This window comes from Mizuhopecten yessoensis, unplaced genomic scaffold, assembly GCF_002113885.1.
Source record: "Mizuhopecten yessoensis strain PY_sf001 unplaced genomic scaffold, ASM211388v2 scaffold10917, whole genome shotgun sequence".
NCBI classification, from domain to species: Eukaryota; Metazoa; Mollusca; class Bivalvia; order Pectinida; family Pectinidae; genus Mizuhopecten; species Mizuhopecten yessoensis.
The window spans coordinates 1,536,537-1,608,625 of NW_018408786.1; the positions used below are offsets into that span (position 1 = coordinate 1,536,537).

Consider the following 72,089-nt stretch of genomic DNA (forward strand, 5'->3'; position numbering starts at 1 on the left):
ATTTTGTTTCTTACCGTTGTTATGAACTTAAATTTACGGTATTTGCTTCAGCCCACTATAAAATTATAGTTAATTTCTAGCCCTTTGATCAGAGTGCAACACATTTTACCATAAGGTAATAACGCACAAGACAGGCAAACCGCGTGTTTATTATTTTACAATAAAACAAATCTATCCGGAAATGATGGAACGGTTTTAACTATTAGCATTACTTCCGGTTATACACTTGAATGTAAAATGCACGGTAGAGTGGCTTACTACGTCAGCTGTTAAACATTGAGATTATTATTACTAACCCCCTGTGTTGATGTACAAGACGTTGTATGATATCACAGGTCTAACCCCATGCCGAGAATGATATAATAATCTTTCTACCAACTGATGACCGAAATTGATTTTTACGGCAGATCACCTTGAGACTGACAAATCGATAGCAAACACATGCTTTTCCTATATCTCTTATAGGTAAATAGGCAGTTTTAAAAACTCGGAATATACTTATAACACGTGGCACTATTGCATGATACTATGCATTGTAATAACATTTTGTCATCATCGTGTAGAGTTTATTTTGGCTTCGAGATACTGATGTTGCTGACACAAAAGCATCACTGACATACACGTATATCAAATGCATCCTGGTAATCGATGATTTTCGTGAAACGTATTCAATGGCTACAACAAACACGAGCATGGTACATACTAAAACACATGGAACCAGGTAATCAAATATGACTGTCATTCATTTCCGTTTTTGAAAGCAACTTTTCCCATCATGCTTTGAATTTGTTTTTTGAAATTGTCCATCGGACCGACGCTGGGCAATTTCCTATCAGTTTCGTAGAAAATGACGAAAGGGTATTCCGAATGGTCAATTTCCTTGAAATGCGATGAAAAAGAAAAAGGGCGAGGTGATCCGAATGATAACAAAAAGTAGTGTTTTGGCGGGGGTTTTTTTCAGTTAAATATCTATGCACTTTGGTATTTTTTTAGATAAAGTCGTCATGGTTAGGGTTCAGAAAATCAAATGGGGTATATCTTACTGATGTTTTTGGAGATGTTTCCTTCTCGAAGGCAAAGGATTAAGAGGTTTATTCGAAAAAAAGGTACTTTGATACCTCTCCTGATATGAAGCAGGTATTGTTAGATAAATCAACAGATGACAGTCCCCTACATCTGGGTGTTGTTTCTGTTGTAAGGGTGGAAATCGCAGCTATTATCATGGCAGAGTGTGTGGAACAATGCGTGCCATTGTAAGGTACACTGAACCGACTAAACTGACTATAACATTTTATGTGTAAACAAATTTTAACGCAAATGACGCTTTTTTCACCAGAACGTTGCATAATGATACTTAAGTATTTAAGAAAAAACACTCACAATAACTGTATTGAGTTTTGTTAAAAAAACGAACGACAGAATCTGAGTTCCGTTAAAGAAACGAACGGATTTTTTTGCACAAACAAATAATGAATCAGTTGAGGTGTCTTGATATTTGATTACAGGGCGATTACCATGTGATATTATTTGATATATTTGATGATCAAAGCCAAGTATTCCGTGTTCGTTTGACCATAGTAATCGAGACAGTAAAGGGTGGGAAATGACCGATGATGTAATTCTAGACACTAACACAGTATAACAGTTTTAGATTTCATCTAGCCTATCATAGTTACACTGACGTACATGCGTATTGTTTCAATAACTGTGAGGACCACATCGAGTTCCAAATCATCACAAGTTCCTCAAACGTCTAATTATTTGTCTCGGACTTATTGGAGAAAAAATATCTAGAGTTCCAACTGTTCGCTGTATCTCCTAGCCCGAATGACAATGGGAATAGCAACGAAGGTTTACAATCTTGTTTAAGGATGTATATCAACCACTTCTGGTCTTTACGATAAAGTTCCATTGTTTGTCTCATTATTTCCAGAGGTATTCTCATTATTTGTCTCGTATGGCGCCAACGTATTTCAAGACCTCTGATAATTGTTCTCTCTCAATACGTCACCAAACCCCTTTATATTCCGTCTTTGCGTATTGCAGAGTTATCGTCTCTTGTGAGCAGGTATTGATTGTTACGTCATTGGTTTGTGTGAGAAAATTACGTCGTTTTCTCAAAAATTGATGACGTTAATCTCACAAACAAATGACGTAACACTCAATACCTGCTCACAGGAGCAGATACCTCTGCAATACGCAAAGACGGAATAGCCAAACGCTTGCTAAATAGATAGTGGCAATATAACGAGATTTTACTGTTAAGTAGTCTAAGTTTAAATAGTTATTGGTAAACATCTAATTTCACCAATAATCTAGATAATTAAACTCCTTGTGTAGATATAACGCATTACATATCTGAATGAGTGCAATTTCATGTGTAGCAGTCAGCACTTCAAATTATCGATGACGTCATTCTTTTGGTGGTGTCTCCCTAGGTACGAGTTTATGCGACCCTAGCTGTTACGAGGACGTAAAACCACTCAAACAAACAAAGTTGCAAACGTATGTGTGAGTAATGGCGTGTTTCTGAGATTAATTAGGGGAAAAAATGTGTTATAAGTGATAAGTGGGTTTTTTTTTGTTTTGTTTTTTATTGACGGCACTTTAACATTTCCTATACTTATATGACAAAGGTTAATTCAAAGTCCTTAATTTTGTTGTACATTCTGTAAGTATCGGTAGAAGGTCAGTATTATAAAAACTGTACGGGTATCGGTCCTTCCCTCCACGATATATTCAATACAGACTTGTACAATACTAACACGCCCCTCGGGGACAAATTCAATACTGGTATTTCCTTTTGGGTCTTTTCTTATTGCAGAGTTATCTGCACTTGTGAGCAGGTATTGATTGTTACGTCTTTTGTTTGTGAGAGTAACGTCATCAATTTGTGAAAAAACGACGTAATTTTCTCACACAAACCAATGACGTAACAATCAATACCTGGTCACAAGAGAAGATAACTCTGCAATACGCAAAGACGGAATACTGACGTCTCTATCTTTGACTTGTACAATACTGATCTCTCCCTCTTTGACTTGTAAAATACGTTTGACCCGTCCAACCGGAACATTTACAATATTGACCTTCCCCTTCGGAACTTGTGCAATACTGAACCTCCCTTATGGAATTTCTACAAAACTGACCCTTCGCTACGGGGACTTGTACAATATTGACGTTTTCCTATGAGCGTTTTACAATACTGATCTCTCCCACTTTTACTTGTACAAGTCTTACCCTTTCCCCTTGGTTTTGTACGATGCTGACCCTTCCCCATGGTACTTGTATATGCTACAGTAACTTGTACAATACAGGCCCTTCCGTATGGCACATACATTGAACTATGTTATCGCAGCTAATACTAACCCATCATCCGGAACCAGTACAGTATCGACCTTCCCTCCGGGACTTTTACAATACTGGCCCTTCCCTCTCGGATTTGTACAATACATACATTGTACCCTTTCCTATGGCACTTTCATACACTAACCCATCATCCAGAACTTGTACAGTATTGACCTTCACTCTGGGACTTTTACAATACTCAGCATTCCCTGTGAGACTTATACAATACTTACCCATCCCCCGGAACTTGTTCAATCTTGACCTTCCCTCCCGTATGGCAAGCCAAGTTGTCATTTATTCATGGAGCAATGTTGATCCAGTACTTAACCAAATTATATAAGATATCTCATATATTATATAAGATATCTTATATACTATATAAGATATCTTATAAACATATGAGATATCTTATAAACATATAAGATATCTTATAAACATATGAGATATCTTATAAACATATAAGATATCTTATTTTAAGTTTATGAGATATCTTATATCTTTTATAAGATATCTTATATACTTTATAAGATATCTTGTAAAAGATATAAGATATCTTATAAAAGATATAAGATATCTCATAAACTTTTCTTTATAAGATATCTTATATCTTTTATAAGATATCTTATATAATATATAAGATATCTTATATCTTTTATAAGATATCTCAATTAATTTTCTTTATAAGATATCTTATATATTATATAAGATATCTCATAAAAGATATAAGATATCTTATAAAGAAAAGTTTATGAGATATCTTATAAAGAACGAGACTCTCGCGAGACCGACAAAGAAGAAATGTTTGAAAATGACTGCTCCCGTTGTACTTAGATCACGAGTCCGATAAACGGGAGCTGTGTAAAACTAGCTTATTTTTCAACAGGAAGTATAACTAACACCAATATAGAATTTTAGTTGATATATTCAAATATTAATTATTATATTTACGCATACATTTTAAAATATTAGTGTTAGGAATCACACATTAATATATTCTAAAATGGCTGGAATAATCCAGAGTTATAAACTTTTCCGAAAGAAACTCGAGTGTTCTAAAGAGCCATTGAGAACTTAGAAAATGTCTGTGAAGTTGCTACATGTTTATTTATTCAAATGACAATTTAGTTTCGTTGGCCTAAAATCCAAAGGTTTAGATATAGTTCTTATTAGTGAGAATCACTGTCATTTATTAATCTGTTGTACGTCATTTTCAACCAGAATGAGACAAATGAAAGTAGTTTGCTGAGGATTTATATTGTGAAGGTGTAATGATGCCAAACTCGGTAAGAGCGCAGAAATATTGTCATAATCAGTCACCACATACTCAAATATAAAGTGAGATTTTAAAATTCATCTTGATTTATGTTATTTTTCGTACACAGCCTCGTTGAAGAATTCTAGTTTGGTTTGATTTGGGGAGGGGGGAGGGGTTTGGTTTATATTATTAATGAGGTCTTGTCTTATAGTTGATGTCAGAAAGCTAAGCTGAGTTAGTTGATTCAACATTTATCATTCACATCACTTGTCTTCTTTGTTGTAAGCAAAATTTATTGATTTCTGCTGATTTTCCTGTGTTATAAATTCATGGTTTAAAGTTTGTGTTCATGTATTTTGTGAGTTAACAGGTAAAGGACATGTACATCTGTTCAGTGTTCTTCCAAACCAATCAAATTAGTTAACCTACCCTCAGTGAGTCGCCCACCCCAAGTAGCTTGTTTAGATTTTGTCCCATTTTTCAAAGACTGTCCTATATGTTAATTTAGACCTGGTGGTATAGAATCTTGCAATCTACCAGATATAAGCAAATCTAAAATACACGAAGAATATTTATAATGAAATACAATTTATTATACCCAGGACATTAACTGCTTATTTTTACATTTGATCTAACTTGACCTCTCTAGGTTAATTTTAAGTCCAAGAAAAAATTCATAATAAAATATATTTATACTATATATGTGTACATATCACTATAGCAAGGTTATTTTATTATATTAAATTAATCTCATCATCTTTATTTATGAAAAGTGACTGGCACTAGATCATAAACTTAGGGAACTTAGATATAATTTCAAAAATGAAGAATGTCTTGTATTTCAGTTCCTTTTCCAAATTAATTTTATCACTCAGGGGAGCATATGGTACAAATAGGACTTTTCCCCCAAAGTTTGAAGCAGATTCCAAGAGAAATATTCAGTTTACTGATACATGTGCTTAACATTTGGGTTCAAGACTCAAAAACTTGTGGATAAGTATTGTATAACTCTTTTTAATAATAACATCTAGGATAGATATTTCAGCCCAAAAACATTTTTTTTTTTGATACAGAACAAATTCTGTTTGAGAATCAACTGTTTTGAACAGTTTTTTTTTTAAATATATAGCACCGACACTCAATCCATATTGATATGAAATATTTGAAATTTGAATATTTCTATAGTGCATAATTCCATAACCTTAAGTCTATAGGGACATGTCAAATACTACCAGGTACTCGTTTATATATACAATGGAAGATATTATATATAATGAATGGGCATCACAGTATATATATATATTTTGCAGCACACTTAATAAGCATGTGACATGTCCCTGTAACCCACATCTAATTATAGGTAAGTAGTGGGATTATTAGTGGAAGCCAATATCAACACATCCAACTAATACAGTACTTTAAAACAAGAGCCCCATGGGCCTAACAGGTCACCTGAGTTGTAATGCAATTGTTATTTGTTGTTGTGATATGTCAAAAATAAAAATTACATATATATATATGTATAGCAGGGAATTTTGCCCCTCACCAGGGAGGAATTAGTACCCAAGGGGTTGTGAAATTCACATTTTGATTAAGCACATCAGGATATTTCCATCCATGAGAAGGTTTTTTAACATATCTGGATCTGGAAGTAGACAATTATTGTTTGAGCTATTTTGGCCCCTTTTGGCTCCGCCCCTCAGGCCCTTAGCGTCCACATGATCACATCATGTAAATGTATCCCCTCCCCAAGAGTAAAAGGGCGACAATTGATAAAAAAAACCTTAAGATATACACCTCATATACATCAGATATACACCTTCTAAACATCAGGTATATACCTTCTATACATCATGTATACACCTCCTATAGGTCAGGTATACACCTTCCATGCATCAGGTATATATACCTTCTATACATCATGTATACACCTCCTATAGGTCAGGTATACACCTTCCATGCATCAGGTATATATACCTTCTATACATCAGGTATACACCTCCTATAGGTCAGGTATATATATACACCTTCCATGCATCAGGTATATATATACCTTCTATACATCAGATTACACCTATACATCAAGTACATCTTGTATGCATGCACATATACATGAGGTATATGTAAGGTCCATATTCTCTGTAGGTAAGGTACCTCATCTTTATAATAGTTGTCTGATATTGGTTCATATTGATTGCATGCACAGGAAATATAACATGTTTGCTTGTGCTGGAGTTTCCCATTTATGTTCCCTTATTGTGGCCTCTCAAGAACAAGAAGCACAGGCACATTATTAATAGCTCACCTGGAATAATATTTTTCATTAAAAGTTGTTGATTACCTCTTACCATACAGGAAATATCAGCTTGGGGATCTCAACAATTTCCATGTTATGACTGAAGGAGTAAGTCCTCAGGGATGGGGTGGGCTCCATTAGGGACTATCTTGGTATCATGAGTGTTTTTCCTCTGCATGCCCAGCAGCATTTGGATGGGATCTTTACTGATTTCATGTAAAATTTGGGGACTATAAGCCCCTTGTGGCAGGGCAGGACCCTGGCGCCAATCATGTAAGCATGGATGTATTCAGATGGTTACATGGTGGGGGATCTTAATTATCTTTACACCCAAACTTCCTCTATTGGCACCCAAATGCTCTGGCCCAGTGACTGATTTGCCTCTGTTTTTTTCAGACCTGAGATATGCTACAATTACAGGTTTTTGAAGATGAAATGTCTTATTTTCCTCTTTACCGGAAATATACCATGTATATACTTTGTATCATGTACATTGTATCTTCTGGAAAATGAGTCAATACACTATATATAATAGAGATGATAAATACAGGTACCTTATGCAATGAGGCTGTATTATAGAGGATACCCTTACTAAATAAATAAGGACTTTTTATGTACCCTGTATACCACTCTCTATATACCATTCTTTATATACTCTGTAAACCACTTCTTATTTACCCTGTTTACTAGTTTGTATAATCTGTATACAAATCATTATATAACCTTCTCAATATTTCTTTATAAAGATATCTTTGTTGTGTTTTATAATAAACAAGAGGCACTGAGTTAGGACAAGTCTTTCTAACAAAAGTGTATCCAAGTTTTGATGCTCAGCAATATATTATATATATATATATTACTACATCCAGGTATAACACATGTAGTTACTACTACTGACAGGTATTACACATGTATATATTATCACAGATAGGTATTACACATGTAGTTACTACTACAGACAGGTATTACACATGTATATATTATCACAGATAGGTATTACACATGTAATTACAACTACAGACAGGTACTACACATGCATATACTATCACAGATAGGTATTACACATAAATACTACTACAGACAGGTATTAAACATGTACTACTACATACATGTATTACACATGAATATACTATCACAGACAGGTATTGCACATGTATTTACTACCACAGACAGATCATACACATGCATTTACTATCACAGACAGGTATTACACATGTATATACTATCACAGACAGGTAATACACATGTAATTACTACTATAGACAGTTATTACACATGCATATATTATCACAGACAGGTATTACACATGTATATACTATCACAGACAGGTATTACACATGTAATTACTACTACAGACATGCTGTAAGTGTTACCATGTATCTGGCTTGTGTGAAATGCCTTTTAGGTCACAAAATACAATTGTATCTCTACAAAATATATCTTATAAGTGATCAATATCTCAAAGACTTTAAAGAACATGCACCTGATGATGAAATATCACTTATCTGTATACATATGTATCAAATAATGAAATATTACTTCTTGTCTGTAATAGTATAAGTAAATACAAGTTTATAACCAGTTTGAAACAATGAATTAATGTTCCTTACATTACAGTATATTGATAGAACATAGAATTACAAATACATAAGTATGTTCTTTAATGTCTGTGATAGTTAAAACAATTTTATCTGAAACAATATAATTAAAGATACATAGCCTGTCTGTGATAATAAATACAGGTGTATGACCAGTCTGAAACAGTAAATAAAAAAAAATGTCCCCATGTCTATCTATATGTTATACTCCACAGAGACCAAAATGGCTTTAATGCGGTCTGTGATAAGCAGCCGAAACAATTAATAAATGTTCCTAATATGTTTAATGTCAATTACCTGTCTGTGAATTTGTACGGGTAATATTACAATTTTATCAAATTTCTTTAAAAACATTTAGAGGAAATCCGTGAAGAAAATCAAGATAAAACATTTTAATGAATAAATTGTAAGTAATACATGCAGTAGGATCGTTTTCCTTCAGTTATGAAATACATAGGAACATCCATTTCTCCACCACTTACCCCCCATCTACTTTATAAAGCTTAACCTTTTAAAATAATGTTAATACCGCTATAACCAGACCTATTTGGTGGCATTAAACTCCTACTTTCACTTTCACATACTTCATTTCCGGTTAAGAGATACGTACGAAACTAAGGCTTTCGATTTAATGCTTTACCGAGCGCTGTGGAGGAGGGTTTATTATCTCAAATTCAAATCTCGTTCTTTATAAGATATCTTATAACCGAATTATATAAGATATCTCATTTAATTTTGTTTATAAGATATCTTATATATTATATAAGATATCTTCTAAAAGATATAAGATATCTCATTTAATTTTCTTTATAAGATATCTTATATCTTTTATGAGATATCTTATAAAGAAAGGTATATAAGATATCTTATAAAATATATAAGATATCTCATTTATTATATAAGATATCTTATAAAGTATATAAGATATCTCATAAAGTATATAAGATATCTTATATAATTAAATAAGATATCTTATATAATTTGGTTAAGTATTGGATCAACATTGCTCCATGCATAAATGACAACTTGGCTTGCCATACTCCCGGATTTGTACAATACTCACCATTCCCTATGGAACTTGTTCAATACTGTCCGTACGTTATATGGCTTGTACAATTTTGACCCTCCCCCTCCGAGATATTGTACAATATAGGCCGCTCCCTATGGATCTTGTACAATACTGGCCACTCCCTATGGATCTTGTACAATACTGGCGCTTCCCTTTGGCATATGTACCGTACAAGATGCGGCCTGCATAGTTACTAGTACGCCAAACCTCAACCTTGAGACATGGACAAAATATACGAATTCTTTTTCCCATCCACTAAACCCCCAACCCCTTACCGGATGTGGGCGTTTCCCCGAAGTACTCCTCCCCTCCGTATGTGCGTAGTACAAGCCCCTCCTGAAGTACTCCTCCCCTCCGGATGTGCTCAGTGCAAGCCCCCTCGCTAAGTACTCCTCCCCTCCGGATGTGCGAAATACAAGCCCCTCCCTAAGTACTCCTCCCCTCCGGATGTGCGAAGTACAAGCCCCTCCCTAAGTACTCCTCCCCTCCGTATGTACGTAGTACAAGTCCCTCCTGAAGTACTCCTCCCCTCCGGATGTGCTCAGTGCAAGCCCCCTCGCTAAGTACTCCTCCCCTCCGGATGTGCGAAATACAAGCCCCTCCCTAAGTACTCCTCCCCTCCGGATGTGCGAAGTACAAGCCCCTCCCGAAGTACTCCTCCACTCCGGATGTGCGAAGTACAAGCCCCTCCCTAAGTACTCATCCCCTCCGTATGTACGTAGTATAAGTCCCTCCTGAAGAACTCCTCCCCTCCGGATGTGTTCAGTGCAAGCCCCCTCGCTAAGTACTCCTCCCCTCCGGATGTGCGAAGTACAAGCCCCTCCCGAAGTACTCCTCCCCTCCGTATGTGCTCAGTACAAGCCCCTCCCTAAGTACTCCTCCCCTCCGTTTGTGCTCAGTACAAGCCCCTCCCTAAGTACTCCTCCCCTCCGGATGTGTTCAGTGCAAGCCCCCTCGCTAAGTACTCCTCCCCTCCGTATGTGCTCAGTAAAAGCCCCTCCCTAAGTACTCCCCCCCTCCGGATGTGCGAAATCCAAGCCCCTCCCTAAGTACTCCGCCCCTCCGTATGTGCTCAGTAAAAGCCCCTCCCTAAGTACTCATCCCCTCCGTATGTACGTAGTATAAGTCCCTCCTGAAGAACTCCTCCCCTCCGGATGTACGTAGTACAAGTCCGTCCTGAAGTACTCCTCCCCTACGGATGTGCGAAGTACAAGCCCCTTCCGAAGTACTATTCCCCTCCGGATGTGCGCAGTACAAGCCCCTCCCTAAGTTCTCCTCCCATCCGGATGTGCGAAGTACAAGCCCCTCCCGAAGTAATCCTCCCCTCCGGATGTGCGAAGTACCATCCCTGCTCCGGCCCCCGCAGATGTGACTATCCCGAGCTGACAAAATGGATATTACTACAAAAAATGTAACCTTCTCAAATGTTCACTTTACTATACCGTTGTTATTCATTGGAACAATTAACAAAATATTGAATAGTTTTAAATTAAATTCTCGCCTACGACTGACATTTGAGTATACAATCAATCGAGTCTAGACAATGGTAGTCCGAATTATTCTGACGTTTTATCGACTTGTTGCATATCAGTCTGTCGTCGATTAATCGATTAATCGACGACAGACCGATATGAAAAAAGTCGATAAAACGTCAGAATAATTCGGACTAAGACAATGGTTGACAGTGAAACATCAACTATTATTATCGTTTAGCCGATAGTTTGTACATTCCACAAACCAATTAACAAACTAGATAAATAAATAAATAATATACCGTACAGTAACGGGCGATCTGCATTTCACATCATTTAGAAACTTAAAAAATCCATTTCACAGCGTTTTCAAATGAAAGTAAACTAATAAATGTTTATTAGAGTGAAACATTTGTCAATTGTTACAACTACAAGTGCACTTTTGTATTAGTGTAATAAATATTTCAAAACGTTCATGTAGAGGCAGTAGAAACCAATACAGGAAAAAGAAGTGCCAAGAAAAAAAACTGGAAAAACGAAATTTTATACCGATCATTCGTCATTGCAAGAATCATAGTGAAATATCCCACCACCATCCCCCAAAACATCGGATCGAGAAAATTTAACCAGCACACCATCAGCCAAAAACAATGGTTATGTTTAAGGTGTATTTAAATGATTTAAAAAAAAGAAGATGTTTTATAATTTTGATACCTGTTTTTTTTATGAATATTATTATAAAGGTTAAATATAAAATATCACTGTTTTAAATTCCCGTAATGTAACAATGATCATGATTTGTTTTTTAGGGAAACTCGGAGAGAGAGAGAGAGCACCACTACTGTTTGAAATGTCCAAACCATTCGCTTTAAAACGTGTACAATACTGGCCCTTCCCTATGGCACTTACATATACTAACCCATCATCCAAAACTTGTACAGTTTGGACCTTCACTCCGGGACATTTACAATACTGACCCTTCCCTATAAGACTTGTACCGTACTGACCCTTCTTTTTTAAGACTTGTATAATACTTACCTTAAGTTGTAACGCCGATGTCGTGAGTTTCCTTCTAAAAGATAACACATTCAGCGTCCTGCGGCAGAAGTTCACAGATCATTTCATATACATATTATGTCCACAGAGATATCTGACCACAGTGGAACCTGTTCATCACGTCTGTACGTGTTCGAGATTAATTGTTGCCAATTCAGTGCAAAGTTACGCATCATTAAATTAATGGCAGTCGATCGCGTTTTAATACCTCGTCCCCAAGCACGTGGAGGTTGATATACATATAACCATCGCCTCTACAACCAATCAGCGATCAACATGGATGGCATATTCGATCCCATACCTGCTCTTAGAGTCCCGGTAGGTTCGACTCCTTGATTTTAATCATCCTTTCTGCAGGTTCAATAAATGATCGATGCCCTGCGACATTTTCCTGGCATTGTGTGTGTTTGAGCGGATAACAACTGCTAAAGGTTCAAATCATTTATGCGCGAGGTATTTAGAAACATTCGTGTGAGTGCTAGCCCCGGGAGAGTCATATATGCTAATCTGTTTACGCAATTTTCGCCAAGCAGATGGGAAACGAAGGGAGATACGGAGAGTTCAGGGATGTATGTCTTGGTTAAGGAAGACGGGATGAAGGAAGGGAAGGACAAGGATTATAACCCTCTGTTGGTGAAGACGGGAGGAGAGTATTGGACTGTTGGACATTCAGACGTCATACTTAAAACCCTCACAAATTTAATTATAACAACCCTTTTAGCTCATGTGAGCTATTGTCAACTCTCTTCGTCGTGTTTTTGTCGTACAAATGTTCCTTGTGATGTCAAAATTGTTCTTATGTTTCGAGCCGATCCAAAAATCCAAGATGGCCACTATGGCCTCTGATAAGCTGAGACATTTTCGACTTATTCTCAAGAACGGCTGAATCGATTGACTTCAAACTTATTGTTTAAAATGTCCCTTATGAGGTCCCCGACAACTGCTCGGCTCTAATTGGCTACGACATTTTCGATTTCGATTTCTTCTCAAGATAAATTAACTCCAAATTTGGTAAACGTGTTCTTTAGCATGTCCCCAACGGGTGTTGCTTCTTTTCGTGCCGAACTTGAAACCCAAGATGGCCACGATGGCCTCTGATTGGCTGTGAAATATTCGATTTGAAATGAGGTAAGCGTTAAAGTCCTCTGAGCCTCTTGTTACATTTAAAAGATCAAGAGAAATAGTTGACTCCCTCAATGACGTCTCGTATTTTTGAATCACGGACCCAGATGATTTATCAAACAAGAGTATGCTACTGGTCAAATATCATCACATTAGGCCTATTAGTTATTCAGAAGACGCCGTTTAATGGTTTTCCTACATTTGACCTTGGCAGTAGGTAAAGGTCTTTCATTTGAAAAACCAAAGGCCTATTTAATACCAGCGTGCTACTGGGCAAGTTCAGTAGAAGTCATGTTCAGGTAAAAGTCGACAACGAAAAAGACGATGGACTCTGCAACATGGTATACTTATATATATGCCGACTTCGCCCTTACTTGTAGAGGGCTATTCCGTCTTTGCATATTGCAGAGTTATCTTCTCTTGGGAGCAGGTATTGATTGTTTCGTCATTGGTTTGTGTGAGAAAATTACGTCGTTTTCTCAAACATTGATGACGTTACTCTCACAAACAAGTGACGTAACAATCAATCCCTGCTCCCAAGAGAAGATAACTCTGCAATACGCAAAGACGGAATTGCTCCGTTTATAGGATATCGAGTCCCCTTGGCCAAAGGCTCTCTAGAATGCTCAAGACCAAGTTTAAAGTCAATGTCCTGGACTAGTAGCATTTTAAGGGAAAAGTTGACAGCAGACGGACGACAGACACAACTCACTTGGCCGCTCAGAGCCTGTTAAGCTAATTACTAATTTGGAAACTCAACTTGAAATGGCAAAAAAACCCTTATATAGTATGTGATGACTACTCATGTAGAAAGTTTGAACCAAATCTGTAATCATTTATATATGCCTTGGAAAGGCAAATATGGACAACGAAGTACGCATTTTGGATGCTGTTCCTGTGACAGCAGGAAATTTCCTGAAATAAAAAAGGTGAGAATACTACAAGGCACCCTTTAGCTGTGGGGTCAACTATGCTGGAAGTCAGAACGACATATGTTTTGCAATATGGTCAGGAAACACAACTATGTACCAAAATGCAATCGGGACCGACAGCACTTTCCTTAACTCATTCACCCCTGAAGACACATTTAATCTCTTCCAATTCAAAGGTTGGAATATTTCATTATGAAACTTCAGGGGTGAATGAGTTAAATCAGAAAATATTTTTCTCGTTTACGGAATATACGGACGGATCCCGATGGCCAAAAATGTACATGTTTGTGGGTGCCATTCACACATACAAGGATCAGTATGAAGAACAAATCCAGAAGGGTTTTTGAGATATGCTCCGGATATGGGAATAGACACAAGAGATCCTAGAAGGATTTTGGCGCCCACCATTAAAGGATCTTTATCAGATCTACAAAACATGATCTTTTACCTTATTTTTTCTTTTTTTCTCCTTACAGGTACTATTATGACCCAGTCCCATGTTGAAAATCCTAAACAGGAATCTTTGTACATTGACTGAAACCTTGTAATGCCTTGGTTATTATTTCCATGACGACTGAACAGTTTTCAACTTGCTGAGAATATCTTGATTCTACTGCATATACCAACAAATGAATCGGACACAAATCATATTGACACATTTAATAATTTGACATGAAATAATATACACAGGATTAAAAAGAAGCTGTACTGAATTCAATATTGCATTTTTTTTTGTGATTCACAAATTGTCAACCTCTATTTCTATGAACATCCATATTACCATAGAGATGTATAACTCATTGTAGGTAACTGTATTGTGACTGATTTTAAACCAGTTAACTCATTCACCCCTGAAATTGTATAATGAACTATTCCAACCTTTGAATTGTAGGGGTTCAAATGTGTCTTCAGGGGTTAATGAGTTAATAAAAAAAAAAAAAACATAAATGAAAAGATATAACTAAAAATGTTATTGATATACAATGTATAATTATAAGTTATTGATATAGTCTGTTCATTCTAAGAAAAGTGGGAGATTTTATTTGACAAAAAAATAAATACACCAGGTAGTTATTAAATTTAGAAATGAACATTGGATACATTTTCATTGATGGTATTATAATAGCACAAGATTGCTCCAGCCTCCTCTGCTCTATTCGATATTTAACTGTACAGTAAAACTTTGATATAGTGTCATGTAAGTCATTTGCCATGTTGCTTACTTAATATAGTGTCATGTAAGTCATTTGCCATGTTGCTTACTTAATATAGTGTCATGTAAGTCATGTGGCATGTCGCTTACTTAATATAGTGTCATGTAAGTCATGTGCCATGTCGCTTACTTAATATAGTGTCATGTAAGTCATGTGCCATGTCGCTTACTTAATATAGTGTCATGTAAGTCATGTGCCATGTCGCTTACTTAATATAGTGTCATGTAAGTCATGTGCCATGTCGCTTACTTAATATAGTGTCATGTAAGTCATGTGCCATGTCGCTTACTTAATATAGTGTCATGTAAGTCATGTGCCATGTCGCTTACTTAATATAGTGTCATGTAAGTCATGTGCCATGTCGCTTACTTAATATAGTGTCATGTAAGTCATGTGCCATGTCGCTTACTTACAGACATATTTCAATGTCACTTTTTCTTTTTTCTGAACAATTCCATTAAACCTGTCCCTTGATAAGATCACCAAACCCCTTTATAATGCCAACATTATGTTTAACGAATAGTGGCAGTATAACAAGGTTTTACGATACACTTAATTGACAAATCTGCAATAAAGGCCACAATGTAATATACAAATCAACCTGTTATATTGAATTAGCCGATTGCTGGCTCAGGTTTTATTTGAACCAATCGGGTAATTATGGGTATATAATCACTCTGGTTCTGCTCTTTGTGTACTGCGCTTTTCACCATCAATCCAATCTGTATGAATAATCGTTGTTTAAAACAGTATAACCATACACACAATGACTGGCTTTAATCATTCATCTCTGAATGTGCTATTTTTTGTCATATATAGCATTATAAATTAATCCAGTGCATTCTGTACAATCATTATACAGAACCTGATATCCAAAAAGTGAAACAATCGGTTTGATGAAATATATTTTGATCTTTGAAACAAAATTCCACAAGTGTTAATTTAAATTCAAGTTTAACTCATTCACCCCTGAAGACCCATTTGAACTGTTCCAATTCAAAAGGTTGGACAAGTTTATTATGAAATTTCAGGGGTGAATGAGTTGAAGTAACAAACATCTTCACAATATATGAATTATCTTAAAATGTAGTTCAATAGCAGTTTTATGAAATCATAGCCAATAAATTAATAAATATATATACTTTTAAGTATACAACAGACAAAGAACACATATTTCACCATAATTCTCTTTTTTTCTTATTGTAGCATTTCATTCATTTCAAAATAGTTTGCATTAGGCAACGTTCATCAGACATCTAAATCTTATATACGGTATGTATGTTTTGAACATTATAATCCCATGATTTTTTTTGATTTTTTTTTTGGTTACCAGGTAGGCCTGAAATAGACTATTTTCGTGATTCTTGCAATCTGTACAACTCAATTTATGGATGCCAGTATTTAACAGAAACAATTCAGTTAGCATTACCCAAAATCACAGTGTTCTCCCAGGAATGTTTTGAAAGAAGCATGGTATTTCAATATTTCTGTTAAAGCAGCACTCTATATGTAAAATCAAAGCAGCATGCATGGTAACTTTAGATTAACTATGAACATATAGCTGAGAAGATCTAGGATAGCAGCATGGCAAGAAATTATAGGAGCATGGTGGCATGCTGCAAAAACAGCCTGGGGAGAACACTGATTATCCAGAATATGAAATTTACAGTAGAAAATCTAGATTAATAGGTATTTATGATTGACATGAATGGATATCACAGTTAAGAAGAAGTTTTACCCAACTTCTGTCAAGGACACAGACAATTCTACAGCCTCAAATGTCTACAGTCATGTAGGCCGAAGGGAAAATTGGAATTCAAGTATTGTCCTTGAAACAGGGGGATAAACACTTAGGTAAATTATACTGAAATCGAAGAAACAGCTTGACATTTTCTTCAACAAGAGTATCAAGTTTTCTGCATCAATATCTCAAATTGCAACATGCGGGGAACGTAATCGTTTGAAAATGTGTTTGTTTGAAAATCATAATCATGTCAAAAAAATATGGGGGTCACCTGCCCGACCACACTGGTTTTCCCTGGGTACTCGCGATGTGGGGGTCACCTGCCCGACCACACTGGTTTTCCCTGGGTACTCCGGATCCTGTTTCCCCGACATTAAGACCCCCTGCGCGCTACCATTCGGGCCAACAGGATTGAGTGATTATTGTAAACTGATAGATGACTCTTTTTCAAAGTTTGATTTTTATGACTGTGTGAGCATTGTTATCTTGGCAGAAGTATTAGTATATTATTTTGACCTACAAACATGGAATATTACCTAATTCACTACATTGTTATACAGATGAGGTAATGTAAACATATCTTTTTCCCTATCTCCATCCACATTCATGTATGTATGGATATCCAGAAATGGCAATTCTTCAACTCTTTATATATAGAGACAAAATGTAAAGTGATCAAGATGGCCTCAACATTATTAAAAAAAAAAAAATCTACTAACAGAAAAACAAAAATGTCTTTTAGAACTTTGAGAAAACATTATGGCAAAATAATTGCTTTACTAGTTTTTGTCTTGTCTTACTTAAAAACTTATATTTAAATTTAAATCAGATAATTCAGTAAATTAACATTACATGGGGAATATTTTTTTAACTGTGACATATCGACTTTTAATGATAACTAAAATGAATTAAAGATACATTAAAATGTAGATGTACCCATAACTTCAAACATTTCCAAATATGTCCTCTTGTTTACACAAATAAAACATTCACAAACTTACGATTACAACCTACCACCATTACTGTTGTCCTTAATATATTTCTTGTGCTATTACAGTTTATTCTTTTGTGAAGATAATCTATTCTTTTATAATTTAAAAAAAATATACATTTATAATCAGATTTAAATAAAAAACAATTCTTTTTTAAGAATTTTACAACCAATTTGTAAGTGTTAGTAACAGAACCGCTAATTACATATTTCTATGTATAATTTAAAACTGGCTTAAAGTGACAATGATTTTTGTTTTGTTAAGATAAAATATGGTAAACTGTACATAATTATGTAATTTTGTAGCAGTGTTTACTGTTATGTTTACTGTTTTCATAATCTGACGAACCTGCTAAGTCAACATCATGTCAACAAACATTTCTAGCTAAGTATGAATGCATACACAACGAAGTGGAAACCACACACAAATTCAGTATTGTGTAAACTTGTACTTTTTGATGTAAATGTCAAAAAATACCAACACTGCCTTAACCCTTTCACCCCTATGTAACGTTAGTAGACTCTACCATGCATTGATCTTGATGAGTCTATATTGGTCTACAGTGGTGAAAGGGTTAAATGAAATCTGCAGAGTTGGACTGTGTTACAGCACCAGTTTAACAGTTCTGAGGTCTTGGGTTCAAATCCGAGTCTGACTGTAGCCTATTTCTCTCTCCTGTTACAGTGTTGTAGGCATATGAGAGGTATCACAAACCACGTGTACACAGAGGTGGACACTCTTTCTACTCACACTTCTGTTTCACATCTTACATACTTTGTATCTACATAAATCTTGAAAGGCATACATTAACAGATTATTGAGCAGTCAAGTCTCATTACACTAATCACAGAACACAAATCTTCTTCGACAAATGTCTATATAAACTATCACTACCTATTTCGTAATTATGCTACAATGGTTCTTAATTGTAAAACATTGAAAATAATGTGCAGATGAAATTTTTGACAAACAATCGCCACAAAAATATGCATGGGATGACTCGATTTCTGTAAGTCTGTTTAAATGGTCTATCAACACAACAAGGTCATGCAGGGCCATATGGTAGGAATAGATAAATAGTAGGGCTACATTTGCGTATCCCGGTTGAAACGGTACGTGTGGCGCAGAAATATTCCATGATAAATGAAAGCACTTGGACCGTACTATAAGCAGAGCTAAAAATGCACAGTTTCGGAGAATAAAAAAACAATGTATCAAGAATATTATGCCCTTCTTTCACGCGCCCATTGAATTACATAACATATCTTAAAATCTACATGTGGTTGGACATGGTTTTAGAAAGAAATAACGCAAACTAGCAATAGTCAGCATTTTAGTTTCGGTCAGGTTCGCCTGGACCCCTAAATCTACACATGCCAAATTTTCCGTAGGTCAGCCTCGGTCCAGATCTGTGCCTGTCGTGTTCTTTACAAGTTCAATCCGTTCAACCAGTACAACCGGTTCAACCATTTCAACCGCATACGTGAATGTACCCTAGGTGTATCGGGATAGACAAAGAAGTAAGATTAAGGGCAGAAACAACAGATCCTAACTGTAGTAATTTGTGGAGCAGATTTATATAAATTTTTTCGTTGTTTTCAAGGGCTATTCCAGAAATGAATGAATTTATTCCTGGAAGAAAAACACCAGTTCCGTAGGAGGCCCATAAAAGTCACCTTGTACAATCAAGTAGTGATATACAACAGGTCCATTCTGTTCCCAAGCCTGCACACAGGTGGTATTGAATGACAAAGTTATCCCAAGTTATACAACACAGTCATCCTTTGATCACCTCAATAGTTCAGATTTACTAACAATTGTGTCTTTTAAAATTGATCTTGTGGTCGTCTCATGGAGTTCAGGAACAGCCCGGATAATTAATTATCAGTACATGTTTCGCTTAATGTCATGTTTTTCTCTGACAAATGTGAAGTGATATTTAGCAGAATTTACGCGAGGCAAGTAAAATTCTTTAAAAATGTTTTCATTTTTCACTAACAAAATAGAGATGATTCTCTGTTATTACATATTATAATCACTACTTTAAAGAAAAATGTAATTACAAATAATATTTAGAGTGCTCATATTAAGCTCAAAATATATATGATTTTGAAATGTCACAGGTATCATCACATAATACATTATGCACTACAACTATTTTCTTCAGTGTGGAAATACATTTTATTATCTCAAATGTGGTGAAAATTAGCAGAGAATTTGTTTTAAAATATGGCTTCAATTAAAAAATCTGTAAGAATATTAATTTATATTTTTTGGAAAATTTAAATAGTTTGAAAATGAATTAAGACAACTATTTAAAGCCCAGCCACAATAATTGCAGTACACATATTGAGTAAACTTATTTTGTGTAAAACATCCCTCTGGTATCATATGTCCTCTACAAGAAAGATGCCTCTCGTCAAGTATAAGCATAAAAGTCCTTAATGTTAAATTCTAGAGAAACCCTGGTGCCTGTTTTAGCTGATCAAGAGACTGTTGTACACAGATTCAGCAGTATTGGACAGAGTGGTGCTCACAGTTGCAGATAAGAAAGAGTTCCGGAGACTCAGATCCAGGCTATAGTTGCAGGGGAGTAGCGTGCGTATTACAGTAATCACTGTCTAGAGTAGTTATCCTCTGTCATCAGTCATCCAGGGACTCGTATCTACAAATACATAGTACATGATCGTGAAGACACAGGCACTTCTGTTTTATATCTTAATATAAGAATCCCAAGCGGTTTGTCTTTCATTTTCAGAGATCGATTTTCGGAACTCAAACTTTTTTTTTTCAAATTTTATTTTGGTGCGCAAAATAATTGAGAAGAAGCTTTTTGGGGGATTTTCAGCCTCAAAAAGTACCTGCGCAAATTACATTGGTTTTTAAGGTAATAATATGATATACAACATTTGTATAGCATCCTATATAGTTTGCAAAATTACTCTAAAGCAGGTTACAGCACATGTATAATAATATTCCTACAGCAACAGTTATAAATACAGTAGATAAACAAGGCATACAAATAAGCATTTTACATCAGATGCAAAGACATTTATCACTGTATGCATATAAATACAATGTTTAAGATGTATAGGCTGGTGCGTACATGACATCTGTGCAAAAGAGCAGATTATCTTCTTTCATAAATTATAGTCACTTTTAGTACGTGGTACACTGTACAAGTAAAACATCAAATGCCCTTTTCGTTCCATTTGTAACCTCCCTTACCCCATCCTCAATATCCAGGGGTTACGCTCACTTTCGCTCTCTACACCCCTGGAATATGTCATAGCAAAACTGAAGGCACGAAGATATCTGTTTGATTGGTCTCGGGTAAAAAAACCTGACCAATCGCTAGGCTGATACATGTCCTTTGAAGATTACAAAGGAAAGACGCCCGACTTCAAAGCCTGTCAATTTTTACCGTTATGTGACCGCGAGATTCTTTTGATGTACATCAAAGGATCAAACCAGTCTTCGCGTCTCATCTTCAAGGTGCTGCACACTGAGCCTTTGATTTTGCTATGACATATTCCAGGGGTGTAGAGAGTGAAATTGAGCGTAACCCCTGGAAAGCGAGGATGCCCTTACCCTTACCGCCAACATATTTCAACTTACATTTTTCTCTTTTACTTCAGCTGTCCTTCATATGATTTTGAAAATTTATCATGACCAAACACCAAACATTATAATGGCAAATTTTCTCTGGACAAAACACACTTGGAATGTCGCATACAACATCAATACTCACTTTGATAATCGCCGCCTAAGATCTTTCATCTGATCGTTTTTCTTGGTCAACATTTGTTTAAGATTTTTAAAAGGTGTTGTTTGATGAACTTTCTTTTCAAGTTCCTGCAAAATAAAATATTACATAATTGGTAGTAGAAGTGGCCAGATTATTTAACATCAAATAAACACATTCAGGAACAGATCAGCTGCCATTGAGGAATGATAGTTTCACTAAGTATGAATATCTCTCTGTCTGTTTGCCTTTACTGACCAAAATTAAATCAGGATTCAAAATTAACTGCCCACCAATTCAATGTATCCCTGTTCTAAATGGTTTGAATTAATGATCTCAAATACTGTCAACATACATCAGAGCATTCAAATTTTAGCACATTATGGAATTTTAACAGATGTGTGCATTGATGAGTTGGCAAACCCACAAAATATGCAATAGGAAACAGTATAAGGGAACTTCAATTGGGGCAATCATAATTTAGCGGAACATTTGAAGAGCAAGAATTGCTACAATAAGACTACTGCTACATGTGTGCATTTACTCAATAACACTTGTCTTTTTTGACCAGGACAACGTCAAACAGGGTTACACGGCTTTAATCCAAAAGTTTACTATACTAGTTTCGACACATCTACGACACATTAGATGTGTTGTCATCAGAACAAATTTAAATACAAACAATCAGGTATGAGGTAAGAAATGCAGTGCCTTGCCTAGTGACAGTAATAACAACACTATTGATGAAGTAGTGAATTATAAGTAGATAATGTTTAGACGTCATAGTCTCCACAAAGGCTAGATTATTCTGCGGGAATAAGTTTTACAATGTTCAAAGCGTTGGAAATTCTTCAATAGATACTAAATTGAATGATATTTCAAATATAAACATTACTAATATACTTTTACAAAGTGTCACAGTGTCCCGGTTTGTTAAACTCAGGTCATGATCAGTAAATTAAAGGCGTTGGCATATTTGCTGTATATATTTATTTTCATTTTTCAGCAAACCTTTTAATGGCAGTCTCTGATTTTACAAAGTAAAACTTGCCAAGTCTCTCTAATAGTAGTAGGCTACTGTTTTCTCCTCCTCATTTTTGACTGTTTTTCCACAGCATAAACAGTGAAAATATGGCCTTTGACAAAATCTTTTATCAATTAGGTGATTATTCTTAGTACATTTTGCTGTATGAGCAGACATGGTTGGACTGTGTTACCTTTTCTGCCATTTCTAGCATTTCGTTTATTCTCAGGAGCTCGTGTTTTGTGCTCACAAGGTCTGTCTCCATGTTGCCCAAGGATGCAGCTCCACTCTTCTTTGTCTGAGGAGGGATAATGATACCGGTCAGTATAGATGATACAGCTAGTTTCTATATCAAAAATAGCTATAAGGAACAAAAAAACCCAAATCGTATGTAAAATACATTATTAAAAGATGAAACAAGAGCTGTTGAAGAACAGCATGGCTCGTCTATTGATGATATATGTTGCAAGATAGCAAATATCAATATAAACACACGTACAGTAAAACCTTGATATAATGCCCGTCATTTCATTTGCCACCTCACTTACCGCCAACATATTTTCAGGTCCCTTTATTAATTATGTTTTTCTTAATAATTCCTTATACGTTTCCCTCAATTTATTGCCAAACTCCTTTATAATGCCAACATTTCTTTGAACAAATGATGGCAATATAACAAGGTTTTGCTGTACAGCAACATGTAAGAAGTAATGATCATGACCAGCCAATGTAAAATAGTCAGCAGCGTATTGATGGTGGTGACCAATTCAACACTGCACAAAAAAACTTGCCCAAAAACTTTAACTAAGTCCAACTAACCAGTTTTGGCCCCTAAAATAATGAAAATATAATTCAAATCATTGCTTACACTCCATATCATTACTCCAACCTTATAATAGGCAACAGCCTATTGATGGTGGTGATCCAACACAACAGAAAATAACCTTCACCCAAAAACTTTAACTAAGTCCAATTAAGGTTTTTTTGGCCCCTAAAATATGAAAATATGGTCCAAAATATTGCTAACACTCCATATAAATACTTCAACCTTATACTAGACAATAGCCTATTGATGGTTGTGATCCAACACTACAAAAAAAGCTTGCCCAAAAATTTAACTTGAACTCAAGCTTACCCAAAAACTTTAACCAAGTTCAATTAAGCTGTTTTTGGCCCCTAAAATATGAAAATATGGTCCAGCACATTGCTTTCACTCGATATAAATGTCTTAACCTCATAACAGACAACTGTGTTTTTAGTGTGATGATCCAACACTGTCTGGAAAAAACTTGCCCAAAAACTTCAGACGGTGGGACACCGATGCCGACGCCGGAGTGACGACATTATAGCCCCTATTCTGCGAATAGGCGAGCTAAAAATGTAAGTAAACCTGTCACAAAATTCAAAACTCAAAATTTACAACCTAATGAAGTATATATGCATACAGTATCATTTATGTATGTATTCAATTGACTGTATAATTAGCTCTTTTGTGAAATCCAGTATTAAAGATTATGGATTTCCTGTAAACATTTGCACTGGAAGGAACACACAGTTCATGTAAAATTCATGTGTCTATTTTCTTCTTTGAATTAGACTTTTCCATGGGAATTGTTTCCTGTTTTGAATGAAAGACTGACTCAAAACTTCAACTAATAATAATTTAAAACATAATATAAAAACATATGTTTGAGTTAAACATTGAAAAGTTAATTAATTTTCAATAGATCGGATTCTCTATCTCCAAATTACATGGAATGAACTCAAGATGCAAGATATGCATTACCCATACTTCCATCCATTCTGACAACCATCTCATCCTCAGTAAACTCAATTAAATATAAATCGCTTAGTTTTATAAAACATATATTGTTTCAAACATCTAAATAAAATTTAGCAGTCACAGTCACTGTTATCAATCACTTCAAATATTCCTAAAGATCAGTCACAACAGATTTACAATATTTTTTAAGGAATACATGTATAACGCCTTTTTTCTTGCAAAGTTTGGAATTAAAAAGGGTCATGGAAAACAAGACGATAGTCATTGATAGATGTACTTGGTATTCTTTTGTGCCTTCGAATATTAAACTTCAAATTTCCGTCTTGATGCATTGAAAACTGCCCATAGGATTTTTATGCAAGTGGATCGCCTATGGTATATACATATATTGCCAGACTACCTGGTAATCTGTATGACTGAAAACTGTTAGCTGTATGATAATCTCAATGTTCTTATTGACACAGGGAAGGGGGAATTAGACACTGTGAGAAAATATCCATATTCAATTCCTGTATATCAAATGTGAAATTTTGCCAAAATCAGCATAAAACCACCTTTGACACAAATGGTTGACAGTGGATTCTCTGATGGTCCAGAAAAGTTTTTTTTTTTTTTTTTTTTTTAAATCTAAAGAGTAAAACAGAATTTTTGTATTTAATACATGACAAGTTCATTTTTGCAAATTTCCACAAACCAAACTGTGTACAAAGAAAGTTTTACTGCACGTATTATGTAAGAACACACACACTGCAACCTTTTAACAGAGACTAGCTAGGCAATTATAGCAAGATCATATGTCTGGGAGAGGGCTTGTATAGGCTTTGCCTGTTGCCCAATTCCCATTAACTCATTCACCCCTGAAGTTTCATAATGAACCATTCCATCCTTTGAATTGGAAGAGTTCAAATGTGTCTTCAGGGGCGAATGAGTTAAATCTGATTGATTTAATAAAATATTTTGAAACGAAATATGTCCTATATTGAAAATGATCATGATCATGATAGGCAGTAGAATGATCAGTAGCAGCAGAAATAAATCAACAATTATCATGCATAGTATAACATGTTCTTCTAATTTCCATTTTCTGAATTTAAAAAAACTTCAAATTTAGAAAATTAAACTTTATACATCAGATACAACTTTATCATTTTATAAAAGCTGCATCTATGAAATCCAATTGGTAATGTTCTCTATATACAATCTATCTAACTTCTCTACACACTGTATTTTCTCGCGCTAGAATCAAAGTCCATGTTCATTAACTCATTTACCCCTGATGACACATTTGAACTCATAGGTTGGAATAGTCCATCATAAAATTTCAAGGGTGAATGAGTTAAGTGCCACCTTGTGGATGTTGTCTTGTCTGGACACTGTTACCGAGTCCTGCTACCTGTGATCTCAGAGTAATGCTTTAATTAATTTTAGAGATGAAAGTGAATTGCGCAGCAGCATCATGGTAAAATTGACCAGATTTGATCTCGAGAGTGTTTCTATGATAATTTCAAAGTGCAGGTAACTGTCTATAAGCTTTACATCTGGTCTTGTAATTGGAGCAATTTAAAGTGCTAAAATCTTTTATGTCGAGGGCAGAGAACCCTTGGATTTTGAAGGTACATTGTATACAAGCTGTAGAACAGTCTCTATCTCGGTCTCTCAGTAAAGTCACACCAAACTTGTACACAGCAGACAACACATAGTTAGCAGTATTCATGATTCGTCTCAAACATTACCTCACGACACTGAAAGGTTTATAATGAAGAAATAGTGTAGTTATGTGGTGATATATTATGTACAGATGTAAATTCAATGAAAATATTTTGATATACCTGTTTCACAATGGTAATTCATGCAAGGCATGTTCATATGACAGACTTTTCTGATGTCATGGTTTCCACATTACCAACATAACACAACAGATCACTGTAAATAGTGTGTAAAATACACCACTTTAACAAGTTAATAATGAATTGAAATTTGAATGAAATTCAATGACATATAACTAACCATAACATATGTGGTAGCTAACCATAACAAGTAGGAACCATATATAACAAGTGGGAACCATAACAAGTGGGAACTATAACATGTGGGAATCATAACATGTGGGGACCATAACATGTGGGAATCATAACATGTGGGAATTATAACATGTGGAAATCATAACATGTGGAAATAATAACATGTGGGAATTATAACATGTGGGAATAATAACATGTGGGAATAATAACATGTGGGAACCATAACACATGTGGGAATCATAATACATGTGGGAATCATAATACATGTGGGAATATGACATGTGGGAATCATAACACATGTAGGGACCATAACATGTGGGAACCATAACATGTGGGAACCATAACAAGTAGGAATCATAACATGTGGAAATAATAACATGTGGGAATAATACCATGTGGGGACCATAACATGTGGGAATCATAATACATGTGGGAATAATAACATGTGGAAATCACAACATGTGGGAATCATAACAAGTGGGGACCATAACATGTGGGAATCATAATACATGTGGGAACCATAACATGTGGGAACCATAACATGTGGGAATCATATTAAGTGGGGACCATAACATGTGGGAATCATAACAAGTGGGAATCATAAAATGTGTGGGAACTATCTGTATGTGAACCTGGTTTAAATAGCAAACTTCCGTTTGGTCAGCTACTTAGTTTGGTTATGATTTTATTCACACAGTATGTTGAATGCATAACGTAAAATAACTACAGTGTTTTCAATAATAACATACATTTATAGTGCTATGCTGATTAAAAGGAGAGCTGACTCAAGAATAGCATGCTTACCTCTTCTAACGTTGCTGACATGCCTTGTAGCTGTTTCCTCATAGCTTCCACCTCCAATTCTTGCTGAAAAGAACCCAACAAATATCATCTTCATCCAGCTATTACTGCATATCTCATTGAGGACTACAAATTCCAAATTCCAATTTTTATGGGAATAATGATATAACTTATTTTTATTGTAATCTTTTTTTTTTCTAACAGAAAACATCAAAAATTCTGTTTAGAAACAAAATGACATGTTATTAATAAACCTGGCAGTTGACCCATCATTCAACTATAAAATGAACACCATTCTTGTAAATTCTGTATAATGATATTTTATAGTCTAATTCTTCATATTGGTATGAAGGGAGACAGAGCTTACACTGAACCACCTAAGGATCCCTGTCCCACTGTACTGTGGTCTTAAGTATATACAGCAACCTCTAGGATCCCCCCAACCCCTTTCACCAGTGTAGACCATAATGGACTCATCCAGAACAATGCATGGACGAGTCTACTAAAGATGCATAGAGGTGAAACGGTTAATTTTGGATATAATTTTGAATATAAATGTGCTATCGATTGGTTAGGGCAACAGTTTAGGAACATGAAGTCCGGGGTTCAAATCTCAGTCTAGTGTCATTCATTTTTTACACTCAGAACACTGTTGATTATATTTTGTTTATTTCATCTTAATTTTTTTGTTCACCAAAGTCTCACAAAGTATGATTTTCTTATCAGATGCCAGAAAACCCCCAGTTTCCAATGCATGAGAAGTGGTATGGGGATCCTTAATAGGTGTACTGCTCTCAAAAGTATTCCTCGAAGGGTTGTTTTAAAATAGAAGTTGTGCTTTCCACCAGAAACCACAAAAGCTCACCATTCCTGATTGACTGTCGTCTTCACTTACTGACGATAAGCCAGATAAAGCCGCCTACAAATTGATAAAAAATAAATATGAATTGGAGAAACCATTAAAACTGATTTTATATTATGTAAAGTTTTTTTTATATACATAAGTTCATTTGCAAAAAACACAACCTTATCCATCTTATGAAGTAATAAGTGACAAGTTCTATACTGCTTTTTAAAAGAATTCCACAATAAAATAACAATTTTGAAAGGTAATATACTTTTGGACTTTGTTGAGTAATAATTGACATATTTAAAGTTATACAAGGATATTCAAGATAATGATAATCAATTAAATGAACTTATAGCTTTATCATAAATTACAGGTGTGCTATGTAAGGTAATCTTTAAATTAGGACTATTACAATGAAACTGTTTGATCAAACCAAAACTGCATATCATTTTATATCAATACTTACTGCCCCACCGAGACTGAGAAGTTTCGCCTTAGCTTTTTTGTTTTCAGCCATTAATTTCTTCATTTGTCTATCTAATTCCTCAATTCTCTGAAAAAAACACACAGGTTATAACTATATGAAATGATTAATTATGCATATTTAAATAACTGTCATCTCCTCATTAAGAGTAAAACTGAAAGAACATTATATAGAAGCACTTGTGAAGGAAATATTTGTGTTAAATGTTTTTATGTAAATTAAACAAAAGCCCCATGGGCCTTAACGGTCACCTGAATTATGTAAAAACTGCTGTTATCGATGTTGCCAAATGAAAAAGAAATCATTTTGTGGCAAAGGTAACTTGAACTACATGTAATGCAAAAGTAGTGTGAAAGATCTGGGTAGTATATGTACTATGTACAAATAGTGGTTCTATCAGTCAGCTGAATTTTGGTAAAGCACCTTAAGACCCTTCCATCTATGAAGAGTCTTTGATTCTACCATATCTGGATCTTGAGAAGAGGAATTTTGGTATTTTAGTCAATTTGACCCTTTTTGGCCCCGCCCATCAGCCCCTGGGGGTCAGTCAGGGCTTATTTGTGCATATCATCAAACTGCTATCCAATACTGATAATGCTAACCAAGTTTGAATTAATTCCAATGGAAATTAAACAAATGTTGGTCCAAAATGTGATTTCCTTCGCTATATAAACCATAGTAAAGTTTACCCCCTCCCCAGGGGGAAACGTGAGAGCCCAGGGTCATGAAATTCATTATTTTGGTAAAGCAATTTCAGACCCTTCCATCTATGAAGAGTATTTGATTCTACCATATCTGGATCTTGAGAAGAAGATTTTTGAATTTTTAGTCAATTTTTCTGCAAAATTTCATTAAAATTAGTTCAGGGTTTTTGGAGAAAAAGTCGAAAATGTAAATTGTTTACGGATGCACTACGGATGATGCACGACTCACGATGGACGATCTTATGTAGGTATACTGGATATTCTACCCAAGGGTGTAAAAATTTGGGTCAGATCTGAGGCTTAACCTGTGTTCAAGATATTGTAGAATTACCTACCCCATGTAAAAGTTATGGCAGAGCAGCTGTCTACCCTGCATAATAGCTATGACAGAGTTACCTACCCTGTGTAGTATTTTATGACCGAGTTTCTGACCCTGCGTAGTAGCTAATACAGAGTTGTCTATCCTCTGTAGCATTTATGACAGAGTTACTTACCCTGTGTAGTAGTTCTGTGCCTCCCTTCTCATTTAATGGAATTAACTTGACATTTTTAAGTACTCCTTGTAAATCCTTATCCATTTTTGTACCACGGAATTCTTTTTCTTCAAAGTCTGCTATTTGTTCTAGTAAATCTCTAGAAAAAAGAGTTGATGAAAATAACTGTCATGGCATGTAAACGTATATGTAATGTGGCGCAGAAGTAATTCCAACAGCGTGGACGATATGGATTTTTAAATTTTAGGAGCAATCCGCTCCTTTATCGAAATGCAGAAAAAACACTACAGAACAATAACATTACATAAAAACAAAAATAGAGATATAATTGGATAATACTTGTAATATTTGAAAACAATAAGCCCCAGCTCATGATCAGCTAGTGTAAGCAATACAACAATTACTTCCCTAGTACTTTCACATCTTTGGAGGTTCATCAGGGAACGATTATATTTATAGTCATGTTGACAGGACAACCCTGCGTAGTTAGTATTTATATATTATGACAGAGTTGTTCTGTCAACATAAATAAAAACATCCCCTGATGAACCTCTTAACTCTTAGATCAACAACTTTCAAGTTCAATCTCTTACCGGTTTTCCAATTCAGAAATGTCGGCCCCTAGTTTGAGATGCCACTTTTCTGCCTGCATGAACATCTGTCGACACTGGAGGATATTTGTGTGTGAAGTGTTGATGAGTTCATCTTCTACTTCTCCTCGCACAACAGACAGAAGCCCATCCAACATGTCTGTAACCTCGTCTATGGTGTATGTCGTCTCATCGAGCCTGGAGAAAAAAACATTGAAACTCTTGACGAACGACCAGGGCTTTTAGTATATCCTCGAGAGAATCATTTTGTCTCTCCAAATGGGATTTGACTTTTTGGTTTTAGATATCAATTTTATATATGTTGTGACCCTTCAAAATTTAGAAAAAAAAAAATATATTTGACTTCCGAAATTGCTAAATATCAAGGTCAACTGAAAGATGATTGTCTTTCCCTGTATAACACTTATAAAACAGTCACATTTTACATGAATACAGACCAAAATTCCGCCTCAGTTGCTATCATATTCATGATGTCATCACATTGTTCATTGTATGCGATAATGATACCTCAAACATTATTTATTGTATTTTATTACGACCTCTCAAAGGGAGATATAAATGAATTACACATTCATAATTTTATTGTGCATTTTCTCTCAATAAAAGTGCCATGATGTCATAAAGGTCAATTTTACAACAATATGCTGTTATGCACTGTACAAATTGTTTGTCAATTGAATGGGGTCTTTTTTTTCAGTTTTTGTGTAGGAAAATACCTGCTACTTTTCAGATCTTCAAAACACATGTCAACAGCTCTCAGCCTTTGACCTCTCTGGTAGCGAGAGAATCTCATATAGTTGATGACTTGAGCCTGGTGGTGCTCGTTGACTCCTAGTTGTGCAGTCTGCAAGCCAAATAGATAATTGATAACGGATCAAATGGATTTTTATAATGAATTTTACACAACAGGAAGCAAACAGGCTATGGAATATGGACCTAAGTTTGAACAGGTAAAATGGTGAACTGAACTGAACTGAATAGACCTGCTACCTTTTAATAAAACATGGCAGAGTGGTATAGTTAATTTGAATTCATGATCATATTACAATGACAAAACTGTCGAAGTGACAAAACCAGACATGGACTGGAATTCCAAAATAATTATTCTAACCTTGCCCATCATTAAAAGATGTTATCTAGACTTTATACAGATGATGTTAATGGAAAAAATATGAGAAAGTATTTGTATATATATGTCTGAACAAATCTACCCTAAATCACTCTGCAAAGAAGTTTAAAATTTGAAAATTCCATTGATTCTAGAGTTCTGTGACAATTTCATTTAAATTTCAGACCAATGAATGTATGTCATCTTTGTGATTTATATGTTATATATGTAACAGAAGATGGAAAAATGCACGGCCAGACCAGGGTTCGAACCCGGGACCCTCTGACTTCTGGACGGGCGCTCTTCCCATTGAGCTTCCTGGTAGCCGACAATCAAGCCAGTCTAGTTTCGCTACTTATAGAAGAAGTGTGTCTCTAGAGGGAATGAAATTTTCAATGGAATTCTGGTGAACTAAAATAGATGTTTGCAAAATGAGAGACCAGATATATATACATATGTATACTTAAGGATGGAAAAACACATTCAAAACAAACATCCCTAAATTGAAAGAAGATAGACTTGGTCAATTTACTTATATGTTTTTTATAAGTCCTTATTGTAGAGAATTGGAAGTTCTTCTATAACGTCGTCATAATTACGATAATATATTTTTATGTGTATATGTGGCATCTGATAAGTGCAACTAACCGGGGTTTTTTGTTAAACTTTTTCTATATGATATAAATATTATTCTTTCATTGATTTGTCTATCCATTTATTTTAAATTAGTTTCTAAAAGAATAAATGATGTGTAAAATATTTGACCGGTGGCTATTGTAATTAAGTAATGCAACAATTTTCATATTTTCCATTAGCTGTCCAACTGCCACTTCATGTAGTGCTGCATGTCAAGAGTAGATATATCCAAATACCTGATGTATACCCCTAAAAGACATGGTGGAAATGGGCCACAGTCTGGTGATAAAGGTGTTTAGAGAAATAAGATGTTACCCAAAATGGTGTACTGTTGTACATGTCTGTTTCTTTCTTATTTTATGCTACTAATAGCCTGACTTTCCTCTTGCCCTGTCATATACATCAGACCTAGAAATTTTGACAGATTTAATTTAATTTATCCATATATGAGGGTATAGTACCTGGCAATCTTAAAACTGCAAAAGTTATCCCTTTATTAAAAAAAAGGATAGACTTCAGGTAGAAAACTATAGACCTGTGAGCATACTCAATATTGTGTCAAATATTTTAGAAAAAGCAGTCTATAACCTATTAGAAAATGTTCTTGTTAAAAATAACTTATTGTATGAATTTCAATCCAGCTTCAGGAAATAAAACTCTACTGACTCCTGTTTGATCTATCTCATGGACTATATAAAATCTCAAACTTCGAAAGGTTTATTCACTGGTATGGTCTTGTTAGACCTACAAAAAGCTTTCGATACAGTAAATCATTCTATATTGTGTAACAAATTAAAGTTTATTGGTGTCGAGTCCTGCAACTGGTTCAAATCTTATTTAAAAAGTAGATCTCAACTAGTCAGTGTTAATGGGGTACACTCATCAGTTGGTAATGTCAACTGCGGGGTTCCTCAGGGAAGTTTATTGGGACCACTTTTATTTTTGGTTTATATCAATGACACGGAAATATGTATTGAAAATTCATGTAAATTACTTCTCTATGCAGATGACAATGCTATCATATTCTCACATGAATGCCCTGAAACAATTTCATCTAAATTCTCCTTGGTTTTGATATCCTGTCATGATTGGCTTGTTGACATTAAATTATCATTACATCTGGGAAAAACAGAAAGTATCCTTTTTGGTCCAAAAAGAAAATTTAAATTCAAACGCCCAAGGATAAATTTCAGGTTTCTTGCACAGGTCAAATTATTAATTCTCATTCGGCTGTAAAATACCTTGGGGTGATGATTGACAGATTTTTATCTGGAGAAGAAATTGTCATACAAAAAATGAATCAAAGTCTAAAACTCCTTACAGAAATAGTAACTGTCTATCCCAAAAATCCCGAAAAACTCTAGGTTCAGCTCTCATACAATGTCATTTTGATTATGCTTGTTCATCTTGGTATGAGGGTCTTTCTAAATTACATAAAAAAAAGTATACAAATTGCCCAGAATAAAATGGTCCATTTTTTTCTTAACTTAAATAACAGGACAAGAATTACCTTTACTGAACTACAAAAAAATTAGTATGCTTCATTTAAATCATGCATTTAACATCTTTAATCAGAAATGCCCTCAGTATATACAAGAATTTTTCACCAAAAACAATAAAACATACCGTCCTAGATCTGGATATTAAAATTTCGGTATTAAAAACGTCAAGAGTACAGAAACATCTACTTTTTTTCTTTTCGGCTGCTAAAGATTGGAACTCTTTACAGGATTATATCAAAAATATCAAAAACAAACATAAAAACACCTTGTGCAAGCAAAAATTGAATTTGATGATCTATTTGTCTACTACTGAGCACACATGTATTACCTCTTCATTCTCTGTCACAAAATACATATACAGACCTGTGCGATGGCACGGGTCAAGCAGACCTCGCTGGTAGGGGGACCCCCAAGCCTTGGAAAGCTTGACTTGCAGCATTGCACAATCATTTAAAATTTCAATTTGTTTTCATGCCTTTCTATAAACAGTAATGTGAAGATCTGTCGGTATATTTAGTGTGTTTTAGTATTTTGATATCTTTGAAAATAACTATGTAACAGTATTTTATAGTTTACTTCTATAAGAAGCTCAGTCTGCCACTATAAATAATAATTATTATGTATGTTGTTTTGTTTTCCATACAAATGGAAATACAATTCTACCGATCAACTATCTAATATATGATACACACATATCCTGTTCTGTGCTATCTGAACTGTTACCGGATTGATTTTCTTATTTTTGCTTTTATTTTCTTCCATTTTTAAAGGACCCCATTGGAAATAAAGCACATTGTGGCTTTTATGGGTAACCCTAGCTAGGTAAATGGCATACAACACTCCTATTATGCAACTTATTTATATCTACCTTCATGAACTAAAATATAGTCTCATTTTATAGAAACATCTGCCTTTTTTAACAGTGTATTAGACTTTTTTAGATTTTATACTCTGTGATATATATATGTCAAAGATTGAATTAAGAAACTTTTTATTATGATAGATCTATTCTTATTCTCAGTCTTCATACAATTTTTATTTTTATTTATTTACAAGCTGCATTGTGATCTTAATTGTATGTTTTATTCTAAATTGTGATATCTTGTAATAACATGCCTATTTTACCTGAATAAATATTATTATTAGATAGATGTCCCACACGAGATATTTACAATGTACATTGTAACTGTCAAAATGTCTAAGTCTGGTTTCAGAGCCAGAGGAAACTCTGGCTATGCTACCAGTTGAATGGTCTGACAGAAAATTGAATGATGGTGCATAATTCAACCTTTAATCAGCGAATACAATCACTGTTGAATTTTGGTATGTTGTCAATTTTCAAAATCAAATATAAATTCAATGTTTCAACACCGTTGAGCTTCAACGTTTATGTGCTTGCTGGGAAAGCACACTGCTGCTTAATTTTGCTGTAATTTGTTTATTAGTTAAATTTCACCTACAAAGCTCAGAAATTGGTCACTTGATGTTAAATCATTGTTAATTATTAATTTGATTACCCTGTTCATTACTGCCTTTAATTTCCATAACTGCTTTTCATAGATTTATAATTTCAAACCATTGACACCCAAATTCACTGACTCTGAATTAACTGGACCCTGTATAAACTGGCCATATGTTCGTCGGTCATATCCGAATCTGACAGATTATATCTTAAGTAAATGCTAGGAATGACAACTTATTATATTGAGCGCAAAAATACAAACACAAATAAGTCTGGCCAAATAAAACACGCGTCATGATGCAACAAATCCCATATTGGATGGAGGACCAATAAGAACTTCTGTTGTAATAAACAGTGCATATCTTACCATCTTTCAGTGAGTGTTGAATAATGGACGGAATGAGTCGGTGAAGAATTTCGTGTTTATGTGTTTGTGGACGGATGCGACTCTTATTTTAAAACGAGGCTTGACAGACCCGGAGTAAATATGCACACTCATTAAATACTATGATAAATTAGAAACTCGTTCCATACAACATACATTGGTTATTATATGTTATATAACATAATGTTATATATTAAACATTTTTATTTATAATATGTCACATGTTCATTTTAGTGTGAGACGACACTTGCTCAGCAAAATGGCGGCACAGGGTAGGCGAACGCATGGCATTGAATTATAATAATACTATCTTGTTTCTGTCAAAATCCCCTGTTTAGTAATGGTTTTAACACCACGAGTGAAATGTTTTAAAAGTGTTAACATTTTTTTTTGTATATGCCACTACATTCTGCTGTCTACAACGAAAACGCATATGCCATGTGGGAACACCGTGGCACTTCCATAATATTCCATAAATCGGTCACCCAATTTAGGGGATACATTCTCACACTCAAAGATTAGAGAGATCAGGCGATTTGGCACATGATTCCTTTACACGCTACAATCTAAATCATAAAATGGTTGAAAAATAAACCTGTTCACAGTTTTCCTTTATTTTATTTCGCTTCATGAGAGTTGCGAATATCCTTTTAGAACTGTCAATATGCTCCGGGTCACCCATATATAACTGACATAAGGTCTTGTTGACATTGGTTGGAAGATTAGTTGCACGTGGGGAGAGTTATTTCGTTGTATGAAGTTGCAAAATGGCCTTCCACACTTAGCATTCAATCAATTTAAACAAGATGTCGGGTCATTCTTGTCGTTATGTGAAAGATGTTTCTTTGGTGTTGCATGAAAAATATGTCAACATTGAAGTAATAATATAATAGAAACTGCTTATCAGCTACAAATGTAAATCACTAATCTCTATAGATAAACGAAAGGTAATTCGGGACTTTCACTTAATTCTTGACGTTTAACATTTTCAGAATTCAGAGAGCATTTCTACTGAAATATGGAGTGTCTAAAGACCTAGAGTCTAAATTTATTTTGGATGCATACTCTCAAGGGTGTACTCAAAATCCTATGATCATGTTTAATGATGACAATATATTAATACTGATAATCTATTTGGATTAGTCTTGCCTGCGTAGATAAACAAAAGTGTGCAAAATTTTTTGGGAAAAAAACATAACCTGAATCGTCGGTTGATTTACATGTATACAATAATCATTCAAGTCCAAACTCACACAAACTAAAAACTTACATCTGATCTCCTACTTACTGCAGTGTGTGTGTATAATGATCACAACAGGTGTGTCCGAGTCAAATGAATGCTTTTTAGGGCAATTTTGATACATAAAAAGGGAAAGATAAATCCAGCAAAGCAGTTTCAGTCATATGTTTCCCACACTTTTCCCTCGTTGGAAATGTAGAATAAGGGAGATCTTTCCCTCATTGGAGGTTTCAGAGGTTGACACCTATGTAATCTGACAAGCCCTCTGTCCAGTCAAGTCTTGGTAAATGACATCTGGTAGTATAAAGAAAGGCCTTCTTAATTATAATAGGGCAAAAAATATAATGGCCCAGAGCAGAATTCAAATATGAATCCAAACACTAGATGAACACACTTAAACAAGCTGAGTTTTCAAGATATGGTCAGCCGCAAATGACAAAGTCCAGATTAAGGGAGCAAAGAAGACATTGTCTGACCATATTTGATAGTGAACCTTCAGTTATCTTCATGGAAACGACGTTAACTTTAACAAATATTCTTCTTTCCAAAACAATTTGTGGTGCTTTCATTTCCTCAGGTTTTCGTTGTCTCATTTGCAGAGATATTATAAACCAATTTTTTATAAACAGGAAGTGGTACAGTTTTTAAGATAAAAAACAATCCAAGGGCTAACATAAGAAATTCATACTTCCTGTTATATTTCTTCATTTAAAAAAAATGTCAAATGGGTAAATTATAGAAGAAACGTTAGATGAGCTATGGACAATGCCAGTTGATTTATATTGATGACGTGGTCGAACTACCCCGTTGGGTTGTGTCAGTGAAGTTATTTCAATATTTGATTGATTGAAGTGTTTAGGCCTATTGCAATTTTGATGTTGTCCAAGAGGGAAGCTTAAGGAGGCTCCAGCCTTTCGCAATTTCGCAATTAGCCAGAATTTTCACATAATGGTTATGTCACTATGTAGAGATGATTTTGTAAAAATCTTAGCATTCCGATTAACTGGGGATTTTTTGGTAAAAAATACTGAAAATATGTTTTTTGGTCAAATTCAACACTTTCACATTTTTTGAGTGTTTGGCATTGTTCAAAACTATCACAAAAATAGAATAATGAAAAGAAACATTGCTGATCAACCATACAAATATTTTTATTTATCATAAAATATCTACAACATGGTTCAAAAAGCATTTTTTATTGAAATTGTATGGGGAAAAGTTACTAATGACAAGCTAAAAGCAAATAGGACACATAGTTTCATACAAAAAGAGTGAAAAATTGAACCAAATACACACAAAGTCTTTATATTTCATTTATTTTACATTTTACAATGATTTTGATTCTGATAAGAGTTAATTGTCTACCGTTAAAAAAACGGAACTTTTTGCAGAGGGATAGAAATTATACAATGACACTTATTTTCTTTACTATATCAAAAACGACAGAAATAAATTAAATTACTATATTTAATTGTCAATTGACTGTTCTTTTATGGAACAAAATTACTCTCATTCATGTACACTTTAGACATCATTCCATAGCCCGCTTACGCATGGTATATTTGCATGTCATATGTAACCATAGGCTACCGGGTATGCCGTTGTCACGTGCATGTTAAGTTAATGTAATTGCATTTGTAAAACGATTAATCTGACAGAGCGTAACTCGCTCGACAACAAAAGTCGTAGCGACCAAAAGCTTGCAAACTACTGTTAGCACGTGATATGTACAGGTGAGGTCGGTAAATAAAACGCATCAGTCTGCATTCCATGCGCCTCATATACGACCTTGAAGTCGTCTGATCTTATGTCAGTGTCTTCCCGGGAGTTAATTAATGTCTTTGTATCATAAGCTTTATTTCTGAAGTACGTGTGATTACATTTCCAAGTTAAGTCTTGATATCGAGTGTTGACATGTCATCGCCACGCACGTGTTCTATTGTTTACCCGGTGTTGCTATAATTTACACTATGGTAATGGAATGCCCGATACGCAATACGGAAATGACGACACGAAAATACGACAAGAAAATCATGTTTATTACGAAGGGTGGAAAGTCCTTAAGGTCATAGGAGTGTATTGCTAAACGGAAATAGGAAGTACATCCCTAGTTGAAAATCCAATGTAGGGAGACAGTATCACAATTTCCACATAAACTAATGTTTAATATTAAAGTGATGAATAATGTATGCTTATTATTGACAGAACATGCACACAGTGTGTTCTTTCAATATTAAAGTATTGCAAAGCAATCCAGGCATTAATTCAGTTGTTTTTTAATCAATGAGTCACATGTGTCCATTTTTCTGTACTTCAGAAACCGGCTACCTATTTCACTACTGTGAAGTTTTTCAAGAACGATAACTCTTGCATGCAATTACTATGTGTATATGCTTTTATTATAAAATGTCAATTTTTAATCGTTTATAGATAATTAATTATACACAGTTTCAGCATTTATGAAATTGATATACATTAATGCAATACTAATCTATGTTTATATTTTTTTGGTGGCTGAAAATTTTCTTTACTTCAAAGCAATAAATGCATTTGACAGTTTCAAATCTCCATTTTGTCTTATTATAGGGAAGAAGAAGCAGAAGATGAAGGGCACCAAGATGGCTCTGACCGACTTCCTGTCGGATGACAAGACCAGCGGCCCAGATACGAGTTCAAATAGTTACGGCGGTGGGTCTAATAGCTATGGAAATAGTAGCTATGGACGGGATTCTGGGTCTAATAGCTATGGAAGTAGTAGTTATGGACGGGATTCTGGGTCTAATAGCTATGGAAGTAGTAGTTATGGACGGGATCGGGATTCCAGAGGTTACGGTGGTAAAGTGGACTGGGCTGCTGAAATGGAGTCCTTATCTATGGATGGTAAGTATACAGATGAAGCAAGAAAATGTAGGAAGTAAGCCTGGGATTTTAATACATGTATTGACCAGGCTTTAGCCAGATTTCAAACCTACCTGTCCAAAAAGGTGACATTAATATAAGCCCATTTTGACAAAACTGCCTGTCCAAAATTAAGTAAAATAGTAAGGATATAGTGAGAAGTTGCCCGTCTAAATGGGCCTTTTTAAGAAAACTGCCCGTTCAAAAGACAGGCAGACAGGTAGCTTTTTATGGCTAATAGCCTGAAAGTATTTTCTTTTTAACTTGCCCTTTATATTAATTTACATAAAAGTAGAAAAGTGTCATTTGAAAGGAGCAGAATAAGGGCTGTTCCAGTCAGTTTGGTTATATTATTAGCTACCTGGTCCAGGGGTTATCAATTGTTTAGGGTTTATGGGAACATACCCTGTGATTAAGTGGGAACAAAATCTCTTGACATCAGAATCATCTTGGGAACTTTGGATAACCATTATAACAATTACAAATACTATAAAAGGAAGGGAGCCAAATTTGGAACAGCTTGCCAGTAGAAACACGACTTTTATCCTTCCTCCCTTCCTAAATTCAAACAAAATATGATTGTAATCATCATCTTGGGAACTTTGGATTATAAACATTATAACAATTACAAATACTACAATAGGAAGGGAGCCACATTTTTAACAAGAATTGGGTCGTTAAACAGGCTTGAAAATTAAAGCATCCTTGATAAACTAAAAACCCTTGTGTTTGTAATTAAAACAAGAAATCCTTACCTAATTTGGTAATGACTGGAAAAATGGAATAGTGACATTTGCTCCAGATATATCAACCTGCATTACCTGTGAAACCTCCAGCAGTTCATCAAACATTTCTGTGCGCGTGATATAATTTTGTTACTTGAAATGTCAGTGTAGCAATTTTGCAACCACCAATGGAACTTAAAAATCAATCCGAAGATACAAGGTTCTGTAACTGTTTTTCAGACATGGGTGACCCGGAATATGGGAAACCAATGATAGACCGCTCCAAGCTGCCAACAGCCCCAAAGGCTTCGCGGGATCCAGATGTAGATATGTCCCAAGTACCAACAAGCGGTCCATTCACTGCCTTCATCGGAAACCTCCCCTATGAGGCATCAGAAGAGAGTATAGAAGAGTTTTTCCAAAAATTGAATGTAAGTCATCAAATTATTTTGCCTGTAAATGCTTATAAATGGAAAAAGTCCATACAAATAAACAATAGTGGTGATTTTCTCTTAATGAAAATTTGTAACAATACACCTAATACAGAAGTTGACCCCTATCTGCGCTGGGTTCAGTTCATCATTTGAATCACGGATTAGGAAGGCGATGCGAATCACATTTTCCAGCTTCAATGGGCCATATATACTTGGTACTTTCTTGCTATTATTTTGTTCCATCAATAATGTGGAAAGGAGCATGGTACTGGTCTGTCTATCATTAAGATTCACGCTGGAGTTAGTATTTTAACTCTGCAACTTTACAAACAGTTACATGAAATCTTGGAAGAGTTGGTAATATACTGGGTATTATTGATTGGATCAAAGTAATATTCTGACTATGTTATATTGTCTTTAGATTTATTCGGCTTACGATCTGTTTTATTGAAATTATCCTTGTTTTGGCTAATGATGGTGGTGGCTATATACATGCACTACTGAAAAGACAAATGTTGTTACAAAGCATGTGAAATATTAGGTGAACTTTAATATTTATTCATCAAATCATCAGTAAAAATTGTTTCTTCATTAACATGCAATGCAATAAAAGCTTAAAGAAAAATTCTAAATTTTAAATTAAAGTTTTGACACCTACAACATAAAATCTGTAGAAATAATTGTTAAACGTTAATGGTTATGGTTTTGTGTGAGTCACTGAGTGTGAGTTTAGTTTAGTCTCCATAATCCAGCCATTTTCATTTCTAGCAAAAATGGAAGAATTTTAAGCAGAACACCTAGGACATTTTTATTTGAAGAAGAAAAAGGCCACATGTCACTATAAAGGACACTGATTTGAAAGCCGGACACCTGGATTAAACAGTGGTGGGATTGATCTAAGCTCAACTTTGTATGACAACTGTTTGATGTGCATGGGTATATATTTCACACAGGTTGTAAATGTTCGGCTACCCAATGATGGCGGTCGTCTGCGGGGATTTGGATATGTGGAGTTAGCTGACCGACAATCTCTCATTGATGCCCTGTCCATGAATGAAGAGGTAAACGACATCGGAGACATTTTTGATATTTCCAACAGTTATTTTACAATCATATTGAAAATACAATCCTACCATGTGATTTTCTATAAATCAGAGTCTGTTTAAATGCACACCGGTAACAATTTGTGTGTAAAGCTTGTCATTGTATAAAAGTGGTTTAATAAAATCGTGTAACCTTTTTATTTTTCAGACCATGGGTGGACGTCAAATACGAGTAGATTTAGCAGGACAAAATCAACAAAATGGTTTGTAAACATTGAATACTACTTGGTATACTGTGTTGTTCTTATAGAACGCATGCGATATAACATATCTTGATGAAATTGCCATTCATATCATTAAACATGAATTTGGTATTTACAGAGGAATTAAAAACACACTTGGATTTTCTTGACTGATGGTGGGTTGTAATTATCTCCCTTAGATTATAGACAACAGTGTAGATTGATATAATAATAGTGTTATGTTAGTTAGCACTGTATTTCTCATTTAAGATAATGATAAAAAGGGACATTTTTTTTCTGTACTTGATGATCATTTAAAGAATTATTGTTATATTATGTTCAGAATTGTTTTAAACCGTAGGTCTCTACTCATAAATAAGCAGTTAAAAACTTATAAAAAACACCTTCTCTAATAAAAATAAAAAAACCTCATAGAATTGAACTATTAATACTCACTATAGGTATAAAAATAGCATTCAATATACAATGTATTGTGTATTAAATTTCTCCAAATTTTGTTAATTAAACACTATACAAAATTGCTTATGATTGCCCTTGTTTGAACTTCTATCAAAGACATTTAGTGCTTACTTAGTAATCTTGACTGTGTGTGTATGTGTTCACAGAGCGGGGTGGTAGCGGAGGTGGCTTTGAGAAGCGAGAGAATGATGGCCCTGACCGAACAGAAAGTGACTGGAGACGTCGGGATCCTCAACAAGAGCCTGCACCTAGTGCACATGTACATGGTAAGATTGTCTTACATATACCAGGTTCTCGGGCCAGATCTTATCATTACAGCCCCACGTTTCAGTTTGTAATTCAGGGACTACACAACATATCGAACAATAAATTTGTTTTTCTGAAGACTATGCCATATAGTGTACAATCAGTTGTTTGTTTTCTAGTGGATGAATCAGAAATATGTTTTTCAATTTTTAAGAATCTGAGCGACCAGGCGCATGGGGTAGTAATCGAGGCGATGGAGGACCACCATCAAGAGGGGGTTTTGACAATGATCGAGGGAGCTTTGAAAGAGGCCCACCAAGGGGTGGCGGTGGTTTCAGCAGATATGAGGAGGCACCAAGTAGAGACAGATATGATGATCGAGGACCCCAAAGAGGTGGTGGTTATAACAGAGATGAACGGGGCCCCTCAAGGGGATTTGATCGCTATGACGACCGTGGAGGTCGAGACAGTGGCTTTGGAGGTAATAGAGGTCGAGGTTATGGGAGATATGAGGATGGCAGAGGTCATGGAGATCGAGGCTACAACAGAGGTGAGCTGTTATCCTCCGATACTCGGCTCTGAACATACCAGATGTCCAGATGCCTGAAGTCCTGATGTTAATTTGCTAAGTTGATGGTTGGAGATTGAGATACTGATTCCTTTTTATTTAAAACTTTCCTATCTCTGTTGTAAACATGAACTTCTTCCTCTGATCAAAGAAAAGGATGTTTGAAATAAAATGTAACTATTTTTGATGGAAAGTTATGCAGATTTGCTAACAAGATTATGCATGAGACAAGAACATCTTCACTGATTTGTGATAATTTTCCACCTCTAATAGATCTTTTTAAAAAATGGGGGTTGGGGTGTGGGGGGTGTTGCTAGATGAAGCTTCAGAAAATACCGACCATTTTTCATCAATTAACAATGCTTCTGATTGGAACTAAATATCAAAGTTGATACAGCTAGGATTTCACATTTTTGTATTGATGTGGAAAAATACAAATTAGATATTCCCTTTACTTTTAAAACAACACTATCCCATTCCCACAAGCTTAATCTGTGTACAGAATCACCAGTAGTGTTAGATTTGTAGAGGCTTGGTAATAAACAGGTATAGCACTACTAAATAAATTACTGTTTTAAGCTGGCTTGGGACAAATGTCTGAGTGTATGTGGTTATGTGTCATTGGACATGTCTGGCCAACTTGTCCTTCAAACACCTTGAAGGGTAGAGGACTACATATGTAACAAGTTTGCAATGACCTTTGATGTAATCACAGTATCTATTGAAATTCAGTAGAATTCCCAACAAATACTTTTTCATTGTCCTGTACGTATACTGAGCCTGCACTTTCAGAATCAGAGATTATGTGTTTGACCCCAAGGCTTAATGCATGATAAATATCGTGTTTTATAAGTAGTCAACAGATTGATGTTTAATTTTGATAAAAGGAATGTGATACATTAATTATAGTCTTGTATTACTTCAATTTCCTTTTGTTCTACAATTTATATGTAAATTTAAGAAATGCTGTTTATAAATGCTATGATGCTGCGTTTGAATCCTTTTGATAAATTGGCTGTTGTTTTACAGATGGCGGTCGACGTGGCTACGGGTCGGGATACCGTAACGACGACCGCGGAGGATATGATGATAGGTATGGGGGCAGGTGGGTATCAGTGTAGGCACAAACACACGAGATAGAATCCAAATCACTTACAGCCTGTTAAAGCCTGTTTGACTGGTCCAAAAATAAATCTTCCTATTTTTCTTCAGAGAATGTATTGACTTGACAGATTTGATTGCCAGCTTGTAAACTTAATGATTTATATTGATGTACACCATTTATCAAAGTTGATATGTTGAACTCAGCTGTTGTATGTACTGTACCTCAGAAAATTGTCATTGTGATATTAAAGCCAGTCTCATTAATTTGGTATGTATATTCACATAATAATTTCTGTCGAAAAGCTTATTAATCCTCATTCCCAACCTCTACCCCATCCCCCTTTCCTCACAAATTAGATATATTAATATTGAAGAATGAAATTTTTAAAATTTAAAATTTGAAACTTTGACTTTGCAGGTCTGAAAGAGGTAGCCAGGAGCCTAGTCAAGGTAAGATCACAGTCTAGAGTGAAAAGAGTAGTAATGGAGTATATTACTTCGTGTACGTAAGGGTAGAAATAATAGAATGCTACATGGGTGTGGTCCGTGCCCAGGGAAATCTCAACCCTCGGGTAAGAGTTTGGCTGTCTAGCATGAGGCGTTGCGGAATTAATTAATTAATCTAACAGTCAAAACAACGGAACTATTTCAAACGCCAATGTCATTTGACGGACCTGTCTGGCGGAAATACTTCCATTCATTGTTGGCGACGTCTTAGCGTGTGTAGGCTGTCTTTTCCTTGGGAAAGAGAGGTTTATCTTTTCACGGGTCAATTACTGTCTTTCACGGGCAAGTATGGGAGAAAGCCATTTCTTCACCATACATTTGTGTTGGATAGAAGTGTCATAATACACAGTCACGACCGGTGCATTTCGTATCCTGCTAGTAGGAGAATGTATAAACTAGTAACTGGAGTAAATGTTGCTTTTTCCAGATGCTGCTAAGGATAGACCCAGGTTGAATCTACAGCCACGTTCAAAACCAGCGGAGGAGCCTGTTAAACCCATGGCCAAGACCAAGCCTGCAGAGAACAGGTACGGCTGTATCTCAAAGTTATATGGGGATACTGAAACTACATTCAATGTGCATGATACCTTTATTAGTACGCTTAATTTCTGGGACATCGGACAAAAGTATGATAAGATAAAGGTGTGATTTTGGCACCAAGTATTCTCCAAACTCTGAAATATGACAAATAGCAAACTATAATTTCACAAATGTTAACATATCTGTATTATCCAATGTTCGAAATTAAACTATTGAATTACTGAAGAAAGACCCACCCGATCCTGCGAAAAATCACTAAATGGTGAAAAAGGGTATTATTTAAAAAAAAAATTGAGCCTTTTGGGTCAAACTTAGTTTTAAGGTCAAAAGTACCATCAAGCTGAATTAAGTATCCTAATTACATATCACTGTCATGGATATTAATATTTTTTCTCTGCTTGTCATCACCTTTTCTTTTGAGTGATGTGTCGAACCTTTTCGGAGAGTCATCGCTCGGGTTGTGATAAGCAGTTGTTAAGATAAACTTATCGTACAGTATTAAAGCAAGTAACATAATGGGACACATCACCAAGGTTCGAAAGTTCCGATAATTAATGGTTGTTTGCATTGGCATTCTGCTGTACTGTATAACATTTCGGTCTGCATATGAATTTCGACTCCATTGAACATCATCAAAGGAATGAGTTTTTGATCTGCTAAATGCTGGTTCAGTTTCAGATTGTGTATTCCTCATTTAGTCTGTTATTTTTTTCGGAGATTTGTAAATCTTTATTTAATAAGGATTTGCATATTCTTCTTTTTGATGTATGTTGTAAGTTGTAAGAGAATTTTCAAAACTCTTGAAAAAAGAGGGAGGTCTGTGAGAAGCTTCAAAATGACATTGATCTAAAAGGGAACATTTTATCATATCAAACTCAATAGGTCAGCCTCTATATTTGGGAACGCCAAGCCTGTTGACACGGCAGCTAAAGAAAGAGAAATTGAAGAACGATTGAAGAAAAAGGAAGAAGAGGCCCGTCGAGGATACGATGACGAGAAAGAAAGCCGGAATTAGTAAGTAATCAGTAGAAGTATAAATATTTGTTTTAAAGTGAATCGACTTAAAATAATAGCTGCAGTTATTTTCGTGTTTTTTGTTCACTGTTGTCAAAATAAATTGATAATTATGCATGCTCACTTAAAAAAAACATGTAGACTGTTCCATTTATCCTGCTGTATTTGTGCATTTCATTTAAAATGGATATTGAATCAAAACATGTTGTGATTATAGCTACTACAATAACTCACAGCCAGCTGCCGGTCAAAGTGGCCCGGTACGAACCCGACAGAATTCTACAGATAAAATGGAGGGACGGCAGCGTCGACTGAGCAGTGGGAGTAGTGGTAAAGGCCGACCTGGTATGTTTTTATTCCGTCTTTGCGTATTGCAGAGTTATCTTCTCTTGGGAGCAGGTATTGATTGTTACGTCACTTGTTTGTGAGAGTAACATCATCAATTTTTGAGAAAGCGACGTAATTTTCTCGCCCAAACCAATGACGTAACAATCAATACCTGCTCCCAAGAGAAGATAACTCTGCAATACGCAAAGACGGAATAAAACAAGCTCTTATCATGAGTATATAAGGCAGAAAATCACCTATTACCATACATGGTGTATTACTGTTTATCACTTACTTTTTCCTGGGGATTTGTGTCTGTGTTTGTTTTGGGGGAAGAATAGACCAAATGTATTCCACTTCGTGATTATACGAGGTGACTAATGTAATATGTCTATGTCCTGGATTGCTTCGAAGACATTAAGATACTGACCTGCTACTGCACCAATTGCAAACTGCATTAATGAGTTTTTAAAGCACTGTAAAACATTGTTACTGATAATTTAAACCACGGTGTGTATCTGTAAGACCTTATTGGGCTAATGGTTTGGAAGACTATTGTATTTACCTGTATTTAACTTTATTAGGTTGATGTATATGTATATATTTGTATAAATCATGAAGACTATTGTATTTACCTGTATTTAACTTTATTAGGTTGATGTATATGTATATATTTGTATAAATCATGAAGACTATTGTATTTACCTGTATTTAACTTTATTAGGTTGATGTATATGTATATATTTGTATAAATCATGAAGACTATTGTATTTACCTGTATTTAACTTTATTAGGTTGATGTATATGTATATATTTGTATAAATCATGAAGACTATTGTATTTACCTGTATTTAACTTTATTAGGTTGATGTATATGTATATATTTGTATAAATCATGAAGACTATTGTATTTACCTGTATTTAACTTTATTAGGTTGATGTATATGTATATATTTGTATAAATCATGAAGACTATTGTATTTACCTGTATTTAACTTTATTAGGTTGATGTATATGTATATATTTGTATAAATCATGAAGACTATTGTATTTACCTGTATTTAACTTTATTAGGTTGATGTATATGTATATATTTGTATAAATCATGAAGACTATTGTATTTACCTGTATTTAACTTTATTAGGTTGATGTATATGTATATATTTGTATAAATCATGAAGACTATTGTATTTACCTGTATTTAACTTTATTAGGTTGATGTATATGTATATATTTGTATAAATCATGAAGACTATTGTATTTACCTGTATTTAACTTTATTAGGTTGATGTATATGTATATATTTGTATAAATCATGAAGACTATTGTATTTACCTGTATTTAACTTTATTAGGTTGATGTATATGTATATATTTGTATAAATCATGAAGACTATTGTATTTACCTGTATTTAACTTTATTAGGTTGATGTATATGTATATATTTGTATAAATCATGAAGACTATTATTTCATATATTTCATATGTTGCAAAGAGGAATTAATTGTTTATATTATGTTTGAATTCATTTAATTTAGCCATAAGATTGTGGTTTATATATCAAAGTCTAAGTCTCACGATGTGATAACTTCTACAGTTGATGTGCATTTAGGACTTCTGTGTGACTCTGTAGGACTAAATTGGGTTGATGGATCATTAAGACTACTATCAATAAGCCGTAAGTTAAATGATTGTGTCATGAAAAGTGTAAATCTTTACGACATGTTACTTATAGGTCCTCAACCGATCACATCACCATCAAGATCACGAAGGGACAGTGAGATCTCAAACAACTCCACAGAGGTGTTTTCCGGTGGCGAGGATAGTAAAGACACTCCCAAGAGTCCAGTTTCCCCGGCACAACGTGAGGATGTGAAGCTGGTCCCAGCCCCACCACCCTCAGTAAACATCTGGGAGAAAAGGAAGGTTGATGTTCCAAATACACCCACAAGCAAATCACCTCCCAAGAATGAACCCAAGTCAGCATCACCCCCACAGACAGAGGTAGGCTTACATATAAGGAGTAAATCTAGGCTAAAAAACCCACAGAAAGCTAGGCTTACAAGTATATCGCGGTCAACACCCCAAAGACAAAGCTAGGCTTATGAGTATATCTTGGTCAACACCCCACAAACAGAGGTAGGCTTACATATAGGGAGTAAGTCTATGTCAACACTCCACAGAAAGCTAGGCTTACAAGTATATCGCGGTCAACAGCCCAAAGACAAAGCTAGGCTTATGAGTATATCTTGGTCAACACCCCACAAACAGAGGTAGGCTTACATATATGGAGTAAGTCTATGTCAACACTCCACAGACAGAGGTAGGCTTACATATTGGGAGTAAGTCTATGTCAACACCCCACAGACAGAGGTTGGCTTACATATAGGGAGTAAGTCTATGTCAACACTCCACAGACAGAGGTTGGCTTACATATAGGGAGTAAGGCTATGTCAACACTCCACAGACAGAGGTAGGCTTACATATAGGGAGTAAGTCTATGTCAACACTCCAGACAGAGGTAGGCTTACATATTGGGAGTAAGTCTATGTTAACACTCCACAGACAGAGGTTGGCTTACATAAAGGGAGTAAGTCTATATCAACACTCCACAGACAGAGGTAGGCTTACATATAGGGAGTAAGTCTTATGTCAACACTCCACAGACAGAGGTTGGCTTACTTATAGGGAGTAAGTCTATGTCAACACTCCACAGACAGAGGTTGGCTTACTTATAGGGAGTAAGGCTATGTCAACACTCCACAGACAGAGGTAGGCTTGCATATAGGGAGTAAGTCTTATGTCAACACTCCACACACAGAGGTTGGCTTACTTATAGGGAGTAAGTCTATGTCAACACTCCACAGACAGAGGTAGGATTACATATAGGGAGTAAGTCTATGTCAACACTCCACAGACAGAGGTAGGCTTACATATAGGGAGTAAGGCTGTGTCAACACTCCACATACAGAGATAGGCTTACATATAGGGAGTAAGTCTGTGTCAACACTCCACAGAGGTAGGCTTACATATAGGGAGTAAGTCTATGTCAACACTCCACAGAGGTAGGCTAACATATAGGGAGTAAGTCTATGTCAACACTTCACAGACAGAGGTAGGCTTACATATAGGGAGTAAGCCATGGCAACACTCCACAGACAGAGGTAGCTAGGCTAATTGCAGAAAACAAGTAACTCAGTTAATACCTCTCCCCACCAACTGTATTCATGTGTTCGATTTATCTGTTGTGTGTGTGCAACAACTTTCATTGTTCCTGGAAATATGTTGACCCTTGCCAAGCTCTTGTCTTAACAATAAATTTGAAGGTTGTGGTTTCTGACATTTGATAGCCATACAGTCAACCTAAGTTCTGCCCTGGACAGTTAATTTGACCATTGTTGCTTCTGACCTTGTTTATAAATGTTTATAATTATACCATCTTTCAGACTTCCGAGCCTGCCCCTTCAGCCTGGGGGAGGGGCCGCAGCACTGAAACACACCATGCAGAAGAGGCTCCAGGCAATAACGCATGGGCAAAGCGATCTCATGACAAACCACAGGGTACGCCTCCTTACAAAAAACGTTTTTTGCTCTTAATAAAAAAATGATTTAATTTGTCTTTATACATTGTCACATACTCCTGTGGGTAATTAAAACAGACAACCCCACATTGGCACTTTATCAGTCCATTTTGTCTCTGTTTAGTTTCTTATGGAGAACAGCTGGATCTTAATCTTTTACAAGAAACAATCTCATAGAATTTTTCTTAAATGTATTCTTACCTGAGGGAAGCTGAAATCATCTGTCTGCTGAAGATGGGAATATGAGGTTTAGGCAGAGACATTAGAATTGAACTCTTGTATTGATTTCGCGAACAATTATCAAAATTGCATTTGCCACTATTACAGATGCCAGGCCTGCAGGACGAGGAGAGTCCTCGGGAAGAGGGGGAAATGCGTGGGGACAAGGAGGAAAAACATCGTAAGTCAACGTAAAACTGTCACCCGTACAGGTTGTCTCTGCTATTCATATTTCATAATATCAAGAAGACTTCAAAATTCCTGGTATACAGATGTTCTCTGACGGAATGAAATTGTTTGTAACAGACATGGCCAATGCAGTGGAGATATTGTACACAAAGTCTTTAGGGGAGGTGTCAGTCTGTCATCCAGCAACATTTCTCACTCATCGGTCCCATTAGACATAATACAAATTAGATATTTTAAATGAAATTATGTTTAGTTTAAACTTTATTTTATTATCAGTATAATATTCCAGTAATACAAACATGATATATACGTATAAGATTCGAAAACAAGTACAAAGTACTTTAAGTTAATCCGTCTCCTTTCTGTGGCACCTGCAACACAAGGCGACACATAGGTATTACTTTGTTGGCGGCGGCGGCGTTGGTTATGTCGGCCGAAACGAGGTTTCCGTGCGATAACTTAAGTTTCCTTGGGTTGATTGTACTCAAACTTAGTACACATATTGCATACCAATATAGCTCACATTTCAGAAGTTTACGTGCATTTTTGGTGGAGTTATGCCCTGTTTATTGCCTAATAAGGGCATTGTGTAGTTAGTAAATGCAAGAGCTTTTTTATTTTTCAGTCAATTCCTTTCAAATGCTGTACAGTAATGCTAGAAGCAATAATGTTAAACATATATTACGGCATATCTGTTTACGCGATAACTCAAGCCAAAACACTTTTCTTACTAAAAGCGCTCAGCAGGTGACACATCCACTCCTGTGAACATTCTTATTTGTTAATCTGCGATTGGACGGCACTGACTAATATTGTACATATATATATATATAAGTATATGGAAGAGAAGAGGATGGGGGAGGAAGGAGGGAACAAGGTGCAAAAAGGGTTTTAAAGAAAATGTTGTTGAGGGTAAAATATGTAGCGAGTTTACTGCATTATGGGAGGATAAACTGGTTGGAGTACATTTTTGATATCGGCATGTCACGGGACTGTACATGTCACTGAGGTCTTCAACACATAATAAGTTAATTGTATATAATGAAAATGATGTTTAGCGCGTTGCCTGTTGGAATTGATCAAATACAATTCTTTTAACCCCAAACATTATGCCATGATCTGATTACCAAACTGATGTCCTGCATACTTGAAAGATTAAAATTCATAGTAGCAAAGCATCACTTTCAATGCTTTGCTATCAGGCGTGTAATTGTGCGAGTGATAAAAGCCTGGTGGACCTCTTGCTTATTTGCATGCATATGATAAGTTGCTCTAATCCAAAATTGACATATATCTGTATCAGAGGCTATAAGTGCAACACATCCAGTGTAATGGGGCACACAGATTTTGATCTTCAACTCCAGGCTTATATTCAGGATATTTTTGTTTTATTGTTTAAATGTTTGTTTTTGAATGTTATAAATGAGGCTTTGTTTGGGAATATGACATCAGTTTTACTAATAGCTCTACATGTGTGCTTCATGATTGGGTAATTTTTGTTTCTTATTATTTTATTTTGAAAGTGCTTTTGAAACACAAATGAGTTGATTTGACGGATATATATATATTTTTTCTTTTAATTTTAGACCTAAAGAAAAGGTGTTACCCAAAAGCATAGACGACATGCCCAAATTCGAAAACAAGTCTAAACAGGTATTCTTATTGTTTTCCTTGCTTGAAAAACGCAAAAACCATGGTCAACTCTGTTATTTATGGACGAATTTGATTTGTTTCTCAATATCACACCTTATGTTCTTTAGCATCAAGACCTTGCAGTGTTTCTAGGCACCACATGAAACATTATGTCATGAGAAATTAAAGTTAAAGTACAGTGCTGCCACTATAAATCAGCCTCCTTCATTCCTAGACAAAGTAGCTGCGTTGTGAGATGGCTCGAGTTTTAAATTAAATTGTACTCTCAAAGCCTGTTTCTCTTGACATTCCCAAAAGTTGAAATGATTATTATTAGTATGTACTAAAACCTGTGTTGGACAAAATACAATTTTTGTTATGTATTTGTCCACAGGACTGGAGTGACAAAAACAAATTTTCCAGCCTCCCTGAGGACGAAGATGACCAGTAGATGCAAGGAGGAAATTAGTCATGTGACTGCCATGTGACACTGCAGTTTCAAGCTCATTTGTGAAGATAACTTGTTTGTCGCAGTTTTCAATTGATTGCAATATATCTGCCCTTTTTTTCAAATGGCTTAATTTATACCTGGGATTGAGAGTCATTGTTCTTGACTCTGTGTAAAGTGGGTTCAGCAGTTGGTTTGTCCGACCGTCCTCATCACTGTTTGGTGTAATGTGGACACGTTTTCAAGTATATTTGAACACTGATTTCCCTGACGGTACTTGTTTTTTCCGGGTTTAATTTATGACGACAAGAATATACAGATTCATTTATCACTGTTTTAGATGCATGCTCCTACTCCATTTGTATAGGGTACTTTTATACCTACGTATCAGGTATGGAATTCATTTGGTATCGGTCTGTTGGTAGACTTTTTTTATAGTATTTCCTGTTGTTGAATATGTTTGAAAATCTGATGATAATACCGTTTTCTGGCTATTTTTAGATGAAAAAGGGAAAAACTCTGAGAAGTTTGTTTATTTCTATAATCCAGATACCTGTGGACGTCTGATTGCTGTATATATGTTTTTGGTGAAGTTGATGTGTTAAAAAGGACTTTAATCTCAAGTCTGAAAGTAGAAAATTGAAAAGTATCTTTTAACACACATTTCAAAATGAAGATTCACTTTCTCTCTTTTAAGAGACATTATGGGGTCAATATGGCCAAGTTAACACAGAATATAAAAGCTCATCACTTTAACTCATTCACCCCTGAAATTTCATAATGAAATATTCCAACCTTTGAATTGGAAGAGTTCAAATGTGTCTTTAGGGGTGAATGAGTTCATACAGTGTACCTCCTTTTCATCAAATTATTTGTGCCCGTATGTAAAGTATTGCCTACCCCCCACATTTGTATACCTTTAGTCCTTAAAAATAAATGCAAGACAGACAGGTACAAGGAATTCACAGAGCGTGTTATATTGTGTATCTCAATAGGGTTCTTGATGAATTAAGAGCTTGTGTGAATTTGACATTGTAGTATGATTTCTTTGCCGGCTGTTCATTGTTATATGTTAGAGTCATGTTTCCTATAACAATTGGGGAAAGCGTAGACATGGGAGGGAGGACCTAACAAAACCGAAGTCATTTATCACCCTATAGTTGTTATCTTATACCATGTAGAGGCACCCTATTGATACTGGTGTAGGCTGCCGGGATCTACCTTTGTTTGGTTTTACAGTCAATGGATTTCTGACATAAGTCAAATAAATGTTTATAAGGCGACAGAATTCGAAGTTTACAGACCTGCATAAATGTACCTCCAACTTAAAGTGTTGTGTAGTTTAAGCATTATGTGCTTTTGTGATTGGTCGCTATTGTTTAACAAATACATACCGGTATATTTATGTTTATGCGAATCTGGTGGCGCTGGTATTTTTCTCTCTTTTTTTTTCTTCATGCGCTGCAGCTGTTTTTGCAGACAAAGCCACTACAGGTTATCATCTACCTGAATTCTACGTTCAAATTCCTCAAAAGAATGAGTGGGTTTGAATACCCGGGATTAAAGTGTTTTTTTGTTGGATATTGGTGGTTATTTGTGTGTGTGGTGTTTGAACGGAGTCCAGAAATACACCAGAATGTGGTTCCACATAATGAGGCCGGGGCATCATACATTGATCTTCTGGTCTGTTAAGCAAAAACATATTTATGTGTTCTCGTTATAAATTGTTCATAATCCAAATCATGTTATAAATTTTTACCCTTTAATGGCGAAACGGTGCAAATGTCTGGTATGCTTGTCTCCGAGTTTTTTGTGGGTTTTTTTTGTAACTATATTTAGAACTTCGCATCATGAGTAATATTTGGGCTGCCTCTGACACAGCTTGATCTGAACATTTTTTTCACACTCTTTTTAAACAGAAAAAAACATTTCAACATTTTCATCATTCACTTAAATAAACACCTTACCTTCATAGCTATAGTGCTCTGATACACCTCTCTGTTTAGGAATACAATATTTTTTTTGTAGAGAACAAATCTCAAGGTCCTGTTAAATATTTTACATAATTTACAAAAATGATGTAAAAAGAACTTTTTTGTGTATATATATACAGGATGATTTTTCATATTTTTTTAGCAGTTTTGTTGAATGAAAGCAACATGAATTAGGTTCATTTTCATGATGAAATCAAATTTATATGCTAGAAAACGTCAGTCCTAAACTGAATTCATTTGCAGCACTTTACTTTGAAACGTTAAAATCTGAAAGCATATCAGTACAATTAAGCATGTGTTTCCCATTTCACCCCCCACTTTTGGGGTTCGATTGCACCAACCATACATGTGATTCTCATACTAATTATCACTTAATTTACAAATTAATTTCACACTCATTTTTTTTGTACATATTCATATACATCATTATCGAGGTCATCTGTTTTACGATAGATGGTCATTCTATTCCTCTCCCTAGGTGAGATGCTCAGAGTGAACTTGTACATAACTCTCGTGATGAGCGTCTGACGTTTTGATTAAATCTCGCGCGATGTAAATAGTGCCACCCGAAATTGGGTGATAATCGATTCAATAAAATATTCCAAAATGTACATTTAATATCGGGATTTTGTTATTTGTTGTGTGTGTTTGTTCAGCAAATGAACTTTTGCCATGAAGCTTTGTCCATGTCCGTCTTGTCAATGTTTTCACATTTTAGATTTCTTAAAACATATAGCTTCAAAGTGAAAACTTTACCAAGATTTACTTGTAACAATAGCGAGATGTGTAATTCGGATTTGATCAATAATAAATCTTTATTGTCCGCAAAATGTGATAAGATATCGGTCAATTAGTCGAGTAATACACTTTTAATTTGTAAAATGATTTTTATGCGCCCATCAAAGTTTTAATGGGTATATTATGGTATGGGGAGCGTTTGTCCACTGTGGAGTTTCCGCAAAATAACTCGATTAAATATCATTTGATTTAATGAAACTTTGTGCAATATAAAAAGATGAAGGTTTGGTCGACGGTTTCTACGTAATTAAATCTGACCAGATTCTAATGAAACTTCATCATTTCTATTGCACAAAGACAGGTGAAGTTTGAAGTTACCCGGTAAACAAAATCTGCACATAGTTAATTAGCATGCAAAACTGATTGGCTGAAGGTTTCCGCACAAATTAAATTTGCCTGGATTCTAAGAATATTTTTCTGATTAATTATGCACAGATTTTTATCCAACTTCAAACTGAGCCTTTGTCCTTTTACATTGTAAATATTGACTGCAGTTTCATCATAACTTGGTCATATGTGGCTAGTTATTATGCAAAACCTGTCGATCAATCAGAATGTAGTATGCTAATTAATTTTGTGCAGATTTCGCTCAACTTTGAACTCAAGTGTCTTAGTCTTTGTTGTACATGCTTATCAAGTTTCATCAAAGTTGTATTATATTTGATCAAGTGTGCGGCCAGACGGAACTAACTTCCTGGGTTGTAACATGGAAACGGCAAAGGGACCTGGGAATTTGTTACAGTTATATTTGGAACTAAACTTAGGTGTTCAGAGTAATTTCATATGTTTTAGCGGTTTAGATCGACTTTAGGTAAAAATGACACCCGATGATTTCTTCATATCCAGATATTTTGTATATAGGGCGAGGATCTCTACTGTTTTCGGAGTGTGTATGGAGGAAACGGAGTTCATCGCTATTGGAGCTAACATCGGTTTTGGTCTGGCCGCATAGCTAAGGTCTTGTTCATACAGTCTCTTTTACCTTGATGTCTGGGTCTGGCCATAAAGTATCGTTTGCATAGTCTCTTTTTACCTTGACGTTTTGGTCTGGCCTCATGGCCAAGGTCTCGTTGGTATAGTCTCTTACCGTGACGTCTTGGTAAGGCCTCGTTGGTATAGTCTCTTTTACTTTGAGTTTCCATTTGTTTTAAACTGAACACCCTTATTTAGATGTTTGTCATAAGATGAATTAACCTAGCGGTCATATCGTTAGCAGTATCTAAATTTAAGGTATTGTCTATACAATGTGACGGTCAAGGTTCATAGGGGTGACCGTATCTCTCTTATATAAGTGTTGGGGAAATACAATACACAACAAATCGGTAATGGTTTAAACTACATTTAATCGCGAATGATACAATGAAAATGATAGGAGATTTTGTTCATACGTAAAACCAGCATTCTTATTAGACACGGTACACTTACGACAGGTAGTTAATATCTTTGGATCAACATACACCAGTGTAAATGATTAACACTAGTGACGTAAGAAGACATTGTTATGTTATCCGTGCCCTGTCCGCGCCTCGAACTCACGAACTAAGGCATCAAATCGCTTAGGCTAGAAACATCTTCATCTCTTACCAATACACCACCTCACGTTCTCAAGACAGAAGGTTCCAATGCTACAGTGGTGAACAACCTGCTGTTCTCGACATGGTCATGGTAACAATTAGTCCATTGATGATATACGTACCTAGAGCACAATATATAGACGTATCTATGGTTACGAATTGTACAAACAATATAACATATTAGACGCAGTATAATTACGACACGTAGATCATATGTTATGATCATTTTTATCATACACGTTAAGTTTTGGACCGTTTTCTTTCTAACCTGAATGAAACAAGTGTTTACGCATATCTATATGCTCCATACTATACATTCTTCAGCCTATACTCTCCATAATCTATTTCAACAAGATATGAATTAACAGGATCGAGGAATTGCTATTTTTAAATTATCAACAACTGATAGATAACTCGTAAAAATGTTTGTAGTTTAAATAAGAAGTATCCTTATTCAGAATTAAATTGCATGCACACTTTTCGAGTGTCTTTTAAATAAGTCGAAAATAAATCAGCATGAACAAGATTCTACATTCAAGAACAGTTCATAGAGTCCTGAAGAAAGGAGTGATCACACCTGTCTTTAAGAAAGGGGATAGACAATTCCTAGGGAACTATAGAGGAATAACGGTCACACCAGTAATACTTTATAGTCTTGGAGCATTTCCTCAATGAAAGACACAAACCGCTACTTCTTCCTACTCAATCACAACTGTAAAGTGGATTTACTAAAGGGACATCCTCACTGAAAACTGGTATCTAAATATGAAAAGAAGCCTCTTCTATTCACAACCCTAGACACAAAGAAGGCATTTGATGTAGTTGGTCACCAACTCCTACAAGATGTTTAAATGGATGGTACACCACCGCCAGAATGGGAACTTTTAAAAGACATGTACCAAGACTTGGCATCCACTGTAAAATGGGAGGGCCACATGTCCAACGAAATTGAAATGTTCTGTCCACTGAACACTAAACATCCAAACATCTGATACAAAACCTTTTCCACCTTGAAAAAATCCAAAATATGTATGAAAAAGACGAAACATAAAAATTCTCTTTACGGTAAAACGTGTATCAAGTCTACATAAAGCAACAAAAAAGCACAGTTTGGCTAATTCAACCTCGAGGTGTAATGAGGTAAGGCCTAACATGCTGAGAACGATAGCTGCTCGTGTGCGACGGGGAAAACTTTGAATGAGTTTTTCACATAAGTGATGTACAGTCTCAATACAAGACCATTCAGTTTCTGTTAGAGAAAACCAAAGAAGCTTCTAGGAAAAACAATGAACTTATATAACTTTGCACCTGTCATTGAATTGATCCCAGTATCGAAAAGGTTACAATGGAGTAGAACAAACATTGACTACGTAGCATATTCACAATCTCATTGATGTCTTGGCAGCCGGGTTTGAATTTGTTCAAGAAGGTGCCGGTTTTTTTGTCCCCTTAGCCTCTGAAACAACTTCATTGCCGAGAAACCAGCTCCAGGTCGTTTTTGAGAAGGCATTTTTACTTTCATTAAATACAATCACAACAGACTTAGACGCATTGTATTTGAATCTCCATTTACAGCTGCAAGTGTAGCAGATATACAAAGAAATAACAACGTAATATCGTCAACTTGAGTTGGACAAGTTACATTAACGTCTTGAACAAATCATTTAAAAAAATCATTAATAAATACTGTATATAACCAAGGGGAGATAATGCTTCCTTAACGCGTGCCTTGGCAGACTTTGAACCAATCGGAAACAAAGCCTTGGTACAAAACAGCACTAAACATGTTTTCATATAAAGAAGCAATACTATTAATACACTTTGATTTAAAGCCGATGCTGAGGAGTTTAAAAAATAGGCCATTATGCTTTACGCAGTCAAATGCTTTGGCAGCATCTCGGAAGCAAGCAAACACTTTACTGTTATTGTCACAAGCATACGAAACAGACTCGTGGACTAAGTAAGAAGTCATCGTTCTACTGACGTTCTTTTGAAAACCGTTTTGTAACGAATACATGTTAAAGAGATCTGTTGAATCTAGTCTCACGAGTAGTAATTTTTCAAATACTTTTTAAATAAAATGTAGTAAGGAAATGGCACGATAACTATGAGGATCACCTTAGGTTTGTTATAACCTTTAAACAGTGTACAAATCAGACCTTTTGTGAGGAAGGTGTCGTAAGCATATATCAAGTGTTCATAAACAATATGATCATAACCAGATGCAGATGCACTTGACTTCATTTAAAGAAAAAATATCAAAGCAGTCGTTTTCCGAGTCATGATTACGCAGCATACCTGTAACAGATTCATCAATTATTGCTTTAAATTGTGTATCAAAAAATTCACTGGAGGATACGGAATACTGTGTCCTCTTGTTTATAAAGATGTGACATCACTTGGATTTGACCTGATTTCATGAAGGGTGTTGGCTCTCCATCGTTTATTATGTCGCCCTGGGTTTATCGGTTTTGAGTTCGAGTTACAGTTTTGTTGATGCCTCGGTATTTCCTTTTTTTTTGTTATTTTGAAGGGTTTAAACAACACTTACACAATACATTGTATATAAATATTCCAGTATTACATACGCGAGCTAGTCAATCAAATCTGTCAAAAGCGTCAGGAATCATATGTATGATGTTTAGAGTTTGACCTTTCTTTAGTAGAAACGCACTTTTGCAATCGCGCTATCCATGACGTAAACGCAGCGCGGTAGTCTCCCCTTGTGATACTGGCAAGACACTGAAATATTGCACTAGCCAAAGACAAACCGTTTCCCAGATAGCATTTTCTTTCGCAAAGGAAACAGAAAGAAGTCACATGGACTTAGATCTGGTGAATGGGGTTGGTGGTGCAATCTTTAAAAAAGCTTTAAAAGCACCTATATAATATTTCTTAAATGGGATGAAGCATTGTTGGTAATTAGCTGGGTGTCATTCAACCCTTTGCTTTCAGTTTTTTGTTTGCACGTTATCTGAACCACAAACCCACTAGAATTGAAAAAGTGACTTCCAAAACTTTCTTGGTGCTTTTTACACGTCAGACAATCACTGGCCTTTCTTGATTTCTCAACAACCATTGTTTGTTAACAAAGCGCGCCTAAGTTAAAGTAACAGATCCATATATCATTCCTTTTTAAGTAACTCAGATAGATTTCTTGGGTCGCTATTACCTTACTTTTTCATTATATTTTCAGCACATTTCAAACGTTTGGCATTTTGTTCAGATGTCAGCAAATGGAAGATCCATTGGAAATAAAGCTTTTTTAACTATAGGCACTTGGTCGGAACGTGATGCCTTCTGAAATGCCAACCATATGAGCTCATTAATCTCAGAAACAGTATAACGAGCATTGTCCAAAATTGCTCTAACAGCAGCAATAGTCTTTGATAATGCAGCAACTGGCCTGTCTGGTCGTTCTTTTTTGAATTTGTTCACCCACCTGCAAAACAGTTCTCAATGTGACGGCAGATGTGCCTTTTATGGTGCTCAACTCTGCAAATGTCCGTGTTGGCGGTATCTGTTAAGTTCACCGTGCTATGTATAGGATCGTATTTCAGATTCAGTCTCAGCCTTCATGTTAGCACTGAAAGTAGCCCTAGTCACGAATGCATACTTTTCAACAATGGGTATCTTAGTCAATTCCCGTCGGCTGATGTCGAGACAGTTCACATGCCTTGCTCTTTATATGCTTTTGAAGTCTACCAAGGTGCTAAATTATTTGTATTGTCCGTTCGCACGGGACCTGGGTTGGGACGGAATTCATTGAATGGCCCTCGTATAAGATCATATGTAAACGAACATTTTAATGCTATGAAGCGTACAACATTTATCCTTAAAATATAACATAATCCTCAAGTTTACAGAATGGTATTTCTGTTGAGTGAAATGAGGAATATAAACATGATATTAAGTTAAAACGAACGAAACTGACAAAATCTCAGTATGAAATTTTCTTACCGTTAACAAAACCATAATGAAATACACATCCATACAATTCATTATAAGACAGTGTAAAAGACTTAGATATCGTTTAAGGTGGTAATAAGATTAGTTATGAACCAGAGGTCAAAATGACAGGTAACGTTTAACTTGACGTGTAAGCCATCTTAGCAATTTATTCTCGTTACAAAAATAATATTCAACTGTTTTAGGTAGCGCCTCTTACGGTGCACGGCGCCTTTCTTTATTTTACATTTAATTCCTTTGTTCTAGAGATGATTTATTGTAAATTTGGTTAAATGTGATCATCTGTTCAGGATTCAAAAACATAATATCATCTAAAAGCGGTCTGTTGTTGTTAATATATATCCCGATGTCTCGACCACTGCTCATGGTTTAATATATGAAATTAAGAGTTGCGCTACCCAACTGATGATTCTGAAGAATGCGAATTGATGTTTTTCAACTCAAGGTGAGAGATTTTCGGTGAAAAACTCTGAATAGTGTTGTCTTTCAATGATTATTTGCGGATATTGGACACGTCAGCTTACATTTCTATTCAAGTAACATCACATACCTCATAACTGACTAAAAGCGAACTAAACACTACCGAAACACAAATCTCTACAGGGCACCTGTAAATGTGTTCACTTTTCACATACAGGTACTTCCGACCAACTGCAACCGTGATCATCCAATTCTTTCTCGAAGAATCCGAGACAAAATGCCTGATCTGGCTGATTATTTCTAACATTGATGTCTTTCTTCAGTACCTCACCTGTGGTCCAAGTCCAAATCCCGTCGACTTTCTGAGCACCGACCCACACGTTTGTAACGTCTGGAATGAGTAAATACAAAAAAATATTGACATGTCATTTGTTGGAAATATATAAATGCGACTTCAAAATACGAAAAGCTGTTCCAGATCAAAACATAACGATTACGACTTCCAGATAAACCTGATATTTGCATTAAATCAATCAACAAGCACAACACCATTACAATCACCTACATACAATTACACATACCATATACTGTCAGGGTCTCAGACTTATTTACTAGTTGGCTACTTTGACCGTTTGACCTATTTATACAGCTATTTTAACTACCTAGATTACATCGACCTACTTCAATAACATTTTCTAAATATGTGATATCTAGACTTGGCTTGTTCATGATACCTACTTAAACACCTTATAATGCAAATATAACCTAGATAATCGACGATAATCTAGTTTATTGTCATACCTCTCAGAGCGGGATCGGAGTTTAGTCGTCTCACGATGTATTGGTACTTGTCCATTGTATCGGCAACCACAAGTCTTCCACCCTCAATGATACAGTGGTCTGTCGCGTTAGCCCAGGTCATGGACAGGTCCGGAAAGAACTTGATACACATCCCTGATGTGTTAGTATACCCTTCACCTAGGCACACGTCTGGAAGAAGTATATCAATAATACTATATAATTTTTACCTAGACGAACATCTTAAAGAATTTCATCAATCTTTCACCCTCTCTTGATACAGTAATCCCCTGTTTCTGCCCAGTTTATGCTAAAGCCCTAAAAGAACTTGATACACATCCTTGATGTGCTAGCATAATCAGCACCCAGACACGTGTATGAAGAAAATATTACATCGAACATATTTTACGTATCCGTAACGAGCAAATAATTCATGATCAACGACGAAGAAAAAATTGACTTTGACCTCTGAGATTTGATACCATGTGACAGGAATTATAACACGAGTTATCGCCCGTTGGTGACAAGGTAGGTAAATAGCATGTTACACTAATGGGTTGTCAAAAATAGTTTTCCTATATCGTTCAGGTTTATTTTATGTAATTCTTTTCAACAACTAAAACAACAAAGAGTTTCTACTGTCGTAAAACGACGACGATTGGAAACTTCTCAAGAAACAAAAATGAAACAATTCAGTGCGGACGATAAGTCGATTCTAAACGGACGGTAGGATGAATGGGAGTCGATTCTTAGCAGAGGATATGACAATTCTAAGCAGGCGATAAAAGCATTTTGGCGGATGATAGGAAGATTGATCCTGAACAGACGACAATACGATTCTGAATGGACGATAAGGCGATTCCAAGCGGGCAGTTTGACCATTGTCTGACTAAAAAAGCAATAAGGAGAAATATAATTCACGTGGCGTATCACGTGATGCATCCTCATCGTATCAGAATAAAAATAATACAAACAATAAATTCGCTGGTTTCATTGGCTAATACTGCGGTTGAAATTCTCGTTATAACTATTCTGGTATATTTCGGTAATAAAAAAAACCCTAAATCGGTTATATACGGAAGTGGGCAAAAGGAGCCGAAACAGTCATTACGAACATTTCTGATTAGTTGTCCAATAGATGACGACTGTTGTTATTGTTTTCTTTCTCCAACTGTCGTATTAGGACCCTGAATATCGCAATCAGCAAATTTATCAACATGTAAAAAAAAAGTTTATTCTCTGGTTCTGTTCCCTGATTCGAAAAAACGCACTACGACAAATTCTTAACACAGATTTTAGAAAGCAATCTCCTCTGTCACGAATCTGTTAAGGAGTGGTCTTTTCAAGATGGCGGCCTTTACAGACAGCAGAAGGTACATGTAGGTGTCCATTTCAAACCTGAAAAGCTGTTGTTTCTAAAAATGATTTGAGCACGGCATGTAGCAACATGAACCGGGAACTGTGTAAAAACCAAATTTTGTCTCTCAATAACCATCAAATACTTCCAAAAATACCTGCAAACCAATAACAAAGTTGATTTTACCTGCGAGGTGTGAAACGCCGTTTAGATATTTTGGGAAGATTTTCTTCATCAGTCTAGACCTTCAATGGGAGCAGTGTACAAAATTTGGGTTATTTTTAATAAAAATATACATTTAAATACTGATTTACCCGCCACCACCCCTTAGCGCCGCCTACCCTTAAGTGGGCTCGAGGCGTTTGTATTTTTTATGGCGTTGATTTTTGTCCCCTCACCTACACTAGTTATGTAAGTTTAATATCGATTGGTATTTGTTAATGCTAATCAAATGGTATTAGTCCTTTCAGGAGGGTACTATTTACATGCATTGCAACATGTCATTTATATTTTATGTCGTTTAATAAAACGGCCATTTTCAATCAAAACATTGCCGGTTTTTGTATGTCAATGATTGGTCTGAAAGAAAGTTTGATAGATTGCAATTAATGTCAAGGATTGGTCTTCGCAGATTTGGCTAAGTTGAAATGTATGCAGTGCCTCACAAGATTCACAATACATATCACGATACCTTTTTCGCTGGTGTAGACATATGCCACGTCAGATGGAATACTCTCCTGATCCAGAGTACGTGTAAACCCGTGGCACGCCTTGCTGTTTTGGTCCCAGCTGATTGCGTTACACCAGGAGGTCCGGTCACACATACCCGTACACTCCAGTTTAGATCTCGCGCCTGAAATCACATTTGCATCTTTAAATCGTATATTGACCGATCCCGTGGTTCTTCGGAATAAGTGTTCGCTGACGGACACTGAAATGTAAACAAAAAACACGTTTAGGGCTAAGCTACATACTTTTTTTCTGATGCCGGCTCTATTTCTCGATACAATGAAATCTTTATAAGGGGATGTATATACTATTTCAGACCACACTATTGTATTGAGGATTATTCAGCGTTGAGTGGCCGGTTGATTATGCCAATCTAAAAAAAGGATACTTCCTTATTATGTGATGTATATAATGTATACAATGTATTTTAAGCATTGCGGTACTGAATTAGAAATTGTATTATACCCCCGATAGGGTATACTGGAATGGGGTTGTTCGTTCGTCTGTCTGTCGACACAGTTTCGTCCGCACAACTCCTCTAACAGTTTTCAGCGGAATTTCATCAAACTTCACCGATGTAATAAACACACTCTGAGGTTGTGAACCTGCGATTATAATTTTGATCTGGCCATTTTATAGGAGTTATGCCCGTTCTTACAATAGTTAGCCAAAATTTCGTCTGTGCATATTTTCTATACTGGGGTAACTAGATTTGGTACGCAATTACATCTTTGGAAGGCAGAATGTGAAGTGAAAAATAGGTCACAGGGACCTATGGTTTGAACTTTGACCTTAACAATTGAAAAATAAATGTCTGGGTCATATATTCTATATAGTTTCACCTTGAGTAACTAGATTTGGTACGCAAGTACATCTTTGGAAGGCAGAATGTCAAGTGAAAAAATGGGTCACAATGACCTATGGTTTGACCTTTGACCTCATTTTTGAAAACTTTTTCTGTGACATACCTTCTCTACTGTTTCACCTTAAGTAGCCAGATTTTGTACATCTTGGGATGGTGGAATGTCATGTCCATAAGTAGGTAATTGTGATGCATGCTTTGACCTTTGACAAAATAGACATTTCAGTGATCTACAACATCTATACCAGTCGGGTGGTTTTTTTTATCAGAAATTATTGTATAATGATATCACAATTCACTCTGGAGATTTAGAACAGTTTTAAAATACTGACTACCACTGTTCCATATACAAAATTTGCCAATGGCAATGTCAGAATACCTGGTGAATTTCAAAACCTAAGAATTTGCTTTTCTTGGGCCTACATAGAGAAATATTCTGCGATTTAATTTATTCAATTATTTTTATCATTGTTTTTTTTTATAATTTATTACAAAATATCACGATAGCGGGAGAATATGGGATGACTTTTATATGCCCCTCTATTGGTTCTACTCATCTCCCCTTCCACACTGTCCCTGCAGGTAGAGCGTAAGAATTGTACCTGCTGCCACCATTGCATGATTGTAAGAGTCGACTAAATTTGGGATCTCATCTTTTCTCTTCTTTCTAAACAACTTTCTTCTTCCTAATGTCTCCCTTCGCAATGCCTCACTTTTGGCCTTTAGTTGAGCATTCGCCTCTGTGGGGTGTCCTGCTTGGTGTCTTCGGTAGTATGTTTTAGTGAGGTAGCACTATAAAGTCGGCATCAGTTCCGCCCTATCACTAGGAGACAAACACGAACATATCGCAGCCTCCCAAAGCACACATGCCTACACTAGACGCATGCATATTACACACAGGGAAGACCATCCTAAAATGTTCAACAACCCTGACCGACTTTTTTGCCGTCTTGTCTTGGATACCCTGTTCCGGACTACAACTACCTTTGTCGCCAAGCAATGATGTCTGTAACGTTAAGTCAACTGTTAATTATATATAGCTTCCAAGCACTAAAACCATGCGTATACATATATAATTCACGGTGTACGAGACACGATCATATGATAATGTACCGTCTGAACCAGTCGTTAGGGACGTAAATCCGAAGACGTCATACTTGAAACCTAATATCACATGAAATGAGCTTGGGAAATAATAAAAAAAAAATAAAAAAAAAATAGGAATAAAGGATTTTTTTCTTAAAAATATAGGAAACTTATAGGATTTTCTATCGACGTTTTGTGCTGATATTTGAGTTTTAAATGCTACATATAATGCATTATCATCATAGAACACCATTCCATCTTACATGTACAAATGAAAATGCTATCGAATTAAATGAATCCACACTCTGTAATCAGAATCTGTATACACACACATGACATTTTAATGGTTTCTTGACTTTGGGCCAGCTTTTACAGAACAAGAGCTGTTGGAGAACTGTATAGCTCACCTGTTTGTGATATAAGTACATGACTACATCTTAATGCTTTGTAGGGTGCCTAACTGGTCTTGTTAGTTTGAGTTTTCGGTTTGTACAATGTAAGTAAAAAACAAAATATTGGCTAGATGAAGTGAAGTTAGGGTTATATATGTATGTATGTATGTATGTCCAAATATTACAATACATTATTACAATGAATTAAAAGAGCTTTGAAATTAATATCTAAGGAAATCTGTGAAAATTGCTCAGCATCATAAAACGTTCCAAATCCAGTTGATTTTAAAGTAATTTATTTTTACCCTTTGAATATGAATAATGGTTAAGCACATTCAATGTAACGCCTAAGCCTTGTAACAGCCAACCGCAAATTGGTGTGGTGATCTCATAATGCACATAAAACTTGTTAAATGTTTTAACCAAGTCCAATTAAGCTGCTTTTGGCCTCTAAAATATTAATAATGGTTCAGCGCATTATCTACCTCCTATATATAAATACTTATACTATTGATAAAAGTCAAAAGCTTAAGGTATATTGAGTGTCGTGATCATCGAAAACTGTCTTGAAAAACTTGCTCAAACACTTTAACGTAAAGTAGGACACTGATGTGGGCGCAAGGGTGGGATGACAATATTAGCCCCGGCCATCACAGGGAGGAATAGTGACCCTTGTGTAATGAAATTAAGTTTTGAGCACTTTAGGACCTTACCATCAATGTAAAGTATCTGATTCTAGCATATGTGGGTGTGAAGAAGATTGTTCAAAATTTTAGCCAATTTGACCCTTTTTGACCCAGACCCTCAAGCCCTAGGATTGAGTCTGGGACCAAATTTTTATACCATCAAATATTCCAACGAAGTTGGAATTATGACATATGACAAATAATAAACAAAATACATCCAAAAGTGTTATTTTATACAGTAAAATTTACCCCCCTCAGCAAGGGGAAATGGGTGACTGGAGTTAACGAAATTCATACTTTTGATAAACAAACTTAGGACTTATCCATCCATGACTAGTATTTGATTCTAGAATATATGGGTCTGAAAAAGAAGATTGTTGAAATTTTAGCCAGGTTTGGCTAAGGGCCTAGGTGTGAGTCTTGGAATTAATTTTCATAGTGTCAAACTGCCATAATATGAATATGATCATAACTAAAATTGAATGATTATATAAACTATAGTTCATTTTACCTACTTCCCAGTGGGGATGAAGAAACAAACGGAAGATGAAATTCAGAATTTTTATAAAGAGACTCATATTTGGGTCTGAATTTGACCCTATCACACTCATGTCCTTGGAGTGTTAGTTCTATATAATACAGAACTTTGGTTTGCCTTTGGCATGGAAACCTCATGCAAAATTTTATAGAAATCGGCTCTGTGGTTTTGGAGAAGAAGTTAAAAATCTTAATTTTTTTCATATGGACGGATGATGCACGACAATGACAACAGACGAAGGGAAATCCCAATAAGTCAGGTGGCCTCAAAATGTACTGACAGAAAAAAAAGAACACACAGAACAAATAATTGAAATAATTGACCAATGCACATCAAATAGCTGCTGTTCTGGCATAATTATTATTGATTTAAATTATACAGCCTACACATTTACTTTGGACATCACTGTATTACATAGAATTTCATCTTATATGATTAAAGTAATACTTTTTTTAAACTCTCTACTCAATTTAAGAAATCCTGAACAATATGAGTGATAATTTTGTTTAAATATAGGAAATTATAGGAATGTATAGGAATATATAGGAAATGGACCCTGATATTTCTAAACTGATGAATCTTATTGACCATTCACATCCCTAACCCCTATGTAGACACCCTACCTTTACATATGTATAGCTCACGTGTAGAATCATTACTTAGATGCGACATATACTTTTTGGGTTTAATTTTGTTTAATAGAGTATTAACATGTATGGTCATTCCTCTATGTGTGTAATGTATACTTGCTTGTGCACATCTTCCATGGGGTTTTGTTGATTGTTGTTAATTTCTTGGTGTTTTTTTTTACCTTGAACTGTACTGTACGGTGGTGTGTTTGGATACTCCAGAATTAACACCCACCGACCTAGACAAAGTTATCACAATAAATTTATATTTGGACTACATTTACCTGCTCCATAACTTTCACTTTCAAATTGTTTAACAACGCCCAACATCTACGTTGTTATAATATGTGTTTTGGATGCAGGGTATATTGATGTAGTTGCCTTGTTGCGATAGCTCGAACCTGATGCCGCCATTTGGGTTCTACGTCTCTACGACCTAAATGAAGGCATCAAGCACAGTATTCCGCCCAGTCACATCATACCGATAACGGGTAAACCACTTGCTGCCATTACCCGAAACGCTGAACGTTAAGCGGGGATAGCAGAACTTTGTTATATCCCGTGGGCAGAAACCATTGCCTTCCTCACAGGGACGAGCGTTCAACACTAAGGCTGTAAGGAAGTAGAGAGAAACTATAAAGAGCCCAAACGTTGATATGAGTGCAGCAGATGCATTTTGTCGTTTTTGTGTCCCCAAGTAGAAGGAACGAAAGAAAATACCCAATTCTGTAGGGGGTGCACACCCTCATTAATCACCTCGTACACCATGTAGTGAGTTACAACAGGGCTATTCTTCTCTCCATAACCGACGTGCATGTGTGTCATGTCAATGATGTCTGTAACGTTAAGTCAACTGTTAATTACAAATAGCTTCCAAGCACTAAAACCATGCGTATACATATATAATTCACGGTGTACGAGACACGATCATATGATAATGTACCGTCTGAACCAGTCTTTAAGGGACGTAAATCCGAAGACGTCATACTTGAAACCTAATATCACATGAAATGAGCCTGGGAAAGGGACCAGTTGGTCTTGAAAGGTTGCGACACGTTTAATACTTACATTGTTTGTGTAGGAAGTAAAACTGTTATATTACATATTTCAGGGTGTCCACTCACTTTCAGTAAAAAACAATATAGGAATATAGGATTTTTTCTTACAAATATAGGAAACTTATAGGATTTTCTATCGACGTTTTGTGCTGATATTTGAGTTTTAAATGCTACATATAATGCATTATCATCATAGACACAATTCCATGTTACATGTACTTGTATCACAAATGAAAATGCTATTGAATTAAATGAATCCACATTTTGTAATCAGAATCTGCATACACACACATGACATTTTAATGGTTTCTTGACTTTGGGCCAGCTTTTACAGAACCAGAGCTGTTGGAGAACTGCATAGTTCACCTGTTTGTGATATAAGTACATGACTTACATCTTAATGCTTTGTAGGGTGCCTAACTGGTCTTGTTAGTTTGAGTTTTCGGTTTGTACAATGTAAGTAAAAAACAAAATATTGGCTAGATGAAGTAAAGTTAGGGTTATATATATGTGTATGTATGTATGTCCAAATATTACAATACATTATTACAATGAATTAAAAGAGCTTTGAAATTAATATCTAGTAAAGGAAATCTGTGAAAATTGCTCAGCATTATAAAACGTTCCAAATCCAGTTGATTTTAAAGTAACTTATTTTTACCCCTAGAATATGAATAATGGTTAAGCACATTCAATGTAACGCCTAAGCCTTGTAACAGCCAACCGCAAATTGGTGTGGTGATCTCATAATGCACATAAAACTTGTTAAATGTTTTAACCAAGTCCAATTAAGCTGCTTTTGGCCTCTAAAATATTAATAATGGTTCAGCGCATTATCTACCTATATATAAATACTTATACTATTGATAAAAGTCAAAAGCTTACGGTATATTGAGTGTCGTGATCATCTAACACTGTCTGGAAAAACTTGCTCAAACACTTTAACGTAAAGTAGGACACTGATGTGGGCGCAAGGGTGGGATGACAATATTAGCCCCGGCCATCACAGGGAGGAATAGTGACCCTTGTGTAATGAAATTAAGTTTTGAGCACTTTAGGACCTTACCATCAATGTAAAGTATCTGATTCCAGCATATGTGGGTGTGAAGAAGATTGTTCAGAATTTTAGTCAATTTGACCCTTTTTGACCCAGACCCTCAAGCCCTAGGATTGAGCCTGGGACCAAATTTTTATACCATCAAATATTCCAACGAAGTTGGAATTATGACATATGACAAATAATAAACAAATACATCCAAAAGTGTTATTTTATACAGTAAAATTTACCCCCTCAGCAAGGGGAAATGGGTGACTGGAGTTAATGAAATTCATACTTTTGATAAACAAACTTAGGACTTATCCATCCATGACTAGTATTTGATTCTAGAATATATGGGTCTGAAAAAAGAAGATTGTTGACATTTTAGCCAGGTTTGGCTAAGGGCCTAGGTGTGAGTCATATATCAATTTTCATATTGTCAAAATGCCATAATATGATTATGATTATAACTAAAATTGAATGATTATATAAACTATAGTTCATTTTACCTACTTCCCAGTGGGGATAAGGAAACACATAGAAGATGAAATTCAGAATTTTTATAAAGAGACTCATATTTGGGTCTGAATTTGACCCTATCACACTCATGTCCTTGGAGTGTTAGTTCCATATAATACAGAACTTTGGTTTGCCTTTGGTTTGGAAACCTCATGCAAAATTTTATAGAAATCGGCTCTGTGGTTTTGGAGAAGAAGTTAAAAATCTTAATTTTGCATATGGACGGATGATGCAAGACAATGACAACAGACGAAGGGAAATCCCAATAAGTCAGGTGACCTCAAAATGTACTGACAGAAAAAAAGAACACACTGAACAAATAATTGACCAATGCACATCAAATAGCTGCTGTTCTGGCATAATTATTATTGATTTAAATTATACAGCCTACACATTTACTTTGGACATCACTGTATTACATAGAATTTCATCTTGTATGATTAAAGTAATACTTATTTTAAACTCTCTACTCAATTTAAGAAATCCTGAACAATATG

General features: G+C 35.5%; 2 protein-coding genes across 8 annotated transcripts; one reads left to right on the forward strand and one right to left on the reverse strand.

The window, feature by feature from the left end:
- Positions 1-19,469: 19,469 nt before the first annotated feature.
- Positions 19,470-35,771, reverse strand: LOC110463577 (leucine zipper transcription factor-like protein 1). 2 transcript variants are annotated; one of them, XM_021518290.1, is made up of 11 exons: positions 35,691-35,771; positions 31,332-31,459; positions 30,598-30,792; positions 30,005-30,143; positions 28,789-28,875; positions 28,338-28,391; positions 27,476-27,538; positions 26,384-26,392; positions 23,061-23,165; positions 21,850-21,953; positions 19,470-20,763 (listed from the first exon to the last, which is right to left on the reverse strand). In XM_021518290.1, the coding sequence occupies exons 1-11, from the start codon at positions 35,691-35,693 to the stop codon at positions 20,742-20,744; spliced, it is 909 nt and encodes a 302-aa protein (XP_021373965.1). In that variant the 5' UTR covers positions 35,694-35,771; the 3' UTR covers positions 19,470-20,741. The 2 variants fall into 2 exon arrangements, with proteins under 2 accessions (XP_021373965.1, XP_021373966.1); XM_021518291.1 differs by lacking the exon at positions 26,384-26,392.
- Positions 35,772-35,942: 171 nt separating this feature from the next.
- Positions 35,943-55,756, forward strand: LOC110463561 (eukaryotic translation initiation factor 4B-like). 6 transcript variants are annotated; one of them, XM_021518244.1, is made up of 18 exons: positions 35,943-35,980; positions 39,535-39,682; positions 39,725-39,828; positions 40,812-41,002; positions 41,959-42,066; positions 42,257-42,311; positions 42,917-43,036; positions 43,231-43,566; positions 44,614-44,689; positions 45,107-45,138; positions 45,623-45,722; positions 46,618-46,749; positions 46,967-47,094; positions 48,811-49,079; positions 50,522-50,636; positions 50,984-51,056; positions 52,651-52,717; positions 53,091-55,756. In XM_021518244.1, the coding sequence occupies exons 1-18, from the start codon at positions 35,968-35,970 to the stop codon at positions 53,145-53,147; spliced, it is 2,124 nt and encodes a 707-aa protein (XP_021373919.1). In that variant the 5' UTR covers positions 35,943-35,967; the 3' UTR covers positions 53,148-55,756. The 6 variants fall into 6 exon arrangements, with proteins under 6 accessions (XP_021373919.1, XP_021373916.1, XP_021373918.1 ...); XM_021518241.1 differs by having other exon boundaries at positions 39,535-39,828; XM_021518243.1 differs by having other exon boundaries at positions 39,535-39,828; positions 46,967-47,079.
- Positions 55,757-72,089: the final 16,333 nt, after the last annotated feature.

Bases quoted from the DNA above. Each gene is read 5' to 3' on its own strand.
- LOC110463577 (XM_021518290.1), bottom strand. The intron at 27,539-28,337 runs GTGAGCTTTTGT...GGTTCTTTTCAG, and splicing joins ACGACAGTCAATCAGGAATG to CAAGAATTGGAGGTGGAAGC. The intron at 20,764-21,849 runs GTGAGTATTGAT...ATGTATTTGTAG, and splicing joins CTTAGGCGGCGATTATCAAA to ATACGAGTCCCTGGATGACT.
- LOC110463561 (XM_021518241.1), top strand. The intron at 47,095-48,810 runs GTATGTTTTTAT...TGTTACTTATAG, and splicing joins TAGTGGTAAAGGCCGACCTG to GTCCTCAACCGATCACATCA. The intron at 49,080-50,521 runs GTAGGCTTACAT...ACCATCTTTCAG, and splicing joins CATCACCCCCACAGACAGAG to ACTTCCGAGCCTGCCCCTTC.